Source organism: Chenopodium album, chromosome 7, assembly GCF_948465745.1.
Source record: "Chenopodium album chromosome 7, dcCheAlbu1.1, whole genome shotgun sequence".
Lineage (NCBI taxonomy): Eukaryota > Viridiplantae > Streptophyta > Magnoliopsida > Caryophyllales > Amaranthaceae > Chenopodium > Chenopodium album.
This window is the reverse complement of record NC_137840.1, coordinates 48,660,419-48,732,507: the sequence shown is the minus strand read 5'-3', so window position 1 is coordinate 48,732,507 and position 72,089 is coordinate 48,660,419. Positions and strand designations below refer to the sequence as shown.

At 37.7% G+C, this 72,089-nt stretch overlaps 1 protein-coding gene, 1 long non-coding RNA gene and 1 other non-coding gene across 4 annotated transcripts; 2 read left to right on the top strand and 1 right to left on the bottom strand.

Moving 5' to 3' along the window:
* The first annotated feature begins 17,032 nt into the window (after positions 1-17,032).
* Positions 17,033-17,139, top strand: LOC145641141 (small nucleolar RNA R71). The gene has a single exon (XR_014115207.1). It is a non-coding gene; the product is annotated as a small nucleolar RNA R71 (small nucleolar RNA).
* A 5,381-nt stretch (positions 17,140-22,520) lies between these two features.
* Positions 22,521-33,121, top strand: LOC145637872 (B3 domain-containing protein Os11g0197600-like). 2 transcript variants are annotated; one of them, XM_081688882.1, is made up of 9 exons: positions 22,521-22,626; positions 22,739-22,862; positions 24,248-24,416; positions 24,513-24,875; positions 25,819-25,949; positions 26,322-26,871; positions 27,028-27,227; positions 31,157-31,500; positions 32,798-33,121. In XM_081688882.1, exons 2-8 carry the CDS (start codon positions 22,797-22,799, stop codon positions 31,493-31,495), a joined length of 1,818 nt encoding a protein of 605 aa, XP_081545008.1. In that variant the 5' UTR covers positions 22,521-22,626; positions 22,739-22,796; the 3' UTR covers positions 31,496-31,500; positions 32,798-33,121. The 2 variants fall into 2 exon arrangements, with proteins under 2 accessions (XP_081545008.1, XP_081545007.1); XM_081688881.1 differs by having other exon boundaries at positions 24,248-24,875.
* A 19,561-nt stretch (positions 33,122-52,682) lies between these two features.
* Positions 52,683-53,991, bottom strand: LOC145637871 (uncharacterized). The gene is made up of 2 exons (XR_014114523.1): positions 53,493-53,991; positions 52,683-52,930 (listed from the first exon to the last, which is right to left on the bottom strand). It is a non-coding gene; the product is annotated as an uncharacterized LOC145637871 (long non-coding RNA).
* Between the last annotated feature and the right edge of the window lie 18,098 nt (positions 53,992-72,089).

The following is a 72,089-nucleotide window of genomic DNA, read 5'->3' as shown; positions in this document are numbered from 1 at the left end:
GTTTCTTTAGCATGGCGTTGACGGTCATGTTGGAATGGGGTTCATGGCAAAGAGATGTCCTTTCATACTCCTGGATTAAGGAAACTTCTTCATTAAAGCCCCATAGGTCTTCATCATCTTCGTCGTGCTCCACATTAATAATTGGATTTTCTATGGATTTGATTCTCATAGGAGAAGCATCGATGGTGATCGGAATTCCTCCAACTATAGCTTTTACTTGTTGGTGGAGAGATGAAGGGACGGCCTTTAGATCATGAAGCCAAGGGCGTCCCAACAATAAGTTGAATGAAGCTTTGATGTCCACTACTTGGAAAGTAGTAGCATGTTCTATTACTCCTGCCGTTACATTTAGGGTAATCTTGCCAAGAGCTTGACGACGAGTATTATCATAGGCTCTTATTCCTTGTGTGGACGGAGTTAAGTCCTCATCCCTTATGCCGAGCATCCTCGCGGTTCTAAGTGGACAGACATTGATGGCCGATCCATTGTCTACAAGAGTCATAGGAACATTCATCCTTTTGCAGACTACCGTGAGGTTTAATGCCTTGTAATGTTTGTCACCTTCTGGGGGTAAATCTTTGTCAGAAAAGGTGATCAAATTAATCAGACTAGGAAGGTCACTTGTGAGGAAGTTGGCTAGTCCCTCAGGAGTAGTGTCAGCCTCTATCCCGATTTTATCCAAGGCATTCATTACGGCCAACCTATGCTCTCGAGATGTTGCCAGAAGTTTCCATACATTCATCTCAACTTTTGTCTTCTTAAACTGTTTAACAATGTCGTTGTCTTCGATGATAGGTATGGGAACTTGATGTATAGTGGGCATAGGTTGTGTTGAAACGGGAGGTTGCATTCTCCCAGATCTTGTGAGGACGTCTATTGATGAATCTTCTTCAGCCCAAATGTCATCTGTGGTGTATGACACAGAAGGTGAAGGTCCTACTATGTCCTTTAGATAGACATCTTCTTCATCACTGTCCCAAACTCCATTAATGGTTGTATCTTCTTCTTGTTGAACTTGGACTAGTTTCTTTTCATCAATCATTTTCTGTACCAAATCCTTGAATTTGAAACAGTTTTCTATAGTGTGACCCCCTGATTGATGATACTAACAGTAATATCTATCTGTCCTTTTTAATGACTCAAACGGTCTCGGTTCGAGAGGTTTGACCTCGCCACTCTCGGAGAGCATTTCGAACATTTGCGCATATGGGATACCAATTGGAGTGTAAATTCTATTGCTCTTCTTGGGTTTTTCAGTGACTTGTAAGGGAAAGCACTTTGCCTCATAAGTCGTTCTCACTGGTGTGAATTCTCTTTTAGATTCTTCTTTTGGAAGTGGAAGCTCATCATATTTCTTATGGAGTTCGTTCATAACTTTGAGAGCTTCACGTAGTAATTGCGATGCCTCCTTCATAGACAGTGTGAGCAATTGTATATCTTCCTTATTCGCCAGTTCTGGAAGATTATCCTTGACATCGAAAAAGATCTCCTCTTCTTTTTCTATGGCACTGATTTCTTCGACAGGTTTAATGAGAGAGGAGGGGTCAACCTCGTTTTCCTCATCGGAGATAGCCAGGGTATGAGCTAGAGGTGTATTGTCGATGCTTGGCTTCTTACTGGCAGGGGGCAACGGCAGTTTGTTATTATCGATTAGGTCTTGGATAGCTTCCTTAAGCTTCCAACAGCTTTCAGTGGAATGGACCCTACCTTGGTGATACTTGCAGTGTGCATTGGGGTTCCAGTTAACCGATCTCTTCTCAACTGGTGGGTCCCCAAATGGTCCAATAGGAGTTATAAGACCTTTTGCATTTAATCGATCAAATGTGGTGTCATAACTCATGCCAATAGGAGTGAAGCTCCTCCTAAATGGTTTCTTCTGTCCTTGGTTGTTCATGGCAAGAACTTCTCCTAAATTAAAGGTGCTAACATTATTTGAGTGGGCGGTTTTGGAAGAAGAAGGATTGTCGTTCTTCTTTCCTTTCCAGCCACTGTTGGAGTTATTGTTGGCAGCTTTTGACTTAGCCAAGTCATCTTCAATATTGATCCCAATGTCATAAACGGCCTTGAAGGTATGAAGATTATTTTGATATTTAAGATGCTTGGAATATTTTTCTTGGAGATTTTTGATAAACAGTCTCACAAACTCTTTTTCACTTGGCACCTCAATCATCTTAGCTGAGGTTTCTCTCCAGTTGTTAAAGAAAGAAGTGAAGCCTTCATTCTCTTTTTGTTTAAGGATTTCAAGTTCTCTATGGTCAGTTTCGACTTGAATGTTGCACTTGTACCTATCTACGAAAGCGTTTGCTATAGACTCCCAGGTAGAGGTCTTTTCTTTCTCGAGAGAAAAGAACCATTGTTGGCAAACGGTCTTGAGAGATAGTGAGAAAAGAGAAGGGAAGACCTTCTTATCGACACCCTTAATACTCATTATGGTTTCGAATGCTCTTAAATGAAAGTATGGGTTGTCAATTGCTCTGAATTTTGGGATGTGGTTGGCGTTGAACTTCTGCGGAAGAAGATCCTTGTCCACCGAGACCCCTTGTGATGTAAGCTCTTGAAACTTGTAGTCGCTGGACAACTTGCTTAAACTCTCTTGCATGAGGTCCATTTGTTGTTGCTTCACGGGATCATCGATCTTAAGTGCGAGAAGCTTCAGTGTCTCAATCACAGTAGCCAATTGGTTCTTAAGATTATTGACTTCTTCTTGAGTTGCCATTATAACCCTAGCTTTTCTCTTGCGAGCTATAGGTTTTTCGAAAAGTTGGACTTGTACGAAGAGGTTATCTTTGACTAATCGTCCTTCCTTTCTTGACCACGCGCTGTAACCATTTTGCGTTTTAATTACTTGACTCGAATCATCTTGACTTTATGGTTTATTTTAAGGGAAAAAGAAAAAGAAAAGGGTGCATATTTTTGGCAAAAATAATGTACATATTTTTAGGGAACTAAGTATTATTATTTTTTTATTGGAGGATTAATATCCGACTTACCCCCCTAAAAAAAATGACGGAAAAACGCGCACACAAGACTCACTTAAGCATGGTCAAAGTATGTGTATGGGTGTGTGCGTTGAGTGTAAGTGACATGCTTGGACTCTTGTGTAAGACCATGGGACTTAGTGCCTAAACTCGATCATTGATTGAATTAAACATTATTGACAGCAAAATTAACCGAATTAAACAGAAAACTGATTAATTAGACCTTAGGTGATGACTCGACCAATAATCCGAACTGTCGGCCAAGCGACAGGACTGGCGTCACTCTGTGGAGCTTGGCGCCAGGCGACAGAACTGTCGTCAGGCGCTACACTCCATAGTGTGGCGCTACAGCTCAGACCTTGGCGCCAATATTGGAGCTTCGGTCTGGGACTGTTTTCGGTGTTATTAGTCAGCTGGGGCATGCCTAAAGTCGTACTAGGTCAATTCCGATTAAAATATTAGACTTTATTGACTCAAATTAATTAATTAGGCAAAGTTCTTTAAGTCATTGATTGATTTAGTCTCAACACAAGTCAACAAACGGTTAAGAGAAACATAAAATATATATGCACAACAAATAATGCACAATTAGTCAAGTAGGCACAATATGATGCAATGAGTTTGCAACCTAACCATGGCTCTAGCTCTCTAAAGTTCGGGATATGGTTTAGTCAAAAAGGGTCCATGGTTAACTGTCCGGATGCACCGCGCGGAAGCCTAACCATGAAGAGTTGGCGCGAGTGGATGGGACACCGCGAGTTTTCGAAAATTTTCCAGTTTGGTGAATTCAACATCTCGGATGTACCCTTTGTTGCACGGAGCGTTCAATCAGGTAGATGGACCATGAATTCCCAGAGGGTTATGTCCATATGTAGAACACATATGGGTTTCAGAAAAGTGAGAAAAAATTCAATCAGGAAGTAGGATCGAGCAAACAATACGAAAAACCGGTCGATATTAGAACGCATATTTCTGGCTCGGTATTGGGTAAAATTGGCGCCAGCAAACAGAGACTGGCGCCAGCTTTTAACTGTAGCGCCTGGTGCCAATACTAGCGTCTGGCGCTACGATTAAATTGCTGGCGCCAAGCTCTGGCCCCTGACGCTACTTCCCACATGCCTCAGCAGCTTTCTGTGCTCGATAAAATTTTCCAGTTTCGCGTGGTGTTATTTCAGTCCTAATTGTGAAAGATATTTCTCAAATTTCCTACGTGTAAAATCCTATGTTTTTAACTCATTACGGATAGTCTTTCCAATGAGATCTTTTTTATGCATATGACAATAATGTTAATCAAAATTACGCACATGAAATACTTAGAACGTTTCGAGTCTCATCCACTCATTCTAAATCATTGCCTGTAGGGAATAATTTCAAGCCTTAATCCCCCCTAGCTCGAACCCCACTGTGATCATACACTAAAGTACGGTGGCGTCCAAAAGGGAAGAAAATAGAGCAAAAGAGTCGCCAACAAGTTTTTAAGGAACTTGTAAACCGTTCACGAGGTGAAGGTTACACCCCTTAACGATCCAAGAGATCGTCAACTCCATAAGGTCATGAACCAAATAAGGGTTCGGGGATGATGGTACAAATCTAACCTAAAAGAGATTGAACCTGCCCTAATAATAGGCCTCTACTTTATTCTGCTCGTATTCATGTGCGCTTTCTGACTAACATACAATCAATAGATTGACCCTAAACCTGTTTATCTATGTTGGTTGAATTTAATGCACATATAAACTATTATTGGCGATCACTTGAATTATAATCACAATTAACCCTAAACAAGATTATTAATTATCTTATTAAGCGTGATTACAAGTACAAATTCCCTTTAACATGCATAAAAGGTGTGATCAAGCAATAAAGAATAAATATCATCAAGCAACATAATAATAATATCATGATAATAAAAATCATAATCATCATAAAAATAATAATAATCATAATATTCATAATCATATTCATGTTAATATTAAAGCATAATAAAAATAGCAAGATCCTAGGCATGATACTAACAAGATTAATAACAAACCCTAGCATGTCACTAAGCGATAAAAATCAAATCTTTAACCCTAACATGATACTAACATGAATTAATATTAGGAAGAACATAGGAAGCATCATAGCAATCATATTTAATATTAAAAATACCCTAGACATGATACTAGAAATCATAATAACAACATAAACATGATTTCTACATCATAATATCAATTAATCAATTAAAGTACTTACTTTGATGCTTCGTACCTCTTTCTAATAACAAAACACACACGTTAGTAACTTCAAGGAAAACAATAATCAAAACAATTAAATTAAATAATTGAAAGAGAGATTTGGGACCAAACCCTCATAAATTAAACCTTTCACGTCTAGGACGAAGGCAACTTCGAATATGGCTAGGTGTTTCTAGATCTTGCGAATGCGGAATTTTGTATGAAAAAGAGAAAGAATTGAAGAAAGAAAAGAATGATAAAGAATTATTGATTGTTGATGAAAACTATTTAAAACTAATTGTTGATGAGAATTCGTGAATGAAAGATGATGAATGAAAGATTGTAGATCATGAAATTGTAGATGAATGAATTGTAGATGAAAGCTTGTGAATGAAGAGAATTCGTGAATTCGTGAATGAAAACGGAGTTTTTGATACGATATTTATAGAGAAAATCAGCCAAAAAAGATAATTTAACAAAACAGAGTCTGACGATCGCAAAACAGGATTGGCGCCAACCCTGGCTAGCTGGCGCCAGGCACCGGTGGCTAGCGCCAGGCGCCAATGGCTAGTGCCTTGCGCCAAGCCTGGTTCCAGGCGCCAAGGCCTAGGGTTGGACGCCAAACTGGATTTCAACGCGTTTTCGAAAATCTGATAAATTTCCCGTACTGGAAGATAAAATAATATAATTTCTTCGAAAATGCTATTTGATTTTGATTAAAACTCTGAAAAGTCAACAAAGTCAACTTATCAATGCTAATTGAATTAGGAATGAAAAGAACCTTCTAGAAGATTCTAGAAGACCAAAACCATTCCTAATTGCATTAGGAATGATAAATCATATTAGGCCCTCCCCTAGATCATTGGGCCGTACATAAAGCTCAAACCGGGCCCAGTTTAGTAAATTGGCCATAATTTCCTCAATATTCATCGGAATTGGGCTTATAATATATCGTTGGAAAGGTCTTTGCAAGCCCCATCCAACTACACTACTATTGAACCCATATCATGGACCAACCAAACTGGATTGGCTGTTTTCTTAAAATAAAGTTTTCAAAAACAGAGAGAAGAGAAAAGAAATAAAAACTTTCCGCAACACTAGACCTTTCCACACTTTCGTTTCATTCGACGTGAAAGGTACTCATCACTGGGTTTGGTTTTGGGGAAACACAAATGGGTGTCTACATTGCCGAAACAAATTCAGGAATTAAAATAGAAATCCTCCCCAGTGGAGTCGCCAAAAACTGTAGGGAATAATTTCAAGCCTTTAAAATTCCACTAGCTTGAACCCCACTGTGATCATACACTAAAGTACGGTGGCGTCCAAAAGGGAAGAAGATAGAGCAAAAGAGTCGCCAACAAGTTTTTTAGGAACTTGTAAACCATTCACGAGGTGAAGGTTACACCCCTTAACGATCCAAGAGATCGTCAACTCCATAAGGTCTAGAACCAAATAAGGGTTCGGGGATGAAGGTACAAATCCAACCTAAAAGAGATTGAACCTGCCCTAATAATAGGCCTCTACTTTATTCTGATCGTATTCATGTGCGCTTTCTGATTAACATGCAATCAATAGGTTTACCCTAAACCTGTTTAATCTATGTTGGTTGAATTTAATGCACAAATAAATCTATTATTGGCGATCACTTGAAATATAATCAAATTAACCCTAAACAAGATTATTAATTATCTTATTAAGCGTGATTACAAGTACTAATTCCCTTTAAACATGCAATAAAAGGCATGATCAAGCAATAATAATAAATAAGCATCAAGCAACATAATAATAATCAATCATGAATAATAAAATTATAATCATCATCAAAATAATAATAATAATAATATTCATAATAACAATTATAAATTATAACAATTATAATCATAATCAAAACAATTATAAAAATAATCATAAATCATGTTAAAGCATAATAAAAATAGCAAGATCCTAGGCATGATACTAACAAGATTAATAACAAACCCTAGCATGTCACTAAGCAATAAAAATCAAATCTTTAGCCTAACATGATACTAACATGAATAAATATTAGGAAGAACATAGGAAGCATCATAACAATCATATTTGATATTACAGTTACCCTAGACATGATACTAGGAATATCATAATAACAATGTAAACATGATTTCTACATCATAATATCAATAAATCAATTAAAGTACTTACTTTGATGCCTCGTATCTCTTTCTAATTACAAAATACACACGTTAGTAACTTCAAGGAAAATAATAAACAAAACAATTAAATTAAATAATTGAAATAGAGATTTGGGACCAAACCCTCAGAAATTAAAACCTTTCACGTCTAGAGCGAAGGCAACTTCGAATATGGCTAGGTGTTTCTAGATCTTGTGAATGCGGAATTTTGTATGAAAAACAAAGTTAGAAAGAATTGAATGCTGAAGGGAGATGAATGAATTAAAGAATGCTAAAGAATTAATGATTGTTGATGATTGTAGATGAATGATCGTGAGAATTGGTTAATGAAAACGGAGTTTTTAATACGATATTTATAGAGAAAATCAGCCAAAAAGATAAATTAGACAAAACAGAGTCTGACGCTCAGAAAACAGGGCTGGCGCCAACCCTGGCTAGCTGGCGCCAAGCACCAACACTAGCGCCAGGCGCCAATGGCTAGCGCTAGGCCTGGGGTTAGGCGCCAAGTCTGATTCCAACGCGTTTTCGAAAATCCGATAAGTTTACCGTACTGGAGGATAAAATAATATAATTTCTTCGAAAATGCTATTTGATTTTGATTAAAACTCTAAAAAGTCAACAAAAGTCAATTTATCAATGCTAATTGAATTAGGAATGAAAAGAACCTTCTAAAAGAATCTAGAAGACTAAAACCATTCCTAATTGCATTAGGAATGATAAATCATATCAGGCCCTCCCCTAGATCATTGGGCCGTATATAAAGCTCAAACCTGGCCCAGTTTAGTAAATTGGCCATAACTTCCTCAATATTCATCGGAATTGGGCTTATAATATATCGTTGGAAAGGTCTTTGCAAGCCCCATCCAACTACACTACTATTGGACCCATATCATGGACCAACCAAACTGGATTGATTGTTTTCTTAAATTAAGTTTTCAAAAACAGAGAGAAGAGAAAAGAAATAAAAACTTTCCACAACACTAGACCTTTCCACACTTTCGTTTCATTCGATTATGATTCGACGTGAAAGGTACTCATCACTGGATTTGGTTTTGGGGAGACACAAATGGGTGTCTACACCAGGTTCCATATAACCAAAAGCAAACATCCTCGAACCATTCAACTTCTTCCTAAGCTAAACACCCAAAGAAAATAAAAGAGAGGAAAGGTCTCACCAAACGCCGCTTGAAATGAAGACAAGATAAATTATGCAATCTCACCGAGGGGGCTCGATTTGCCCCTTAACTTCCTTCATCTCCATTTCCAAGTTTGAAAAGTGAGCCGAAACGAAATAAACGACTGAGATAAAACAAAAATAAATAAATAAAGTTAAAAATCAAAGAAGGAACTAAAACTTTAAACAAAATGAAGAAATGGAAATAAAATAAAACAATCTAAAAAAATGGATTAAGGGAAATTTGGATTATCGGGGTTTGGATTTTTCTTCATAGGAGTGCCATCACCTACACAAACACTTGAAAATTCATTAGCAAAAGCTCATCAAAATCACCCAGAGACATCATCATCACAATCAAGAAGATAAATCAACATCAAAACATGATAAAGCCAACCGAACCATGTAAGCTCTACCACCTACAATGAAGTCCCCCCCCACACTAGCATGATGATAAGCCTTCCCCCACACTATCAAAAAAACATCCCTTTGCTTCTTACACACACCCCCCACACTAAAACAATGCACCGTCCGCGGTGCGCCAAATTAAAACATTGGGAGGGGGCAAAGGGGAGAAATAAAGAACAAGGGGGGCTAGTGGCCACTAGGGCCGGCTTCTTCATCATCTCCATCATCCTCGGTGTCGTAAGAGAAACCGTCCGGAGGGATGCCGTGTGGGTCCCAACCACCGGTGAAACCCGGAGGCCAACCATAGTGACCTCGAAAGAGGTCTTGTTGCCAGTGAGGCAACGGGTCGAAAGGGGTGGGAAGCTGAAGAGGGGAAGGGTGGGTAGGGTCGACATATGGATAGTTGGGGTCACCCCTAAAATCGCTCCCCCCCCCCCCCGGGGCACGATAATCGTACCCAGTTTCCGTTGGGTAGTCTACCCGGGAAACACCTTGGGAGGAGGGCCCTTGCCAATAGGGTCAAGTAGGTTGCGATCCCTGCCACCGAGGGACCGGGCCTTGTTGGGGTGGCCAATAGGGGTAATTGACCAGGGGGGTGACCTCACCTCTATCCACGGCCGCACCATAGAGAGCTTGGGTTTGCATTAACATACCCTGCTGGTTCTCCATCAGGCTTTGCATGCCAAGTTGCATGCTCATCATTTATTGTTCAAGGCTACTCATGCCTTGATGTTGTTGTTGTTGTTGTTGTTGTTGTTGTTGTTGTTGTTGTTGTTGTTGTTGTTGTTGTTGTTGTTGTTGTTGTTGTTGTTATTGTTGTTGATGTTGTTGTTGTTGTTGTTGTTGTTGTTGCTGATGTTGTTGTTGTTGTTGTTGTTGTTGTTGTTGTTGTTGCTGATCGACTACCATATTCCTTGCGCCACCCAAAGCAGTGGGTAACACACCATTGTCTCGCGGAATTTTCCATACATTCCTAGCGTTCCGCTCCAAGGATGTACAGCTGGGGTAAGGCAAGATACAATGGTGCTCGCGCTCAACAATCCAAGCATGAAAATTGTTGGCATCTGAAGTTCCTTGGAGGAACCCCGACCTTCTCATTTGTTGTATGTCAATGAATAAATCCTTGTCGGCCCCAATTTGAGTGCATGAGGAGAAGAAGCGTTCATAGTTAAGCTTTTTGGCAATCCTTATGATCATCCCACCAAGGGCAATTTCTCCCGTCTTGTGACCCGACTTGATTGCCTCGCAGCACATGACGAACCAGTACCCCATGTTGAGCTGCCCTCTCAAATCCTCCCTAGTAGCAACCCACAAAGTAAAGAGCTCTTCATGCGAGAGCTTACTTAATTCTTGCTTGCTAAACACCACATACCCCAGAATGTAGTGAAGGATACGGAGAACACGGTGGATAATTTAGTTAGCTACCGAATACCTAGTGTTGAACTCTTCAAAATCGGTAATCGTTTGCCACCATCGAAATGCATAGTACTCTAGGAATAGGCTCAATGAAGGGGCAAGGAGGTCCGCCTCGGGGTTCAAATCCAACAATGTATTGAGATCACTAAGAGTCATAGTGTGCTGGTTGTTGAATAGTTGGAAGGAAATTTGGAAGTCGTTGTTCCCATAAGGCTCTTTTTCAAATGAGGCCAAGAATTCGAAGGTGGGCTCTTTATATGTTCGAAATTGATGCTTGATGAACTCATTCATCCCTAAGTTGTCAAGGAGCGACCTTATGTCATCGTCAATCCCCAAAGCTCTCATGGAGCGTTGATCATAGTGTCTCGTGGGATTTAGCTTTCGTCCTTGAAGGTCATTAAAGAAAGTAGCATGGACCTTGTTCAAGAATTTCAATAGAGGGGGAACATTTGGTCCTTGAGCTTGAGTTTGAGTACTCGGTTCCTCAACCCTTAACCGGGGCTCCTTTCTACTCTTCCTTTTGTTCATTGTAGCCTCAAGCAATACAAACAACCAAACCAAAAGAGAACTCCCTTCGAACTCAACCAATAATTGAAACACAACAACAACAACCCAAGCCTTAACAATCTGCAAAAAGGTTAGTACCAACAACTAACCACACAAATATAGCTCCAAAAACAACTAGAATCAACAACAAAGCACTCAATCACAATACATTATGATAATAAGCAATTTTCATGAAAATAGTTGCATTATCATCAATACTAACACAAAGTTGCTCAACTTAATTCCATGAAAATAGCTTCCAAATCAATATTGTTAACAACAATGTCCCAAAATCACTAAATATCACACTAACAACCAATAAATCCTTAGCAAAGAAAATCAAAATCACATGAAACTCACTCAAGCTAAACCATGCTTAATAACTAAAAATTTTGCATAAACAAGTGAAACTAAGCAATAAAATAGCAAAATTCAGAGTTATACCACTTAGTAGAAGCTTGAACACCACTAAAAACCCCCAAGAACACCACCTTCAACTAAGCTTGCACACCATAAAAATGGAGAATTTTTGGGTATTTTGGAGAGAGAAAGTGGGTAAATTTGTGAGTAGAGTGAAAAATTTTGACGGATTTGAAGGAAAATCAATGGAATTTGTGAGAAATGGGTGAAATTGAAGGGTTAGGGTTTGAGTCTGTGACGAGAGAGAAGAGAGCATGAAATAGGGCTTGCGAAAATATGAGGGCGAAATGGGGAAGAAGAGGTTAAAACTCGATTTTCCTAGCTCTGCGCGCCCGCACAGGAAGCTGCGCGCCTGCACAGGGGTCGCGCACTAGATCGCGAAGACTCACTGCCTCAAATCTCCAATTATGAGCAAAAGTGTGCTGGTTCTGGTAGTACTTGCGCGTCCGCACACCCTTCCCTGCGCGTCCGCACAGAGGTCACGCACTAGGTTGCGCAAACCTTCTATCTCAAATCTCCAATTTCGAATAAAATTGTGCGGTTCTGACAGGGCTGCGCGCCCGCACACTTTACACTGCGCGCCCGCACAGGAGTCGCGCACTCGCACAGAGCAAACTTCAATTTCTTTCTCCTCTCATCTTTGATATAGAAAAACCTTTACTCCTTCATCATCCAAACACCTATCAACCAAAAGGGGAAAAATAAAATTCAAATTCAAAAAAGAAAGTGAAATCAGAATATATAAAAAAATATAGAAAGGAGTTAGAAACTCGGGTTGCCTCCCGAGAAGCGCTTCTTTATGAGGTCACTAGCTTGACCATGAGGAAAAATCTTCAAGTGGGAGGCTTGGGATCCAAAGGATCAAGCATTATACATTCGATGACACCAACTTCTTCCTTGCAAAAGTAATGCTTTAAACGATGACCATTAACCATAAAATTGTTACCATCCGCATCTAACTCAAAGGAGCCATAAGGAGTAGTCTTTGATATCACAAAACGACCCGACCACTTTGATTTGAGTTTACCCGGAAACAAACGAAGCCTTGAGTTGAAAAGCAAAACCTTGTCTCCAACCTTAAAGCTCTTGTTTCGAATATGTTGGTCATGCCACTTTTTGGTCTTCTCCTTATATAACCTTGAGCTCTCATAAGCATCATCTCTAAGCTCTTCAAGTTCATTGATCTTAAGCAATCTCTTCTCACCGGCTAACGATAAATCCATATTGAGCTCTTTGATGGCCCACCAAGCCTTGTATTCTAACTCAACTGGCAAGTGACAAGCCTTTTCATAGACCAACCTATAGGGGGTCGTGCCGATTGGAGTCTTGTATGTCGTCCTAAGAGCCCATAGTGTTTCATCAAGTTTGAGAGACCAATCTTTCCTTGATTTGTTCACCATCCTTTCAAGAAGATTTTTGATTTCACGATTTAAGACCTCCACTTGTCCTTGAGTTTGAGGGTGGTAAGGTAATCCAACCTTTTGATGAACGCCATACCTCTTGAGTAGAGCTTCAAATTGCTTTTTGGCGAAATGGGAGCCTCCATCACTAATTAGCATCCTCGGAACCCCAAACCTAGGAAAAATGATCTTCTTTAGAAGCTTAAGCACAACCTTGTGATCATTGGTAGGTGAGGGTATGGCTTCAATCCATTTCGTCACATAATCAACCGCTACCAAGATATATAGATTCCCACATGAAGAAACGAAAGGCCCCATAAAATCCACCCCCCCAAAAATTTAAGGGTTCAACTTCTAAAACACTTTGTTGGGGCATTTCGTCCCTCTTGGTAATGCCTCCGCTCCTTTGACATCTATCACATTGCGCAACGAATTTGTGGGCGTCTCTATGCATTTTCGGCCACCACAATAAAGATTAAGAGATTTTTGCCACTGTTTTGTCAACACCACCATGTCCTCCACATGGTAGTGAGTGGAAATGCTCAAGAACTCCTTCAATTTCATGATCTGGAATACACTTCCGAAAAAGGCCATCTCCACATTGCTTGAATAGGTATGGGTCATTCCAAAAGTACCTCCTCACTTCCTTGAAAAACCTTTTCTTTTGTTGAGAAGAAAACTCCGGGGGAACGACTCCACAAGCAAGATAGTTGGCTATATCCGCATACCAAGGGGTAGAAGTTAACACCATAGCCATGAGAGTCTCGAATCCTATATCATCATTAATCGGTACATCCTCCTTGTTCTCAAAAGGTAACCTAGACAAATGATCCGCTACATAGTTCTCCGCTCCCTTTTTGTCCCTCATTTCCATGTGAAAGTCTTAGAGAGAGAGAACCCAACGGATCAAGCGAGGCTTTGCTTCTTTCTTGGTCATGAGATTTCGCACCGCAATGTGATCCATGTACACAATAACTTTTGAGCATATAAGATAGGACCGAAACTTATCAAATGCAAACACTACCGCTAGCATCTCTTTGCTCAACATGTGATCCGCTGTTGTATAATTCTTTTGAGCCTCATCGAGAGTCCTACTTGCATAGTAGATGACACATGATTTTCCTTATTTCTTTTGACCAAGAATGGCACCTACTGCAAAGTCACTAGCATCGCACATTAGCTCAAAAGGCAAGCTCCAATCCGGAGCTTGCACAACGGGAGAAGAAATAAGAGCTTCCTTGAGCTTACGAAATGCCTCAAGGCAAGCCTCATTGAAGCTAAAAACAACATCCTTTTTGAGTAATTTGGTCAAAGGTTTGGTGATTGATGAAAAATCTTTGATAAACCTCCGGTAAAAACCGGCATGCCCAAGAAAAGCTTGTACCCCCGTGATGGAAGTAGGAGGGGGCAACTTTTCAATCACTGAAACTTTGGCCGGTTCAACCTCAATGCCATTTTTTGAAACCTTATGGCCGAGGACAATGCCCTCCTCGACCATGAAGTGGCATTTTTCCCAATTTAAAACCAAACTCGTCTCTTGACACCTTTTCAAAACTTTTTCAAGGTTAAAAAGACAAGTGTCAAAAGACGAGCCACCAACACTAAAATCATCCATGAAAACTTCAATTTCTTTTTCAAGCATCTCAGAGAAAATAGAGGTCATGCATCTTTGAAAGGTGGAAGGAGCATTGCATAAACCGAATAACATTCTTCGGTATGCAAATGTCCCACATGGACATGTGAAAGTAGTTTTCTCTTGATCGCTTGGATGGATAGGGATTTGGAAGAATCCGGAATACCCATCTAAGAAACAAAAGAAAGCATGTTGAGAGATCCTCTCAAGAATTTGGTCCATGAATGGGAGAGGAAAATGATCTTTCTTGGTGTTTTTGTTCAATCTCCTATAATCAATGCACATTCTCCACCTGGTCACCGTTCGGGTGGAGATTTCCTCTCCTCCTTCACCTTTTATTATGGTCATCCCACCCTTTTTTGGAACTACATGAACCAGGCTAACCCATTTGCTATCATAGATATCATAGATGATGCTCGCCTCACGTAGTTTCAAAATTTCTTTCTTCACAACCTCTTGAAGGTTGGGGTTCAACCTTCTTTGAGGTTCAATGGAGGTGGAATGATCATCTTCAAGATGAATACGATGCATGCATAAAGAAGGGCTAATACCTTTGATATCATCAATGCTATACCCTATCACATCCTTATATTTTCTCAAAACATCAAGAAGTTTTTCCAAATTAAGACCATCGAGGGTAGCATTGACAATAATAAGGTATTTTCCCTCCTTATCAAGAAAAGCATATTTCAAAGAAGGGGGAAGGGGCTTGAGTTCTACCTTGGGAGGAGGCTTAGAACTCTCCTTCAATTTCTCCTCCTTGGACTCAAGCTCGATCTCAACTTATTGTTCAACCTCCTCCTTTGAGGATTCCTCCATTGCCATGACAAACTCTTTAGCCTCTTGAGAGTGGAACTCTTCTTTGCATGTAAGAGCTTCTATCATTGGATCTTGAGGCCTCATCACGACCCTCCCCAAGCGATCTAGCTCCTCATTCACAACATCAACTCTATATCATTTTTCAACCATGGGGGTCTTGAGCAACTTAGAAAACTCAAAGACAATCTTCTCATCGACCACCTCACATGTGATAGTGTTGTTCTTGAAATTGATGACTGCCCCCAAAGTTTTAAGAGCTTCACGTCCCAAAATCAAAGGAGTTTTAACATCTTCCTCCATATCCATCACTACAAAGTCACAAGGCACGTAGATGTGTCCCACTTGAATTGGAACATCCTCAAGCTCTCCACTAGGTAATTTCACTGACCGATCGGCCAATTGAATTGTCTTCCTTGTAGGGATCATCTCTATATTGAGTTTTTGAGCAATGGATAGAGGGATTAAACTAACACTTGCTCCAAGATCGGCTAAGGCGCCCCTAGCTTCCATGTTCCCAATTTTCACCGACAAAGTGAAACTTCCCGGGTCTTTTTCCTTCTTGGGCATCTTATGTTGGACAAGAGCACTCACTTGATGGGGAAGGGTGATAAGCTCATCATTGAGCTTCCTCTTGTTGGTGAGAATATCTTTAAGGAACTTGGAGTAAGATGGCATTTGTGTCACAACTTCAAGAAAAGGGAGGTTGATATGCAAATTCTTCATGACACTAAGAAATTTTGCAAACTTTTCATTTAACTTCCTCTCCGCAAGCCGACCTGGAAAAGGAACCGGTCCATCAAGATTCCTAGCCTCACTAGGAATTTATGATGTCTTCTCATTGTCAAGCTTCTTCTTCTCCGAACCTCCTTCTATCTCATCACCCTTTTCTTTCTCACCTCCCTTGTTTTCATTCACACTCTCCTCTCCTCCCTTGTTTTCCTCACTATCCCCTTCATTTGGCCCTTCATAGGAAGCTCCCGACCTCAATGTGATCGCCTTGCATGTATCGGGTTTTGAGTTGTGAGATGGGTTAGGTTGTGGTTGTCCGGGTAGAGTAGATGGTGAGTTGAAAAGAGTTCTCTCGGCCAATTGATCTAGTTGTGAATCAACCATCTTGTTGTGAGCTCTTATCTCTTGCATTTGTTGCCCAAAAGATTTCATTTGCGCATGCATGGCTTGGAGGAGTTGAGTTTGAGTTAGCTCCGCTTGAGGTTCTTGTTCTTGATGATTTCTTTGAGGTGCTTGGGTTTTATTGTTGTATTGGTTGTTCCTAGGATAGCTTCCTCTTGGGTTTTGGGTTTGAGATGGAGGTGGATTTTGATATTGAGGGTTGGAGTTGTAGGAAGGTAAAGCTTGTTGGTTCCATTGTTGAGGTTGATGTACAAACCCGGGTGGTGGTTGTCTCCAAGCTATTCCACCGCCGCGTCCTCTAAATCCCTCTTGCCTTGTGTTTTATGCCGCTACATGCTCGGGGCTTAAACCTCCACAATAAGATGTATCATGGTTCGTTCCTCCACAATTTTGACAAGAGAAAAAGTTAACTTGAGAGGAGCTTGCTCCACCGCTTGAACTTGCATTCACACTCGAGTTCAACTTGGAAAGCCCTTTTGTTAGTTGATCAATTTGATGTTGTAATTGATCAACTTTCTCCAATTCGTAAATACCACCTTTCTTTGAGCATTTATTCTTCGCCCCCCCCCCCCAAGAGTAATTCTTTTCTAGCTCTTCTATTGTGGCTTCAATTTGATTTTGAGGGATTTTGATTAATTGACCACCCGCCCCCGCATCCAAATTAGCTCTTGACATGGGCTCCAATCCGTCGTAGAAAAACCGCATGACCAACCCTTGATTATACTCATGGTGGGGACACGCTTGTACCAACTCTTTGAATCTCTCCCATGCTTCACCAAGACTTTCATCGGCTTCTTGCTCAAATGATGCGATTTTCCTTCTCATTTCGGCGGTCTTCTCCTCGGAGATAAATCGCTTCAAGAACGCCTTTACCACCTCCCTCCATGTTGTGAGAGTGTTAGGCTTTATTTGCTTTAGCCATTTCTTTGATCGTTCGGTGAGAGATTGCCGGAAAAGGTGCATACGAATGTAGTCTTGACTCACTTCATTGGTTTGCATCATTGCACACAATTCAAGGAATCGGTCCAAATGTTCAATAGGGTCCTCACTTGCACTTCCGGAAAATTGCTCCGATTGGACAATTCTAGTATATTGTGGATGGATTGAGAAGTTGGTTTCCGTGACGGGTAGCAAAATCCCTCCTGTGAACTCATAATCCTCCGGATTTCCGAACTCACGAAACAAAACATCATTTTCTTGTCCCGCCATTGATCCGCTTTGTGAACTTGAAGAGTAGGTATTACTCTCACTATCAACTATATCACCAAAACCTCTTCCCTCGTCGTGATAAAGCCTACGGACTTGTCTCAAGGTTCAGTTGATCTCGTGGTCAATTTGATGTGAGGGTGCTCCTTAAGACCTCCTAAGCATTCACCAAAGCTAAGCAAACAATTAGCAATGACAAGGATGATAAAACAAATAAAACAAAAAGAAAAGAAAGTAAAATGACTCTGACAAAAGCAATAGTAGACGCTAAACAAGCCGCTTCCCCGGCAACGGCGCCAAAATTTGATCAAGGGTTAGATAGGTCGTTAAGCTACTACCCTAATCAAATTAATCATTTATAATACCTAAACCCACACTAAACTAGTTAGTGGCAAGTAAAGGGTCGAACCACTAGGGAAGCACACTAATTCAACATCAATAATCACTAATGCAAGAGTAAAAAGGGGATTGTTTTTGTTGGTTTTGTTGAGTAAGAAAACCAAAACAACAAATAAGCAAGAAAATGATGATTAAATTAAAATCAAGGGAAAATGACTCTAGGGATACGGGGGTGTCCAATATGATTAGAAAGAGGGGAATAATGGTGATTATCATGAAACACATGCCAAAGAACACAAGATTCTACCTAAACAATTCATTCTCATGTAATAGTCTAGGCAAATCAATGAAATAGATCTACACTAATAAGGATCATTCTCATGCATCCTATTAGTTACAATCAAATCAAGAGAATAAAGATGCACAATCCATAAAAACTCCACTTTAATAACTCATTCTCATGCAATCATTAAAATAGAGACGATCTTAATCTAGTTCAAATCACTTTCATGCATTTAAAATAGAAAACATCAAATAGAGTGCAACAATAATCTCAAGCTATTAAAAATCATGTCTTTCATCAATTTATGGCATAAGTTCAATCAAACCATCATCATTCATCCAATATCAACTCATATCTTCCACCCCCTTCCCCTAGCTAAAAGTTTATCCTAGAGAAGGGAGATTAAACAAAATATCAAAACTAGAAATAAACTCAAGAAACTCAAAACAAAACATGATAAAAATCAATGAAATCAATAACAACTAGATGAACTAATAAGATTAACAAGAATAAGCAACAATAAAACAAATAAATAATACTAAAGGAAAGGAGAAGAGATTACTAAAGAAAGGATTAATGAAAGATGAAAACTTGGATTCTTGCTTGATTGATTGAAGATTAAAACTTGAGCAAAGTTGAATACAATAAAGGATGCTTGAATAGCAATCTACTTTCTCTCTCTAGATTAGGCTAATATTCTATGGAATTAGTACTAAGTGTCCTTTATTACAAAGAGTCCCGTCTATATATATGTGGCTCCCCCAAAAGAAAGAAACTTGGGCAACAAGGCGCAAAGAAATCAGAAACCCAGCGGTGCGCGCCCGCGCATTAGAGGTGTGCGCCCTCTCAGCATAGTGCGTGGCCGCAACTTTGAGGGTACGGGGAAATCAAGCGCGCCCGCACAGTAAACCTGCGCGCCCGCGCAGCAGGTCGCGCGCCCGCATAGAGGCCGCACAATAGGTCGCGCAAACTCTCTGGTTTGGCTCTGTTTCTTTAGCCTGGCTGCGCGAGTTCTGACAGGGCTGCGCGCCCGCACAGCCAAGGGTGCGCGCCCGCGCAATAGCCGCACAGCATCCCGCGTAGAACAGTTTGCTTGGCTCCTTGAAATCCTCTTTCTTTCGACACAAAATACCTACAAAACAAAAGCATGGAAATCAAAATAAAGAGAAGGCGAGAAGACTAAGAAAAGGGAAGATAAAGGAGAAACGAAAGGAGGAAACAAAACTAGGTAAAAATGCTTAGAAAAAGGGCCAAACAAGTGCAAATGAGGGGAGAATCCTTTGAGAAAAAGGAAAAAAAAGTGGCATAAATGCCACTCATCAGGAGGCAACAACAATACTTTTAGGAGATGCGAACATTCATGTCTCAGTTGAGCCAGGGCAACCAAAACTGCAATGAGCTTTTTGTTCCTCGACCTCCACCCCCACCTGGTGGTGGCCCCGGTGGGGCATCCGGCTCTGCTTGTGTTTAGTGTTTTTTACTTTGTAATTGACATTACTATTTCAAAACATTTATGACGGCATGTATAAATGATTACTACTTTAATATTTATATATTATTATTATTATTATTATCAGGTGTTAGTGTTAGTGTTATTATTATTATTATTATTATTATTATTATTATTATTATTATTATTATTATTATTATTATTATTATTATTATTATTATTATTATTATTATTATTATGTCGAGTGTTGGTTTCCATGAACTATAAGAATTGATGTAAAAGTTGCGTAGCATTGTGAGTAATAGCGACTGTTTTGATAATCCGTCGGTAAATAACGACTAAATAACGGTCGAAATTTGGCGACTGATTGCTTAATTAGTCGGTATTTACTGACCGACTTTGAAGCTAGTGAAGTTTGGCTGGATCTTATTACTGACCGATGTCCAGTCGCTGAATACCGACCACTTTAAATCAGTCGGTATTTAGCGACTGAATATCGGTCGCTAATTATCGACCGAAAAATCGTCACAAAATACCGACCGATTTATATAATGGTCGGTAAATACTGACCACCCTTTTAATTAGTCGGTAATATAAATATTTCGGTCGGTAAATATTTACCGACCAAAAAGTAGCCGGTAAAAACTAAATTACCGACCAAGGGTTTACTGACCGACGTTTACCGACTAAAGTTGGTCGGTATAACTAATACCGACCGACTTCCGATTTTTACCGACCGATTTTTATGGTCGGTAAAAAGGTGTTTTCTTGTTGTGATAGTTATTTTCCTCTACTACGTTATTAGCAGTAATTCCGTTTTCAGAAATTATCTTCATGATATCATTTAGCTTATTAGGGTCTTCTTTTTAATCAAATAAGTTTTGCAATTCTTCAATTGTTTTCTCTTGATGATGATGGCTCACCTTTAGTTTCTTTGTTATTTTTTTGATTACTAGTAGGTCTAATAGGGGAGTGACACCGTAAACTTCTTATTTTTATCTAGATTCTGAAAAGGATATTTATATTTATATGGGATAATTTTTTCTTTACTAGGTGATACTTCTTTAATAAATTGATGTCTTACTTCGTTTGTTAAAGCAAGTTGTACGTGTTTAACTTGTTCTTTTAAATCACTTACTTTTTTTATTAATATCGGTTGTGGTTATTGATATTTTATTTTCAATATTAATACACCGAGCATGAATGTTATCAACCTCTGATCTTAATTCACCAATTTGATCTACTATATAATTAAGGAATGGACCAAAATTACTATTATTATCAGGAATATGATAATAATGTTTAAAACTAGGTTTCTTACACTCAGTAGAACTAGTATTCTCCAGCTTTATTACTTATTAATTAACAACTTTGCTAACTTTTAAATGTATGACTCTGATACCAAATCTCGCAGCTTAACAATTTTTAATTTATATTAACAATATTGTTTTCCTTAATAACATATTTCACTTATGCGATAATAGTATACAAATATAACACTTTACTTCTAATACACACACTTAGCCTTTTAATATATAAGTATTACTGAAAAGAGCAAAATGGCACGTCGAAAACAATATTAAAGAAACATATAACAGTATTAAATTTATTATAACAAGCTCAAACTTAAAATAACAATACTCCCTCCGTTTAAGTGCTACACTTACCATATCTGACGAGGTTTTTATAAGTGTTACACTTCTTTTTTTTGGCAAAAAACTACATTAAAATATTATCTCTTCACCCAAACCCAGGCCACCTCTACTTTTTTTCATTGTAACTCTTCTCTCACATTCATTATTTTTTAATAAACTATTAACTCTATTATCTTTCTTTTACAATTTTTTAATACTCTAACTACCCCACTTACCTTTTAGTCGCCTAAAACTATGTGGCGGTCAAAATATAACACTTAAGAAAAAACATAAAGGGAGTATTAAAATAGCAAATAACGTTTTTCCAACTCTTAGGGCCTGTTCTTTTCCGTTGAAATTCAGTTCAGTTCAGTTCAGCTCAGTTCAGTTCAGTTCAGTTCAGCTCTTAATTTATGTCTAATGATATTGCTAATGATATAAAGCCAAATTTCATTCTTTTAAACTCTTATTACAACGACGATGACGACGACGACGACGACAACAACAACAACAATAATAATAATAATTATAATAATATTAATAATAATAATAATAATAATAATAATAATAATAATAATAATAATAATAATAATAATAATCAATAAGTAATAAATAATAATAATAATAATAATCATCAATAAATAATAATAATAATAATAATAATAATAATAATAATAATAACAATAATAATTGAAATAATAATACTAATAATAATAATCAATAAATAATAATAATAATCATCAATAAATAATAATAATAAAAATAATAATAATAATACTAATAATAATAATCAATAAATAATAAATAATAATAATAATAATCATCAATAATTAATAATAATAATAATAATAACAATAATAATAATAATAATAATAATAATAATAATAATAATAATAATAATAATAATAATAATAATAATAATAATAATAATAATAATAATAATAATAATAATAATAATAATAATATTGATACAATTCATTGTTCAAATGGTTCTATAGTATATTTTTAATATATTTTTCATAAATTTTATAATTATATAGTATATTTTTTGAAAATATTTTAACATGTACATTTTTATATACACATATGTATAATAATAAATAATCAATAAATAATCAAAGATCACTAATCCGTAGTTAAAATTACTAATTAATAAGTTCAGTTCAGTTCAGCTCAGTTCAATTTAGTTCAGTTCAGTTCAATTCAGCTCAGCTGAGTTCAGTCAATCGGAACAGACCTTAGTGTTTTTTTCAATGTAGGTATGTATCTTCTTTGTCCCTAACCGGTAGTGGGCAATACTTTCTCATTACATTACTGCTCGGGAAGTAAAGGCTCTGTATACTCTCTCTTTCTCCTCACTCTCTCCTCGGGTGCAGCAGAATTACTGGAAAGCGTTTTCCGGGTGAGTTCTTGAAACAAAACCACTCTCTATCTTTTAATCCCTGAAAATAATTCCATGAAATTTTTGTAATCATTAATTTACTTTTAACACTGTGATCATGGTTTCTGTGCAGCAAATTTGGGTTATGTTGTTGAAATAAAAATTAAAATTTGAAGTTTAATCAATTGATTATGATGAACAAGAGGACGCCTCATTTTCTGGAAGTTTTCCTTCCTAATTTGAGTTCTGAAAGACTGGTAATTTTTACCACATTTTCATCTCTTTTCTTTTTTATTTGCATGCTTTCTTGTTCTATAGTTCAGGTATTGAGTTAATTTCTTTCATCATTTTTTATTTTTTTTGTTGAGGAAGGGAAGGAGGGTTTGCAATTTCTTTTTCCACTTTTTAAAAAAATATTTTATGGGTATTTTATTTATTATTTTTTTTTTTTTTAATTTATATTATAAAATTGATACTCGTAAAGATAATTATTGCTATTGTTATTCGCGTTTTTGTGTGCTTAACACCCCGTGTGATCGGCTGACACACCAAACCGTTATCGACTGAGTAATACTTAACCGATTGAGACTGACTTGAGTAACTCCTGACCAAGTAACCCTGGACGGTGTGGCCAACCAAAACTTGTGATTAATATTTCGTGATTATAGATATTTATTTCTGATTTTTTTTTTTTAATTTTTGGTTATTGTGTGTCTAGTGTAGAAGTCAAAGGGTGAATATTTTGCATACTGGTTTTTTGAGAAAAGAACACCTTCATTGTATGAGTTTTCCTAAAAAAAAAAAAAAAATCATTGTGTTAGTGGCCTTTCATTGATAGTGAAACTATGAACTAAAGGGAAAAGGGAGAAAAATTATGCATTTTTTTGGGAACTTTAGAATTTTTGATTTTGTGTTCATATTGAAAATTGATATATTGAACATTGATGTTTAAAGCTGTTTTAAGTATATGTTTCTGCTCTTCAGGGGCTTATGCGACTCTGAAACCTATGAGTTAGAGACTAAATTACTACCGTATCTCATTGAACATTATTCTATTTGTTCTACCTGCTGTGTAAATTTGCAGTTGTTTATGAAAATTTACTGCCTTTTGCGGTTTTGCCTTCCTATGATGTTCACACTGCCTCAGAATTGAGGAAATAAATAAAAAGTTGCAATATTGTGTTTAGAACTTTAGATCATTGTTGGAACAATAACTATTAATTAATCCACGGCCCATGATTTGGCTGGAAAAGGTAATTGTTTTGGACAAAAAGGAAATTGTAATCTGAAATATTAATCTCTAGCTTTTAGCCCTCAATCTTCTTGATAGACAATAAATGTCTGGCATTGAATTCCCTATGTATACGTTGTAAACATGATTTACATACTAGTTGCGTTGTTGTAACATGAAATAGTATAATATCATTTCATCATTGGTTGTGGGGTTGTTGTGATTACCGGGAACATGCAATTTTATGACCGAAGTCAGAATGATCTGTTTTTATGATTCAAGTTATAACTGTATAATATAAATTATGTCACACCTCTTGTGTTGTTTAAATGAGAGTACTGGTTCCTCCCTTAGTGTATATGTTGCATTATAATTCCTCTTAATTGATGGCATTTGATGTTTTGCTTGCAGAAAGTTCCATCTAAATTTGTTGAGCACCTTGCGGACCGAACTTCTGGACCTCTCTCATTGATAGGACCAAGTGGTAACGTATGGCACGTTGATCTGCTTGAGCTGAATGGTCACTTATATTTCCGTGATGGATGGCCTGCATTTGTGAAAGATCATTCGATACAGTGTGGTGATACTCTAGTTTTCAGATACAATGGGAGTTCAAATTTCAATGTACAAATTTTTGATGAAAGCTCATGTGAGAAAGACGAAGCCTTTTATGCAGATTGCAATCAAGGAGCTTCTGAATGTTATGAAAACTTGGAAAAGAAAAGAGAAAGGGATATGGAAGCTTCCATGTTAAGTTTGGTTGCTGAAAAGAAAATGAGGTGCAGGTGGGTGCCTGTTGGAAATGGAGAGCAAAATTTTAAAACATGTACCAAAGAAGGTCAGAAAAGTAACAAAACTGCAAATGGGCGTGATAATAGGACAAAAGACTTAGCAACGGCATCTGATACAACAGTTGTCTTAGCTATTCCTTCTCTTAACGGACCTGATGGTAAAGCAAGTCAAGTAAAATTTCATGTCAAGAAAATTTCTCCAAAAGTGATGTCTTCAAAAGTGAAGAAAGTCTCAAAGAAGGATCAAAGTAAGTACTTTTGCTTTTATTTAGCTATGTACAGAGGCTTATCAGCTTTATTTTTTGTGAATAGTTCCAGACTTCTTGTCATTTGGATTTTTTAGTCCAATTGAGTCAAAGTTTCATTATTCTTTGGTGTTTGATTGAGATGGGCTCAATGAGAATGGCCCATTTACTCGTTCCTTGTTTTGTGAAGTGACGGACAGTTGTTGCCTTTCTTATTTTAAGGGTAGATAAAAAAGCTACCCTATATAACAGTGGCATAGCTGCATACTAATTTGGAACTGGAACTTTGGTCAACTATCAGATTGAGATGTTTCTGCATACTAACTTTGTCATCGGCGGTTGTGAGGTTATGTTGATGTGATATTTGTTTGGAACTGGGACTTTGGTCAGGTCAACTATCAGATTGAGACGTTGCTGGTAAAGAAAAAACCTATTATTGCAGACAAGCAGTTTTACTTAAGATAAATAAAGTCACATCAATATCCAACATTCATTGAATATTGTGAACATGTTGCTGAAATTCATGAGAACTCATACAAATTTGAAACTTATGTCATTCTCAATACAATCTGACAAAACATTTAAAGAATAACTATAGAGCTGAGGGAGGCTGGAGCAATCTAGGGTAACCAGAGTGAGAGGAGAGAAGGATGAATGCTGAAAGCAGAAGTGCTCAAGTGGGGATGTTTCTCCTTTTATAATACTTATATCTTAAATGATTTTTGGCATCTCATCTGTATACTAGAGAACCATGGATTTCTGTTAGCTTTTAATTACTTAATACCTGAATCATGCCAGTTGGTTTCAGTGTACCTCCCCTTTTCTGCGAATGAAAAGTTTCTGATGTGATATATTAATTTCTTTTTTTATTCCATGTTTGAGATTATTTCCTCCTTTCTAATTTTACTTACTAACTGGAATCTTCTGATCCTATTATCTGAATCAGTGACCGACTTCCAGAAAATTCCCAGCATATCAAAGTTCATACAGTCAAGAGCTGCTAATTACTTCACGTCCAATTTACCATATTTTGTCAGAGTTATGTGTTATTCCAATATCAGTGGAAATGGTACTATGGTGAGTAGTTTTCCAGTTTCATATTGTCAATCAGTAGATGGGATTTTATTTTGCTGACATTGAAGTTGATCATTTCTTGAGTTATGAGCAAGGACCACATTGTTTTTTCATACATGTATTTGAAATGATCTTAACTGTCTGGTTGTTTTATTCGCTAGTTAAAGCTTCTCGCTACTTTATTGTGTTTATCTATGACGCGCGTCATGGCCAGTGAGTAATATTCCTGTGGCCGTTTTGAGTAACGGCCCTTGCTCTTCAGGATTCCTACAAGCTAGATGTAATAAAATATCTGAAGAAGTCTTGCTACATTTCTGCACCATGCTTTTGTTGTTTATAGTTTTGTGTATGAGTCTTCTATTAACTTTCTTGCAGAAAATTCCTACTTATTTTTCGAAAGATCATCTCCCAAAATGCCGAGTCAAAGTCACCCTCATGAATCTAAATGGAGACTGCTGGATGGTAAACTCTATTCCAGCTATTAGGCGACAGGCTACACTGCATAGTTTTTGTGGTGGTTGGCCAGCCTTTGTTCGTGATAATAGTCTCAAGATAGAAGATGTATGCATGTTTGAACTTGTGAGTAATTTTGAAATGCGTGTACGTGTTCTACGGCCGGGTTTGGAAGGGTTAGAATGTCAAATTGGAAACAGTTCTGCTGTTGATGGTGTTGGATTGGGTGGGAGACATCTTGAAGCTGCTGAAAATGTAGCACACAGTACCGGAGCCCATCCTTTACTAGAATTAGATCAAACATATGAATCATGCACACCTCACTATAAAACGGATAAAACTAAAACAGATACAATGCCTTACATGCAGCAAGAGGCAGCGTCTATTGGTACAGTTGACGACTTTATTGCAGTACACGTTCCTGCTTGTGCTTCTGCATCCTCCATTGGTACAAATTGTGATTCTAAAGCAGGTATTTTAATTACATTTTGAAGTAGTATAGTAGTTGCACATTGTAGTACTGACATTGTGTGATCTATCAACGTTTAGTCAATAGCTTGCGGTTAAATAAATTGATCTATTGGAATTTTGTTTTCCTCTAAATTCACTCGTTTATTAATGCTTCCAGATAAACATCTAGTATGTTATACCGGGGAAGCTATGTCGTATCACGCAACTGAAAATAGCCTGGTTGATTTACAAGCCACACACGGTATGAACATGCAGCCTACAATTGGAGAAGTCAGCGACGCCCTATCTTTCACTTCCCCCTTTCCTAGTTTTATGAAGGTTATGATGAATTCCAATGTCGGTGGATCATTCACTCTGGTGAGTACTTTTGCTGCGATTGGCAAAAACTTTTGCAATTTCAGGACATCTGGTATAATAGTATGCCTTTTGTTTTTCAATTTGTTTCTCCAATTAACATGCTTATTATGTCCTTCATGAACATGTCTGTATATTATTCACACAAAACTCTTATACAGTGTTAGCGTATGAGGTAATTAATCTAGAGTATTGAGATTCATTGTTCTTTTAAACTTTTGGTTACCTACTGCTAATAATCAGGTCAGTTTATATGCTTTCTATGTATCAATTGCTAATTAAAAGAAATTGCAGAAAATTTAAGATGAATGTAGGGAGAAACTCAACTGCCTATATAACTAATAGGGGAATTAGTTAATACAAATTACAAGCTGATGCTGTCACTCTTCGAGGGTGATTCCGCCTAGAATGTGTTTACACTCAGAACCTCTCATGATTTCTCTCTCTAGCTTTCCCCATATATTACAATGATCCTACTCAACTTGCTGCTTAATCCATTTGCGAACAGAATTCTATAACCACTTCCCATTATATGCAGTAACTAACTCCCAGAGCTCACAAATCTTAGCTGCCCTCATTCCTTTAATGAAGTTATTGTACAAGATCTTGGAGGGGGGGGGGGGGGGGATATTGTAATTTCTTGCATTACCTCCCAACAGCCACCTTGTCCTCAAGGGAATAAGGGAAACCTCTGATACAGTGCTGAGAACTACTCCCATGTGGCTTGAAATTCACCCTAATTCTATTTAATGAGCTTCCACACTGCTCTCTCCACTGTACACTTTGTTTCTGACTCTCAGGACTGCTTCAGGCTCTCTTTTGATTGCCAATTCATAAATAGGTTAAGGTGGTATACTTATTAGAGACCAAGGAACTTCCCACAGCTGCTTTCAGTTGAGAAACATGGAAGGGAGCTCTAGCCAGTATGCAACTTGCCCCATTCTCTGTATCACTTTATATGGACCATAGTACCTCACAGCTAGCTTCTCATAAGGGATTTAGGCCAGTGATTATTGTCTATGTGGTTGCAACATCAAGCACCATGTTTGGTTTGATGTAAGGTTTTCATGGAAAATGATTTTTCCATTATTTCACATTTTCCTTTGTTTAGTTTGTAAAGTGGTTTTCCCAACGATGGAAAATTGCATCCATAATGGTGAAAAATATTTTCCTTTACAAAACAAGGGAAGCCACATTTTCCTCCTTTCTCCTTGTATCCTTTTTACTTTTCTCTCATCCTTCCCCACATTTCCTCTCCTATTTTAGATTTCTCTTTTACTTTTCTTGTAAGAACCAAACACAGGAAAACAATCTTGCAACTTTGCAAGTGTGGTTTTCCTTGAAAATATGTTTTCCATGAAAACTTATTTTACGTTGAAAATATTTTACATCAAACCAAATGGTTCCCAAATGCACCATATCCAAATTATACTTCCTTCTTATGCATCCAATATAGTGTCGCTATCTAGTAGTTGTTCCTCTAAGGAAGAGACTACAGAGTTGACTTGCTAATATCTTAACAGCCTTGGTGGTTCACTTGTTCTCTTCCATAGACAACTTGGAATTGTGTCACTCTTATGGAGGCAAGAGTAGAGGTATTGGACCAATACTCAGCCCACGGTAACCATGTAATCAAAGATCTTTTCAATGAAGCATCTAAGGCCGGTTTTCAGGGTCTTATTACCTACCTCTATATGCTCATCCAACTGGGATGATAAGTACTCCTGTTGAATTCAGTGCCCTGTAGCTAGAAGAGCTCTTTCCAAAAGATACTGAAGATAATTCTGTCTCGATCTAAAACAATGGAAGATGTAAACCATTTAGCCTTATTACTTCCTGAAGGAATGCAACGACTATGTTTGGAGCTATATATGTTTGTTTGAACCCTGAATAGTTGCATATCTAGAGAGCCTATACACCACTACCAGCAGGGGGGAGGGGGATAAAATAAACCAACCAGGCTTGAGTGCCTTTGGTTTGGTCTTTCTCATGCCAACCCAGAAACAGTTTGAAGCAATCCTTTGGTAGGTCCGTGAACTCACCAGAGTGACCAGTTGACCACCAATGGGTGTGTCATAGTACTCATGTAAAACTGTCAATACTGAGGATTGCTTGGGTACAACAATTCTCCATTTGTACTTTATTATGTTCTGATTAAGTGTGTATCCCTTGGGTGTTATCCTCCCATTTCTGAAATCCTCAGTCAGCCTCTTGATAAAAGAGCCCTGTTGCACCTGATGTTTTATGTCTATCCAACCAATACCATGAAAGGAAATCATCATTCAATGCTCCACTTCACCCAAAAACTCTCTCGACAGAGCATCTGCTATTCTATTCTCTATTCAAGTTACCTGTCTTATGATGAATCTCAAACTTAAAACCCATCAGTTTACTCACCCATCTTTGGTACTCAAGTCCCTATTCCCTTTTCTCCATCAGGCAGCTCCAGTGATTTGTCATGATTACGAACTTCCTTTCCATCAAGTATTGCCTCCATATCTGAACCACAGGCACTATAGCCTTCAACTCCTCATAAATTGATTTCACTTTAGCCCTCGCTCCCAGTAGCTTGTTAAAGTAAGCAATTGGGTGACTGCCTTGTAGCAGCATAGCTCCCACTCTGTTACCAGAATCATCATCTTCTAAAGTGAGAGTTTTATTAAAATCAGGAATTACTAGGATAGCAGATGTCATCAAAACGTGTTTTAAAGCCGCAAATGCTGAAGTTGCTCCCTAGTCCAATCAAATTTGTCTATTATTAGCTGTTCAGTGAGGAGGGCTTTGTTTGCTTAACCCTCAAAGAATATTTTGTAATACCTCTTGAGAGTAAGGAATCCTTGTAATTCATGTCTGCAATCTCTCTTTTAATCATTTTTGCCCTTCCTATGGCCCTGGAATGTCATTTCTGATACTCACAAGAACTTTAAAACACTGACACTAAGATAACCTTATTATCAATGACCAATAGAAGCTTTCTCAAGACAGTAGCCACAATAGGAGAAACTCGTAGCAGGTCAAGGACTCTAAGGCTACACCAAACACCCCAAGCTGTCTGCGAAGAGAGTTGCTGAGCAGAGGCCGCTGCCTGCTAGAATCATTCAAGAGTGGAGGCATCTTGTCGTTCTAAAGGTTGAAGAAATGTAGGCAGCCCACATCAAGTAGTGGAAGGAAATCTCCAGCAATGGTATCTGAGGTAGCAGAGGTTTCCAGAGAAGCCGACTAACGGATAGGTACTCGATAACTCGGGTGAGGAAACTGATGAAAGAGGAAATAATCCATCAACTGTGACAGCAAAAATGAAGTGTGAAAAGTAATTTGGAAAAAAAAAAAAAAAAAAAAAAAAAGAAATATAGGGGATTCTAGGGTTTGATGGTAATTCTACTTGGATATTCCTATCCTTGGTAAGATTGCAAGAAGAAGCAAATTTGACCAGTAGTTGGCTTTGATCTAGTAAACTTTGGCTAGGAGAGGAAATGGTGGGTCAGTGAGCTGAGTAGCTTTTTTTTTTAATTTCTAGGCTTAAGTTTTCGGTGGCAGCTTAACTTTACTGCCGCTTTTTATGGAAAAAGAAGCAAGGGACCTTTGAGGCTTTGAGTTAGGTCAGCTTATATGATTCATCACACTGATTTTTGATTTAGGTCTTCCTTGTTGCTAACTGGTATTTGGGGGGACATAAAGAAAAAGAAGAGGCTATTTTTCATAACAAGATCGCTTATAGTAACTCAATATGTTGTGTTTGCAAGTAATTCTAGCTTCTTGTTTCACCATTTCTACATTGGCTGCCTCAAGCCCCAGACACTTTGTCTTTTTTTTTTGGGCTTAATTCAAAAGGAATGTGACATGATAAAATCTAATCATATGATTTTCTTAATGCATTTTATTTTATTTTATTTATTTATTTTTTTAATAATCTGATTTATATTTTTTAACAGAATGTCCCAAGTAAGTTTGCAGCTGCACATCTTCCGAATTACAAGGCTGAGGTAGTGCTCCGTAATTTGAAAGGGGACTCTTGGAGTGTTGTTTCAGCTCATTATGGAAACTCGACAAAGTTCTGTGGTGGCTGGATGTCATTTGCACGTATGAATGATTTGAAAGTTGGGGATATATGTGTCTTTGAACTTCTTGATGAGAGGTTGTTGCAAGTGCGTGTTTTTGAGGGTAGCTACAAGAGCCCTGATTGTGTGTATGATAAAGCTGTAGTTGATGATGCAACAGCTTCCATTGAGTCTACTGAATATGGAGTTTTGCCTGAGACATTTATTGATTGAAACAGGTGAGCTCTACAGTGCCTCTCTTCCCTCAGATATGTAATCCTCTGAGGTACTTTCACCAACACTTCAGAAACTTCTTAATTGAAAAAATGTCATCTTTGTCTTCCCATCAGAAAATAAGCAAGGTCCCCCCCCCCCCCCCCTCATGGTATTCCTTTCTTTTATCGCCATATATTAAAAAGATCTGAAAAGCGAAGCACCTTTTATTGACAATGCTCTTATGTCCTTTAAATTGAAAACCAAATTTTGCAATTTGAAGTCTTTCTAAAATTCAGCACCTTTCACAGATTTTTACCAGTTTCTATTCCATACTCTACAAAAGTAGTTAAATGACAAAATATTTTAAAATTTAAATTATATATACTGCTTTACTATCACTAATATTGGCTTGATTTGTGTTATTAAGCTAGAACATTGTCTTGAGCTGATACATCAACTAAATGAAACATATTTTATAAACTAGTTATTACGTTGTAAAATCATGTACATAGGCACCATTAATAGTTGACTAATTCTTTTTTACAACTTAAAAGAGATGGATGTTTCTCATGGCAGCTGATAAGCTGCTTATCTCCTCACTCTTTTCTTCATCAGCAAATTAAACCTGTGGGGTATCAGTTGCACTTGTCTATGAGTAACCTATGTCACTGTTTTTCAATTTCTTCATCAGTTTAATATGCTTTGACCTGCATTAGCACTTAGGATGACTATAGTAGAAGTGTGTGTGGACTACATGATTCTGGTAAATGTTATCACAATTTGCAACTGATTAACCTTTCTCCTAATCCATATTTTATTATTTTTGCCAAAAAAATTACTTGAAATTACAATGTACTATCTCTGATCCTTGCTGGTGAAAGTTATTAGAAAGAGCACAAATAGAGAGGGTCATTGTGTGACTTTCCATGTTCCTTTTGGTGTTCATTTGACTTGAGGCTTTATGAGTAAATCTTTAAACTATTTGTGTGGTCAAGGTACTTATATTTTTCAACTGTGCAAGTATTTAGTAGCTGTCCTAACGTTACTGTAAAGATATAAACTGTTTGTGACCACTGCTGCTGTTCACGGGTTAGTGACAACCAAGTGAATACTCTCCGCCTCTTCCCCCATCCCCTAGACTCACTGAGAAACTCAATTTTTTTAACCACTAACAAAGTCAAAATTTTGCTTTCCTGTCGAATTCCCTATTTTTCCTATCTGAAATCCCCCTCCCCCCTTTTCCCCCACCCGGTTCCTATGGTATTCATTCCATATGTATGTGACACTGAATGCTAATTTGATTATCAATTCCATGTGTAGGCGGTCGATCTTCTAAAGTTTCAGCCTGAAGAATGTGTTTCAAAATCATTTGTATCGGTAATCCTTTGATAATTTCAGGGCATTATTTTCCTGGAGTCGTTTGATAGTCACAATTGTATATTCTTTACTCAGCTGTACTCTCCATCAAGAACTGAACTAAATTGTTCTGTGTTTTCAGTGTAATGTAGTAGTCTTGATGGATTTGAAGTACAAATCTGGTTTAGCAGAATAAAATGTCTTGTATATAAGATTATTCTGTAGTATATGTAGAGATTTATGGATGTATGGACTTAGTACTTGTATTATTTTTCTTGGTACCCATATATTTTTTGTTGATTATCTTTGCTCAACCAAAAATTTTCAAAATTTTACTTTTATTATTATAACTAAGAATAGTACTCCATATTAATAATAATAATTAATAATGATAACTTAGTACATTGACATGTAATGTTTAATTGTGTCAATTATTCTGGGATAGAATAACTTTTATTATGTAATGAGTTGTTGAACTAGTCACAAATCATAATGTCAACTAGTATATTTTCGAAGGGTTAAGGGGGACTGGGAATTCGTAGTATTGCCCCTTTTAACTCTTCCCTGTTGGCAAATTAAAGAAAGTTGGCGACTTAATCAGTGCCCTCAACCGTTGGTTTCTCGGCTCCTGTCAGCGAAGTATCTAGCTCTTTGCTCTATTGACTCGTTCTCGGCTTCTCGTCCCTCCTGGAGCTGTAGGGGTCTTATTTCAGGGATGTCCTTGTTGTCGAAGGGTTTGTGTTGGAAGGTTGGTTCAGGTTCTCGAGTTCGTACTTTGGAGGATTCTTGGGTTCCGAGGGACTAGTTCATTTTAAGGATCTTCCGTTTGAGTCGGTTCGACCGACTCTTGTGTCTTCTTTACTTGATTCACGTTCTTGCGCGTGGGATGCTTCTATTATTCACGGGTTGTTTGATTTTGGCTCTGCTGCTAGAATTCTATCCTTGGATCGACCAGTGCGTCTAACGGATGATTTTGTTTACTAAAAGTTTACTAGGGATGGTGTCTTTACAATGAAATCTGCTTATGATCTCCTTTGTGAGCCTAGGGTTGTGTCTGGTAGTCCATCTCAAATCTCTCAAGCATGGTGGAGGAAGTTTTGGGCTTTACCAATTCTTCCTCATTGGAAAATATTTGGTTGGAAATTGTTGCACGACGCTCTTCCTTTAGCGACTATTCTCAACTCTCGAGGCCTCTCTGTTGATCCAGTTTGTGCCTTTTGTCATGTGGATGTGGAATCTGTGTCCCATACATTCAGAGATTGTCCTGCTATCTGTAGTCTTTGGCTGTCTGGAGCATTGGGCATCCAATTGGATCTTATGCAGTTTCCTTTGTTTAGTATTTGGTTCTCGAGTACAATTTCTCTTTTTTCGTCATCGAGAAATTGGAAGGGCATTACTTCGTTATTTGCTCTCCTTTGGGCGATTTGGATTTCTCGTAATTAATTGTGGTTTAGGAAAGTTGTTTGGTTACCTGGGTCAATTGTCGATCTGGCGTCAGATTGGGCTCTTCGTAGTATGCAGGCTCTAGATTGGAAGAGGTTTGCGAGGTCTTCTCGATCGGTTAGTTTAGAGGCTAGTTAGGATGTCAAGTGGCTGTGTCTGCGGGGGTTACCTTATATTTCTCTAACGGCTTGTTTAATTGTAGACGGGGCCTGGGATTGTTCTACGTACAGGGCGAAAGCAGGCTGGATAGTCCGTGATCTTCATTCTTCTGAGGTTTTGGGAGGTGGTTGTCGTGCTTTTATGGCAGGTTCAGCGTTGCAGTCTGAGCTTCAGGCTTGTATTTGGGGTTTGGAGTTTGCTATTCGCAAAGGCTTTTTGAAAATCCGGGTTTATACAGATTGTGTTGCCCTCCTTACTCTTCTTCCTCCTTCTGGTTCAATGGAAAATTCTGCTTGGTGGATTCAGGAGTTGCGGGCTTCAGTTCAATCTCTTTTGGTTTGCCAGGTTCAAAAGGTTCCTCGTGTGTGGGTCAATCCTGCTCACTGGTTGGCTGGTTGTGCCCGGCGACGTCAGTTGTTGTATTTTCAGTTTTAGTTTTTTGGGTTGACAGTTGTTTTTTTCCTTTTATTTAATAGCTCTTTTGTAAAAAAAAAAAAACCTAGTATGTTTAAATTTTATTTACTACCTCCGTTAATTGTTATGTGCAACTTTGGGGTATTATTTGTGAGGTATAAAATATTCCAAAGCTGCACATAACATTTAACTGAGGTAGTATTTATTATTATTTTTTTTAATTTTGTATAACTTTTACTGCAGTAATAGATAGTCAAAGTTTGCTAAGAACATTTTTTTTTTAAAAAAAAAAGCCTCATTAGCTCATTTGTTACAGAAGGAAAAAAAAAAACAAATTAAACATTCCATCTTCCACGATGATCCTGTTAAATTGTAAATTCAAGCATTTGTCTTCGAGCGTGCTTCATAGAACGCCACTTTTTATGTCTATTCTATCTTATCAGTAATAATTTGCAAAGTGTTAGTGTTTATATTCATAATGAGAAGGATGAGTTGTGGGATATAATTGAGTCTTTGGGAGATAACATTACACCAACAATTCACTACATTAATTAACAAAACCCCAAGAAGCACCATGCAAGCATGCTTCTCACAAGCAAACTTGTTGGACTCCAGATCAAGAGACAAAGCTTGATGTCGCTTTGTGCCCACACGATCCCTCTTGTAATAACCTGCAAAAACCCTGTCACAACACACTTACCTGATTCCTAAAGGCGAGAATGAGTAATAGTCCATAGACAATACACGCGAGACGAAAGCCTAAGCCTTGAGTTTTGAAGATTGCCTATAAACCCTTGAGAAGCAGCTCTTGTTGGAGGACTTACTTGAACTAACAGGACCTTGACCAACTCTTTTGAAACCTGATTTGCAGCTGCATCAACTGTGGATGACCGAGAAGAAGCACACAAGAACTTTTGATGGAATCGCATGGTGCTTCGAGCCACAAAGAAAGGAGGAACCAAAGGAATAGAGGTCTCTACTTCCCTGGATTTTTCACCTAGGAGGGCCATTGTCAAGATTTGAATTTTACTCAGGATAACCAGAAACGTCACAAATGACATAGACCTTAAATGGAAAAAACTTAGCACATCACCGTGCATAAGACGCTGCAAATTAGAGGATGTAATCTAAAGAGATGAACCAAAACATCCGCGGGATTGGAACTGGTATTGCTGCAAATCATTATCCCGTTGTTTTGACCCCGGAAGAGACTCACTTTCCAAACCTTTAGAAACTATTTCATCTAACACTATCAAAGAAACCATAGCAACATGACAATGCACATAAACCTTGCTTGTCTAAAGAAGCAGCTTCAACAAATGGTGTAGTTTTTGAGCTACCTAAAGTGTGGTCTACAGAAGAGGCACAACCTAAAAGCCTTTTAACCTCATGTAATTCATTTAACACTTCCATGTTTTTTGTGTCAAAATAAACTGCCTTGCAAAGGTCTAATTTGGCAAAACTGAGATCACCTAACCCCTTAAATGCTAAAGCTCTCCTAAACAAGCATTTGGTATGATAGGTATCATACCTCAACACAAATGGACATAACCTATACTTTATCAAAGTCCTGTAATTTCAGGGCACACGCAGCCAGGTTGAGATTCAAAGCAAAGGCTAAAGAACGAAACATAGCATAAGCCTCCAGAGTTAATGGTAAATTAAAACAAAGTAATTTGCTCGCTAAATCATACTTGAAAAAAGCAAGTTTAAACTTGCGTTCCCCAAACAAGGAATTACCTTCATCCTTAAAGATTTTAGAACAGACCAAAACATCATCATGACAAGCTAAGGAATCTAGGATATGAACAACATGGTTTTCATTAAACCCATCAGGAAGATGGAACTCAGCAAAAGCAGGACACATGTCCATTTCAAAATACCACCCCCTCAATAAAACCCGGAAATATGACGGCGTAGATACCAAGCTAGCTAAACAGAACAAGTAACTCTGCGCCCCCTCTGGAACAACCACTAGCGGGAAGCACAAAACATAAACGGAACCTAAAACCCAATAAAGGAAGTATAAAGTAAAAAGGCTTAAAGTGATAAAGGAAAAAAGAACCATTATGGAGAACGGTTGCTTGTACACGACCTTGATAATTGCAAGGATAGGCTTCGGCACCTTCTCTCAGCTTGAGTGAACAATTCGAGCGGTTGTTCCCCTTACCGAACACAAAAATCAGATTTCCCCAACAACAACAAACAAACCCAAAAGCAATAAACCTATACAACGCTAGCTGTAGTTAGTGGTGTCCACCGTGCGAGTCGTGCGAGCTGAGTTAGGGTTAGGTGGGTCGCGGGTTGGGGTTTCATGACACACGACACGACACACATTAGGTAGGGTGGGCCGGGTCGTGGGTTGGGTTGAAGAAGTTGGACACATCAGGGTTAGGTTCGTGGGTTAGACGGGTCGTGGGTGGGTCGAGCTGGGTTCGTGGGTTAGACGGGCCGTGGGTGGGTCGAGGTGGGTTCGTGGGTTAGGATGGGTCAAAGGGTGGGTCGAGGTGGGTTAGGGTGGGTTGAGGTGGGTCGAGGTGGGTTAGGGTTGAGATGGGTTAGTGTGTTAGGGTCGGGTGGGTTCGTATGTTAGGGTCGGGTGGGCTAAATGGCTAAATGTGTGGTGTTTTAATTTTTACAAAATTAACAATTTGATGGCTTGCTCTTAATTAAGATGCCTACGTATCCTTATATCACAAAATAAGGAATCAAAGCCAACGTATTTCTTATATTGTACGTATTTTGGAATTTAGGGGGGGGGGGGGCTTGGACCTATCTTTAGAAAATTAAATTTTAATTTTGCAATTAAATTCTAATTTTCGAAAAATAAGTTGCCTACGTATCCCGAAAGAATAAAAGCCCACGTAGTTCTTAGCGTACCTGATTAAGACTTTTCTAGCCACCCATGTTTGTTGCATCATCATCCCCGGAAGCCGCATCATCCGTTGACGACTCCAATATCATCACAGGATCATCTTCATCCTCTTCGTCTTGCTTTAAACCTTGAGTTCTTCTTTCAGCTTGATCCCAATCTTTCTTACAAACACAAATTTGAATGCTTTCCGGAGTTAAGCGAGATCATTTTTCATCTAACACTCTTCTACCTGCACTAAAAGCAGACTCGGAAGCAACAGATGAAGCGGGAACTGCAAGTATATCTTTTGCAATTCTCGCTAATATAGGAAAACTTTTTTGATGTTCTTGCCACCATTTTATAATTTGAAAGCTGTTGTTGGTCTCATGTTGATATGACAAATAATCATTTATAGCAAGTGTTGAAGAAGATGATGATGAGAATGATGTAGATGCTTTGTGTTTTTTTTTTCATAACTTTATCAAGAAAACCAAATCTAGAATCGGAAGTACTAGTATTAGTTGGTGTTGCTAAATCAAAACCATAAATAGATGCATAATGATCATAAAGGTCTCCCAAAACAGATTTGCATTTGTTAATATATTCACTAACATTATAATCGATACCTAAACTTGTATAATAAAATTCTAAAAGATTTTCCAAACCTTCAGCTTTGACACCGGGGTCAAGAATAGAAGCAATTCCATAAATAATTGGAAATTCACTAAAATAAGTATGCCACTTACGTTTCATGCTATCAAGAACGGGACGAAGTTCATCAATCTTCGTATGCTCTTCGATGGTGTGAACAACTTTAACACACTCAATTACGACTAAATGAATGTTAGGCTCATAGATATAAGAGAAAATATGAGTTGCACTATCAAAAGCATTTAAAACATCACGAACAAAAGAAGCATTAGTCCATTGACTTTCGGTTAATAACTCAGTAGGATCAACACGAGTCTCATTGTAAAGTTGGGTCAAAATATCACGATATTTTATAGCATCATTCAACAAATTGAAAGTAGAATTCCAACGGGTAGGGGTATCAATGGACCATTGTCTTTTCTTAAGACCTCTTTCTTTACACATAGCTATGTACTTTCTTCTAACGGACTGAGTTATCCTAATCCATTTTATAACTGTTCTAATTGGGTTTAGCAATGGTTGCAACTCAGCGAGACCCTCTTGAACAGACAAATTCAAAATATGAGCACAACATCTAACATGCAAGAGACTACCACCCAACAACAAATGCAACTCGGAGTCATTTTTCAAATAGTCAATACACTTTGTGTTTGCAGTTGCATTATCAAGAGACAAAGAAAAAACTTTATTATTCAAGTGAAATTCTTTTAAACAATCCAAAATACGAACTTTGATGTTAAAACCGGTATGCCTTTCTTCCATAGCTTGAAAACATAGAATACGTTTTTGAATAAACCAATCATCATCCACCCAATGAGCAGTAATGCAAAGAAAAGGTTCGCCCATACTAGAAGTCCATGTATCACTTGTAAAACTAACACGACCATCAAAAGTACGAAATAATTCAATCAAACCACTTCTATACTTATAATAAGAAGTTTGTGTATAACGTCTTAGGGTATTTCGAGGGACACGAGTAAATGCAGGTTGTAATGCAACTTTATTAAAATGCTCAACATTTGCATTTTCACCATAACTAAAAGGGTATTCATTAGCAATAACTAAAGTACTCATTTCATCAATCATTCTATCTTTATTTTAAATGAAAGGTGTACCTCCGCCTGGTATATGGTTCATGTATCCACCCAATTTTGTTTGGACGGGCATCCCACCCCCCGAAGTACGGGGGCCATTTTCGAACAAGTCGTGTTTATTTTGCAAATGCCGAGTCAAGGTTCCGGTTCCATCTCCCGTTTTCCAATTATATGACTTGACATTTGCACCTAGCGCCTTGCAAACTAGGCATGTGCACGTGAACCTCTTTGGTTGACCGGGTTGCCATCCTGGGGGTGTAACTTCAACTCGTTCAAAATGTTTCCACACCCAAGAAGTTTGTGCTCGACCTTTACTTTCACCGCCACCACCTTTCATAAATCAAATTATTGAAATTAATTTTTAACGCTATTTATAAAAATGCACTTTTAAATTTAAAATATTTTAATTATAATAATTTAAACGCATTTTTCATGGTGATTATAAATTATAGAAAATTGGAAACTAAACTAACTTTATAATCATTAATAATAGTTTTTTTTTTTATTTATTTTAAATATTCATAACAATAAAAATTAAATTAGAAATTACCTTGAGATGAAGGTTGAGATGTTGGTTGCGATGGAGGTGGCATAGTTGAACTTGATGATTGGTGGGAGAAATGTTGTGGTGGAGACGTTTGAATATTTTGCCCATCTCCTAAACCATAATCTCGATCTCCATATTCATTGACAAATTGGTTTAAATTTTCCGTATTAATTTCATACGAAAAGTTTGCACCACCACTTCGACCACCACTTTGATTCCTTCCCATTCCTCCTCTTGAACCCATTTTTTTTAATGAATACTAACTATAATATAGTGAAGAATTTTTTAGACCTTTTTTTTTTTTGAGAAATTGTTTATAAGAATACTAATAATAATATTAAGGAGATTTTTTTTTAACAAAAATAAACTCTATATAACACTAGATAACACTTGAGATTTTGAGAACAATTAAAAAATTTTAAGTACGAGAGAAAGAAAGCTTGAGTTGTGTGGAAATTTGAGTGAAATGGAATTGGTATTTATAGGAAAAATTGAGGGGATGGTCTAACAAAAAAAAAAAAAAAAAAAAAAAAAAAACTAGCAAACAAGTTACTGTTAATAGCTAGCCGTTAGTTTAGGATTTCAAAAACTAGTTAACTTTGAATTTTTGAACTATTGCACAATTACATAAAGTAGCCGTTAAATGGATTAGAGGGGTTGGGTTGGCGGGTTGGGCGGGTTGGTGTGTCGGGTGGGCTGGTGGGTCAGGTTAGTGGGTCGGGTTGGTGGGTCGGGTGGGCTGGTGGGTTATGCGGGTTGGTGGGTTGGGTGGGTCGTGCGTGATGGGTCGAATTGGGTGGGTTCGTGGGTTGGGTGGGTCGAATCATGTGGGTCGAAGTGGGTTGAACGAGTTGGGCCGAATCATGTGGGTCGAAATGGGTTGGGTCAAAATGGGTTGGGCTACAATTTTGAGACCCACGACACAACCCCCTTTGCAGACGGGTTGTGTCGGGTTGTGCTGGGTCGGATCCGGGTTGGACCCATTTGACCCACTAGCCGTGCGGGTCAGGGTGGGCTGGGTCCAACCCGGCCCCATGGCCACCTCTAGCTGTAGTGAATGCCACCACCCACAACACTAGATAGGTTGACCAAACCTATAATGCCACTTACTGTGAATTAATAACTTAAAATAATAACAATTAGATGGAGGGAAAAGGAGGGCTCGCCGTCGACGACAAAAAAAAAACAGGCAAGACAATCAGCCGCCAGCGAGCTATGGAAAGGTAGGTTGACGCTGGAAAGATAAGAGTTTAGCGGTGGAAGGATAAGCACAACACTTTTATAGGGAGAGGCTATGACTTACACTATTTTTTTTTTTTTTTATTTATTATTATTGGGGTTGATCATTGTCTGTTTGCTTGAACTCTAACATTTATCTGGTTATTATCCTGGTTAGAATATTGTCTTTGCTAATGATTCGTTTCCTTTGCATATTATGTAAAGTTTGTTTGAGTTTCGGTATGAAGGAAGCACTTCATCTTTGTTCACCTCTGATTCCTAGCCCATATCCCGAAACCATAACTTATTTTCCTCTTTTCGTGCCTTTAAACCCTTAAAATTATTCATTTCGTGTCCTTTCTATAAAAACGTTTAAACTAGTTTATTTTGGTGCATAATCTGGATCCATTGATTGAATAGTTGGATGGGGCTTGAAAATAGCTTTCCAACGATATATTATAAGCCAAATTCGAGTTATAACGAACAAGTTAGGGCCAAAATACTAAACTGAGCCCAAACCGAACCTAAGCCCACCTTACCTACGACCCAATGATCACATAAGCTTTAATCCCGTTCCTAAAACAATTAGGATTAATTAGAAGCTTCTATAAGTTTCAAAAAGATCTTAATTATCCTTTTTGAAAAGACAAGATTAAAGAGTTTGAAATTGAATAAAACTCCTCTTTTTTAAAGTCCTAATTCTATTCGAATTGAAAGACATTTAAAGATAGTCATATATGATTATCATGATTGTAGACACCCATTTGTGTCTCCCCAAAACCAAACCCGGTGATGAGTACCTTTCACGTCGAATCATAATCGAATGAAGCGAAAGTGTGGAAAATCTAGTGTTGCGGATAGTTTTAATTTCTTTTCTCTTCTCTCTGTTTTTGAAAACTTATTTTAAGAAAACAGCCAATCCAGTTTGTTTGGTCCATGATATGGGTCCAATAGTAGTGTAGTTGGATGGGGGTTTCAAAGACCTTTCCAACGATATATTATAAGTCCAATTCCGATGAATATTAAGGAAGTTATGGCCAAATTACTAAACTGGGCCCGGTTTGAGCTTAATATGCGGAGGAGGGCCTAATATGATTTATCATTCCTAATGCAATTAGGAATGGTTTTAGTCTTCTAGATTCTTCTAGAAGATTCTTTTCATTCCTAATTCAATTAGCATTGATAATTTGACTTTTGTTGACTTTTCAGAGTTTTAATTAAAATCAAATAGCATTTTTGAGGAAAAGATACGATTTTATCCTCCAGTACGGCAAATTTATCTGATTTTCGAAAACGCGTCAAAAACAGGTCTGGCGCCTGACTCCAGGCATTGGCGCATGGAGCTAGGCCTGGCGCCTGGCACCAGCCATTGGCGCCTGGCGCTAGTGTTGGCGCCTGGCGCCAGTTAGCCAGGGTTGGCGCCAACTCTGTTTCAGTTGCGCCAGGACTCTGTTCTGTTAATTTATCTTTTTGGCTGATTTTCTCTATAAATAACGACGTAAAAACTCCGTTTTCATTCATCAACAACCAGTTTTTAACAATATTCACCTACAATCAGTTCTCATTCGCTAATTCTCATCAAGATTTCCTTAATCAATCCATCTTTTCTTCCTTTCTCTCTACAACTTGATTTTTACATACAAAATTCCGCATTCACAAGATCTAGAAACACCTAGCCATATTCGAAGTTGCCTTCGCTCTAGACGTGAAAGGTTTTAATTTCTGAGGGGTTGGTCCCAAATCTCTATTTCAATTATTTAATTTAAACGTTGATTATTATTTTCCTTGAAGTTACTAACGTGTGTATTTTGTTATTAGAAAGAGGTACAAGGCATCAAAGTAAGAACTTTAATTGATTTATTGATGTTATGATGTAGAAATCATGTTTATATTGTTATTATGATATTCCTAGTATCATGTCTAGGGTAACTTTAATATCAAATATGATTGTTACGATGCCTTTTATGTTCTTCCTAATGTTTATGATTGTTAGTATCATGTTAGGGCTAAAGCTTTGATTTTTATTGCTTAGTGACATGCTAGGGTTTGTTATTAATCTTGTTAGTATCATGCCTAGGATCTTGCTGTTTTTATTATGCATTAATATTAATATTAACATGAACATGATTATGATTATTATTTATGATGATTATTGTTATATATTATGTTGCTTGACATTATTTTTATTTCTTGATCACACATTTTTATGCATGTTTAAAGGGAATGGGTACTTGTAATCACTCTTATATAAGATATTTAATAATCTTGTTAGGGTTAATATGATTTTAATTCAAGTGATCACTAATAATAATCTTGTTAGGGTTAATATGATTATTGTTATATATTATGTTGCTTGATATTATTTTTATTTCTTGATCACACCTTTTTATGCATGTTTAAAGGGAATTGGTACTTGTAATCACGCTAATATAAGATATTTAATAATCTTGTTAGGGTTAATATGATTATAATTCAAGTGATCACCAATATGTTGCTTGATAATATGATTATAATTCAAGTGATCACCAACATAGATAAACAGGTTTAGGGTTAATCCTATTGATTGCATGTTAGTCAGAAAGCGCACATGAATACGATCAGAATAAAGTAGAGGCCTATTATTAGGGCAGGTTCAATCTCTTTTAGGTTGGATTTGTACCTTCATCCCCGAACCCTTATTTGGTTCTAGACCTTATGGAGTTGACGATCTCTTGGATTGTTAAGGGGTGTAACCTTCACCATGTGAACGGTTTACAAGTTTCTAAAACTTGTTTGCGACTCTTTTACTCTATCTTCTTCCCTTTTGGACGCCATCGTACTTTAGTGTATGATCACAGTGGGGTTCAAGCAAGGGGGTTAACGCTTGAAATTATGCCCTACAGTTTTTGGCGACTCCACTGGGGAGGATTTCTATTTTAATTCCTGAATTTGTTTCGGCAATGATTTAGAATGAGTGGATGAGACTCGAAACGTTCTAAGTATTTCATGTGCGTAATTTTGATTAACATTATTGTCATATGCATAAAAAAGATCTCATTGGAAAGACCATCCGTAATGAGTTAAAAACATAGGATTTTACACGTAGGAAATTTGAGAAATATCTTTCACAACTAGGACCGAAATAACACCGCGCGAAACTGGAAAATTTTATCGAGCATAGAAAGCTGCTGAGGCATGAGGGAAGTAGCGTCAGGGGCCAGAGCTTGGCGCCAGAATTTTAGCCGTAGCGCCAGACGCCAGTATTGGCGCCAGGCGCTACAGTTAAAAATTGGCGCCAGTCTCTGATTGCTGGCGCCAACCTCCCCCAATACTGAGCCAGAAATATGCGTTATAATTTCGACCGATTTTTCGTATTGTTTGCTCGATCCTACTTCCTGATTGAATTTTTTCTCACTTTTCTGAAACCCATATGTGTTCTACATATGGATATAACCCTCTTGGAATTCATGCTCCATCTACCTGATTGAACGCTCTGTGCAACAAAGGGTACATCTGAGATGTTGAATTCACCAAACCATGGAAGCGAGTTTTTCCTAAAGCTCGCAGTGTCCCATCCACTCGCGCCAACCCTTCACGGTTAGGCTTCCGCGCGGTGCATCTGGACAATTAACCATGGACCCTTTTTGACTAAACCATATCCCAAACTTTAGAGAACTAGAGCCATGGTTAGGTTGCAAACTCATTGCATCATATTGTGCCTACTTGACTAATTGTGCATTATTTGTTGTGCATATGTATTATGATTTCTTAACCGTTTGTTTGACTTGTGTTGATATTAAATAAATTAATGACTTAAAGAACTTTGACTAATTAATTAATCAATTAATTTGAGTAAATAAAGTCTAATATTTTAATCGGAATTGACCTAGTACGACTTTAGGCATACCCCAGTTGATTAATAACACCGAAAACAGTCCCAGATTGAAGCTCCAGCATTGGCGCCAAAATCTGAGCTGTAGCGCCACCCTGTGGAGTGTGGCGCCTGGCGACAGCTCTGTCGTCTGGCGCCAAGCTACACAGTGTGACGCCAGATCTGTCGTTTGGCCAACAGTTCGGATTATTGATTGAGTCTTCACCTAGTGCCTAATTAACCAGTTTGCTAATTAATTCGGTTAATTTTCGCTGTCAATAACACCTTGTCGAGTCATTAATTGAGTCTAGTCACATAGTCTAGCCACATGGTCATGACACAAGTCTTAACATACCACCTACACTCACTAGTCTTAACACGCACTTCGAGTTTATGTCACCATGACCATGTCTTAGGTTCATGCATGAGTCGGTCTTTTCCGTCATTTGAGTTGGGGGTACATTCTATTCCTAATTCTTCATATCCCTCCATCTAAATCTTCTTTCACATTCTATTCCAATCTTTCTTCACTTCCTCCATCCATCGCATGTTGAATAGAGTTTGAGTCAAACAATTAACAATGAATATCACCAAATTCCTTTTCCACAGTACTTGGTCGAGGAGAGAAGGGCGATTAATCAAGGACAACCTCTTTATTCAGGTCTCGCTTTTTGATAAACCGATTCGTCAAAAGAGGAAGGCTAAGAAGATAATAGCAACTCAAGAGGAAGTCAATGAGCTTAGGAACCAATTGGTTACCGTGACTGAGACACTGAAGCTACTCACACTCAAGCATAAAAATATAAATATTCCAAAAAGCAAAGTTGCACACCTTGGGGGCTTATCTAGGGTCTTGAGCCTTTTATCCCCTTCTTCTTCAACCTTTAGCCTAACCACGTTACAACCCTTAAAAAGACCTTTTTGAGGTACACACATACTTGTGCAAGGTTCGGCTAGAGCTACGTTCGGCTTGATTCCTAACGGATACGTAGGCAACCTCACATCGAGGTGCGGCCGTAATAAACATGCATTCATATTCATATTCATATTCATATTCACACACTTACACCATGATAATATCAAGGGATCTCCAATGCTCATCCCTATTCATGTAGAGCTAGACTTGGGGGCTTGAACCCTACATCATTAGCTTACCTAGCCTAAGAGTCACCACCATTTGACTCTTTTAACAAATAATATATTTTCCCACACTTAGCTTTTGTTGCCTAACTTTAGTGTCACTATCACACACATCACAGATACATGACCAAACATACTTCCCTTAGGAACCCTTTGTCATGGAATCTTAACACAACGCCGAAGCATGCCTTGTTATATCAACATCACTCATCACTCATAATTGTCATTGCATCACGAAGTATGAAGTGCTTAGCCTCCGTGCCTAAGTTACCCAAATACTTTCATCATTGAGTCAATAATTGAGATAGCTTAGGATGAATTAATCCTTGCACCTTGAGAGATAGTATCAAACAACATTTGACTAAGCTCATTCAACATGCATCTTCAAACACTTCGATTCTTTTTTCGCGTCTTTCTTTTTCGGGAGAGAGTCGGTACCCTCCACAAAAATGACGGAAGTTTTTGTTTTTCTGCATTTTGATTTTTGAGTCATGTACATATCAAGTTTCATGAGTCAACACTACGCACACACAAGTCACTTTGAGTCGAGTCAACCTCGAGTCAATCACAGTGAGTCAAGTTTATGCCTTGAGTCGTGTCAAGTCAATGAGTCAAGCAATGCTAAACCTTAGGTCAACCCTAAGATAATTAAAAAGATTGGCAAAGTTCTACAGTCAAAATAAATATAGGTGCAGCAGAATAGGGAGGACCCTACTCCAATTCCTGGCGCCAAAAATATTTCAGCAGCGACAGAGCTCGAAGCCTCTCAGAATGGTTATTTCGACCTCATACATCAATTTCGGGTTCCTTGGTACGCCAGTTAGCCCCTATAAGCAAATTGACATGATTAGTAGTCAGCTCGATTACAATCTTAGTATGTGATTGACCTGACAAAAAAAATCGTCTCACTTAGCTTAAGCGCCTAAGCATTGGCTCATTACAAACACCAAGACATTGGTTCAAAAGCAAGCGCATCACTTATACGACAATTTTTCCAAGATTGGATTGTAATCCCCAACTGACAATATTTCCAAAAATGGATTGTCGTGCATCTTCTTCAACGACAATTTTTCCAAGATTGGATTGTCATCTTTGGCAAAGTTTCCAAGCGCGGATTGTCGTGCTCCTTCTTTGTTTGGCAAGTTTTTCCAAGTTCGGATTGTCATACATTCATAGATCGCTGGCAAGTTTTCTGAGATTGGATTGTCATACACCTAGTTCTCTATGGCAAAATTTCCCAAAGGATTGTCGTAGGTCTCTACTCATCATAAATTTCGGCAAAGGTTCCTCAAAGTGGATTGTCATTCATTTCAATAAGTGGAACCATATCCCGAAGTGGATTGTCGGTCGACTCTTTTTTGCAAATGTTCCAAGACGCGGATTGTCAATTGTGGCAATATTTTCCTAAAAGGATTGTCGCATAGCGTTGGCAAATTTCCAAGGTGGATTGCTTTCAAGAGTTATATTCCAAGAATTGGATTGTCGATCGTAGCAAAGTTCTTATGAAAGATTGTTACGAAGCATTGGCAACTTTTCCGAAGATTGGATTTTGGCAAATTTTCCGAGGTACGGATTGTCGCTTCATCGTAGCAATATTTCCAGTGATGGATTGTTACGTGGCATTGACAATTTTCCCTAAATCAGATTGTCATACATCATACAAGAGTTGTGTTGGCAACTATTCCCAAATAAAAGAGGATTGTCGACATACTGGTTCACAAGCAGTAAAGCGCCGACGTACTGGCATAGCAGCATTAAGGATTAAAAAGCAGTGATCGTTTCGAAGACTATCACAGCGGAAAAAGAAGCTCTTTGTTCAGAGACGCGTGAACATATCAAAAAGAAGCTCTTTGTTCAGAGACGAGTGAACATCAAAACAGTAAGGTGGCGTTCCCTAGATTGTGGAGAGTTGTCACAAATAGCTGAGGAGTGTTTCAAGTGAAGCAGTCTTCGATGGTATTCCCTTGGACGTGGAATATTATCAATGCGGATGGGGATTGTTTCAAGAGAAGCAATCTTTGATGGTATTCCCTTGGACGTGGAATATTATCAAAGCGGAGGGGGATCGTTTCAGGCGAAGCAATCTTCTATATTGGAAGCAGTTACAGGCATAGCGGTTTTCAAGCGGGATGGCATTCTCTAGCTTGCAGGAGGTCATCAAAACAACAGTAAACCGGCAGCAAATCGGTTACTTTTAGAGACGTGTACTCGACGGTGCAAGATACGCGTTTCTTAACTCTTTTAACTGTTTAACTAACGCTAGTTTGCAGGTTTCGGCGTTGCAAGAATGATTTAGGATCGCAGAATGTTCTGAATCATTCTCCGTCCCTATCGCTACTTTGACTTTCGTTTTCGAAACTTGCGTTTCTCCAAACTCAGTCAAAGTGGGGCTTCTGTAGACACCCATTTGTGTCTCCCCAAAACCAAAACCGGTGATGAGTACCTTTCATGTCGAATCATAATCGAATGAAGCGAAAGTGTGGAAAGTCTAGTGTTGCGGATAGTTTTAATTTCTTTTCTCTTCTCTCTGTTTTTGAAAACTTATTTTAAGAAAACAGCCAATCCAGTTTGTTTGGTCCATGATATGGGTCCAATAGTTATGTAGTTGGATGGGGCTTGCAAAGACCTTTCCAATGATATATTATAAGCCCAATTCTGATGAATATTGAGGAAGTTATGGCCAAATTACTAAACTGGGCCCGGTTTGAGCTTAATATGCGGAGGAGGGCCTAATATGATTTATCATTCCTAATGCAATTAGGAATGGTTTTAGTCTTCTAGAAGGTTTTTTTCATTCCTAATTCAATTAGCATTGATAAATTGACTTTTGTTGACTTTTCAGAGTTTTAATTAAAATCAAATAGCATTTTTGAGGAAAAGATACGATTTAATCCTCCAGTACGACAAATTTATCTGATTTTCGAAAACGCGTCAAAAACAGGCCTGGCGCCTGGAGCTAGGCCTAGCGCCTGGCGCCAGCCATTGGCGCCTGGCGTTAGTGTTGGCGCCTGGCGCCAGTTAGCCAGGGTTGGCGCCAGCTCTGTTTCAGTTGCGCCAGGACTCTGTTATGTTAATTTATCTTTTTGGCTGATTTTCTCTATAAATAACGACGTAAAAACTCCGTTTTCATTCATCAACAACCAGTTTTCAACAATATTCACCTACAATCAGTTCTCATTCGCTTATTCTCATCAAGATTTCCTTAATCAATCCATCTTTTCTTCCTTTCTCTCTACAACTTGCTTTTTACATACAAAATTCCGCATTCACAAGATCTAGAAACACCTAGCCATATTCGAAGTTGCATTCGCTCTAGACGTGAAAGGTTTTAATTTCTGAGGGGTTGGTCCCAAATCTCTATTTCAATTATTTAATTTAATTGTTTGATTATTATTTTCCTTGAAGTTACTAACGTGTGTATTTTGTTATTAGAAAGAGGTACGAGGTATCAAAGTAAGTACTTTAATTGATTTATTGATGTTATGATGTAGAAATCATGTTTATATTGTTATTATGATATTCCTAGTATCATCTCTAGGGTAACTTTAATATCAAATATGATTGTTACGATGCCTTTTATGTTCTTCCTAATGTTTATGATTGTTAGTATCATGTTAGGGCTAAAACTTTGATTTTTATTGCTTAGTGACATGCTAGGGTTTGTTATTAATCTTGTTAGTATCATGCCTAAGATCTTGCTGTTTTTATTATGCATTAATATTAATATTAACATGAACATGATTATGATTATTATTTATGATGATTATTGTTATATATTATGTTGCTTGATATTATTTTTATTTCTTGATCACACATTTTTATGCATGTTTAAAGGGAATGGATACTTGTAATCACGCTTATATAAGATATTTAATAATCTTGTTAGGGTTAATATGATTATAATTCAAGTGATCACCAATAATAGTTTTGTTTGTGCATTATATTCAACCAACATAGATAAACAGGTTTAGGGTTAATCCTATTGATTGCATGTTAGTCAGAAAGCGCACATGAATACGATCAGAATAAAGTAGAGGCCTATTATTAGGGCAGGTTCAATCTCTTTTAGGTTGGATTTGTACCTTCATTCCCGAACCCTTATTTGGTTCTAGACCTTATGGAGTTGATGATCTCTTGGATCGTTAAGGGGTGTAACCTTCACCATGTGAACGGTTTACAAGTTCCTAAAACTTGTTGGCGACTCTTTTACTCTATCTTCTTCCCTTTTGGACGCCACCGTACTTTAGTGTATGATCACAGTGGGGTTCAAGCAAGGGGGTTAACGCTTGAAATTATTCCTTACAATGACTCATAAATTTTGTCTAAATTTTATATGTTTGGATAGCTCTTGAAATTATCTTTTTAATGATATATTATTATATTAATTTCGAGCTATAACGAAAAAGATATAAAACAAATACGAAACTCTATCCAAAATTGACACCGTACCACTATTTCAGCCATATCTTTTATTATTGTTTTATAAAGTACAATTCAAGATCTTTCCAATGACATATTATTTACCTTGATTCCAATTTATGGATAAAAAGATATGATAAAAAAATAAAAACCGCAAAAACTGCTGCCTATCACAAGAGTTTTATTCCGATTCGAATTCAGATCTTTTCTTGATTCTTCGACCTTTCTTTTTTCTTTATAAATCGAGGTCATATTACCCCTTTTTAATCATCAATAATTTTGATTACCAAAAATCAATTTCTTTCTCCCTACACAAAAAAATCATTCTCTCTCTTGCTTAAACCTAATTTCTAGACTTCCTTTTTCTTCCACCCTACATCCCTTTAGCACTCCAAGGAGTCCATACTTGACCCAAGGTTCCGTCCTTAAATAAAGGCGTGAAAGGTATAATTAACTTAGAGTTTTGCCTGGACCAAATCAACTCTACTTTTAATTTAATTTAATTTCAATTTGATTTATATTTTTTTTTTATTGAAATTACTAACAATTTATTCATTATGTAGCAATTTAAAGGAGCGCGCGAAATGTGAGTAATTAATTAATTTAATTACTTATTTTATTTTAATATTGCTAGTATCGAGATAAGGTTTATTATTATTTGATTTGACTAACGATATTATGGTTAAATTGCTTTCAATATTAATATTTATTCTATTGTTATTATACGATCATCATATTGCATGTTAAAGGGAATATGTAATTGAAAATCACACCTAATAAAATAATTTGAACGAACGGTTTAGGTTCATTTTTAATCTTTTAATTAAATCAAGTGATCGCGGGTATTTTAAAATTATATGTTGCATTAATATTCAACCAATTTAGCAGAATAATAGTTTGGAGTGAATTAAATCTTTGTTTGTATGCCATTGAGATAGCAGGATTCACTTTTCACTATAAAAATCAAGTAGAGGCCAATACGGTCGAATGTGACTCCATGAATCACTTCATACCATCATCCCGATCCGATCCTCTTTTCGTGGTTCCGAACCATATGGAGTTAGTAATTCCATGGATAATGAATGGGGTGTAACCTTCACGGGTCAATCGTTGTTGCCTATCCTTGTCCCTTTATTCGTGGTTGCCTTTTATGATCCGTGAACGGTTCACAAGTTCCTTGATTGTTGGCAGCTCCCTACTTTCCTTGTCCCTAATCGTATTATGTCAACTCCTTCTTCCTAAGAGTGTCAAGCATATTCACACATGCTTAACGTAAACGCACTTCAAATGACTCTTACACCTACATGTTAATTTCATCACAAAAACTTTTAAAAAATATATTCATAGTTGTTCCGTGGCAATGTTTGGGCCACATACTATTCGTGTTATCAATCCTAGGTTTAATCTTGATTCAATAAGAGGTAGCTTGGTTTTACTTATTCATATGAGAATATCCCTTGCATGTATTCTAACACAAAAACACCATGCATCAAGAAAAAAATCATTAACATTTATAGTCTTATTTATCATTAACATTTACTTATTGTCAATACAGAATGATAAAAAAAGCTAAAGCCATCAATAAATAAGAAAAATATAAAAACCAACTTTTTAAAATCACAATTGGAAACTGTAGACACCCATTTGTGTCTTCCCAAAACCAAACCCAGTGATGAGTGTCTTTCACGTCGAATCATAATCGAATGAAACGAAAGTGTGAAAAGGTCTAGTGTTGCGCACTACTACAAAATTGGCCAAAGAGACCATATCAAAATGGCCAAAGAGACTACCTTAGGGGTGGTCTCTAGCTCACAGGTCTCTTTGGCCTAAGAGACCATTTCATCAAAAGTGGTCTCTCGGTTTAAAAAGAGAGACCACTTATTTAGAATAGATGGTCTCAGTTTTTCAAAATTTGAGACCACCTATTTCGAATAGGTAATCTCAGTTTTTCAAATTGTGAGACCACCTATTTACAGTTTTTCAAAAAATGAGACCATCTATTTGAAATAGGTGGTCTCTTTCTTTCTTTTTTTATTAAAAAAAATTAATTGTATTTTAATATATATATATATAATATTAATTAAACAAAAAAAATACAATTCCTATACTTGTTACATTTACAACAAAAAACAAGTAGTTTATACTTTATACAAAACCCATACTTAAAACATACTCACAAATATTACAATCAATATCTTATAAAAAAAATTTACAAAACCCACTTCAACCTACACCACTCCTTCATAATCGCCTATGCCAAATTCCGTGAGTTTGAAGAGTAGGCATATTGAGACCTGAATTTACAACTCTGAAACAACAAAAGGGAAAAAAATTTAGAAATATATGAACAAGGATTTCAAATTAAACTATCAATTTTAATTAGCAACCTTTCAATCAAATGGAAAATATATTAGTAGGGTCAGCGGTTTGAAGCCATTTAAATAGGTGTTGACCAGTTTTAATAGACCATAACTCCATAATCTATATTAATGTATAATCCATAACCCATAATCCATTTCATGGTATCGTTTGTGAACTTTCTTAGTAGGGTCAAACATAAATTTTCCTCATTGAATATTCAAATTAAACTATGGAGTACAAAATTCACCAAAAAGCATAAAAACCAAATAAATCAACAGATAAAACGACAGTAGCAAAATGAACTTCAAATTCAACAAAGCCAAAATAACCGCAATTTCTTATTCAATTGCTTTACACACTGTCAATATATAACCTTCCCATTAAACTCAACATGCATCAATTTCCCTCACTGTATAACTGAAACAAATCATCAAATAGCACAAAATCCAGAAAAATCAACAAAAAAAAAAAAAAACACAATGAATCAAAAACGAAGGAGAGAGAAAGACCTGAGATGCTTGAAAGTGACAGAAAGATCGGCAACATGAGATTGAATTTTGAGAAAAGCCATAACTTCGGAGTTGCGCTTGATATTCTCAATTCGCTGGAGTTCGTACTCCGTCATTTGATCAAAATCCGCCATTGCAGCCGGCGAAGAGAGAGAAAGACAAGGGTGAATAAGTGATTATACTCTAAATTATGGTGATTTTTATGCCATGTTTAATTGATTCGACATAAACACACCTTGAAGTTTAACCTCCATTGTTGTAGATTAAAGAAATAGGTGGGGTGAGACTTGAGAGTGGGTATTTGAGAGATGAAAGAGATAGAGAGTATGGAGGAGAGTGGAGGGTGGCGGCTACTCAAATGAGAGTAAAATATATAGTAACCCTAATTAAAATGGTAAAGTGAATTCCAGTTAGAAAATAAACTTACAAAAAAAAAGTAAATGGGTGTCTCCTAAATAAATATATTTTTTTATTTAATTAAGGAGAGACGATATCTCCTAAATAAATGGTGTTTTTTTTTTGTTATTTAATTAATTAAAAATAAGGAGAGACCACTTCTTTTAAATAAATGGTCTCCTGCATTATTTATTTATTTATTTAATTAATAAAAGGAGAGACCACTTATCCTAAATAAATGGTCTTTCTTTCATTTATTTTATTCATTAATAAAAGGAGAGACCACTTATCTTATATAAAGGGTCTCTTTCTTTATTTATTTATTTGAATAAAAAAAAAGAGACCATTTATTTAAAATATTGGGTCTCATGAAACCAAGAGACCACATATTTAATTAAATGGTCTTTTGTTTGAGGTCTCTTTGGCCAATTTTGTAATAGTGGCGGAAAGTTTTATTTCTTTCTCTTCTCTCTGTTTTTGAAAACTTTATTTTGAGAAAACAGCCAATCCAGTTTGGTTGGTCCATGATATGGGTCCAATAGTGGTGTAGTTGGATGGGGCTTGCAAAGACCTTTCCAACGATATATTATAAGCCCAATTCCGATGAATATTGAGGAAGTTATGGCCAATTTACTAAACTGGGCCTGGTTTGAGCTTTAAGTACGACCCAATGATCTAGGGGAGGGCCTAATATGATTTATCATTCCTAATGCAATTAGGAATGGTTTTGGTCTTCTAGAACATTCTAGAAGGTTCTTATCATTCTTAATTCAATTAGGATTCTTCAGAGTTTTAATTAGATCAAATAGCATTTTCGACTGAGATTATATTATTTTATCTTCCAGTATGGGAAATTTATCAGATTTTCGAAAACGCGTTGAATTCTGAATTGGCGTCCAACCCCAGGCCTTGGCGCCTGGAACCAGGATTGGCGCCAGACGCCAGCATTGGCGTCTGGCGCCAATGAGCTAGGGCTGGCGCCAATGTGTTTTTGTGGTCTTCAGACTCTGTTTTGATAAATTATCTTTTTTGGATGATTTTCTCTATAAATATCGTATCAAAAAACTCCGTTTTCATCATCAATTACCATTCATTAATTCTCTGCATCTACAAACAATTCATCTTCTTTTCATCAATTTTCAATAACATTAATTCTTTAGCATACTTTCATCTTTCTTTTCATCTTTGCTTTTTTAATACAAAATTCCGCATTCACAAGATCTAGAAACACCTAGCCATATTCGAAGTTGCCTTTGCCCTAGACGTGAAAGAAAGAGGTACGAGGCATCCAAGTAAGTACTTTAATGGTTTTATTGATATTATGATTAGATATCATGTTTATATTGTTATTAGGATATTCCTAGTATCATGTCTAGGGTATTTTTAATATTAAATATGATTGCTATGATGCTTCCTATTTTCTTTCTAATATTAATTCATGTTAGTATCATGTTAGGACTAAAGATGTGATTTTTATTGCTTAGTGACATGCTAGGGTTTGTTATTAATCTTGTTAGTATCATGCCTAGGATCTTGCTATACTTTAACATGATTATGATTATGATTGATATTGTTATTATTATAATTATTATTCATGATGTTATTTATTTATTTATTATGTTGCTTGATGGTTTATTTATTTATTGCTTGATCACCTTTTATTGCATGTTTAAAGGGAATTGGTATTTGCAACCACGCTTAATAAGATATTAATAATCTTGTTAGGTTAATTGTGATTATAATTCAAGTGATCGCCAATAATAGTTTATTTGTGCATTAAATTCAACCAACATAGATTAAACAGGTTTAGGGTTAATCCTATTGATTGTATGTTAGTCGGAAAGCGCACATGAATACGAGAAGAATAAAGTAGAGGCCTATTATTAGGGCAGGTTCAATCTCTTTTAGGTTGGATTTGTACCATCATCCCCGAACCCTTATTTGGTTCATGACCTTATGGAGTTGACGATCTCTTGGATCGTTAAGGGGTGTAACCTTCACCTCGTGAACGGTTTACAAGTTCCTTAAAAACTTGTTGGCGACTCTTTTGCTCTAACTTCTTCCCTTTTGGACGCCACCGTACTTTAGTGTATGGTCACAGTGGGGTTCAAGCCAGTGGGATTTTAAAGGCTTGAAACTATTCCCCACAGTTTTTGGCGACTCCACTGGGGAGGATTTCTCTTTTAATTCCTGAATTTGTTTTGGCAATGATTTAGAATGAGTGGATGAGACTCGAAAAGTTCTAAGTATTTCATGTGCGTAATTTTGATTAACATTGTGGCATATGCATAAAAAGGTTCTCATTGGAAAGACCATCCGTAATGAGTCAAAAACATAGGATTTTTACACGTAGGAAATTTGAGAAATGTCTTTCACAACTAGGACTGAAATAACACCGCACGAAACTTGATGATTTTATTGAGCACAGAAAGCTGCTGAGGCATGTGGGAAGTAGCGTCAGGGGCCAGAGCTTGGCGCCACAGTTTTTGCCGTAGCGCCAGACGCCAGTATTGGCGCCAGGCGCTACAGTTAAAAGTTGGCGCCAGTCTCTGTTTGCTGGCGCCAATTTCCCCCAATACCGAGCCAGAAATATGCGTTCTAATTTCGACCGGTTTTTCGTATTGTTTGCTCGATCCTGCTTCCTGATTGAATTTTTTCTCACTTTTCTGAAACCCATATGTGTTCTACATATGGACATAACCCTCTGGGAATTCATGCTCTATCTACCCGATTGAACGCTCCTGGCAACAAAGGGTACATCTGAGAGGTTGAATTCACCAAACCATGGAAGTGAGTTTTTTCTAAAAACTCGCGGTGTTCTATCCACACGCGTTAACCCTTCACGGTTAGGCTTCTACGCGGTGCATCTGAACAATTAACCATGGACCCTATTTGACTAAACCATATCCCGAACTTTAGAGAACTAGAGCCATGGTTAGGTTGCGAACTCATTGCATCATATTGTGTCTACTTGACTAATTGTGCATTATTTGTTGTGCATATATATCCTATGCTCCTCTTAACCGTTTGTTGATTTGTGTTGAGATTATAATTAATGACTTAAAGAATTTTGCCTAATTAATTAATTAATTAATTCGAGTCAATAAAGTTTTTTCTTCTTTTAATCGGAATTGACCAAGTACGACTTTAGGCATACCCCAGTTGACTAATAATATCGAAAACAGTCCCAGACCGAGGCTCCAAAATTGGTGCCAAAATCTGAGCTGTAGCGCCACTGTATAATGTGTAGCGCCAGATATTTACTAAAAAGTCTGGCGCCAAGCACCATATTGTGACGCCAGCCCTGTCGCTTGGCCGACAGTTCAGATTATTTGTCGAGTCATCACCTAGGGTCTAATTAACCAGTTTGCTATTTAATTCGGTTAATTTTCGCTATCAATAACACCTTGTCGAGTCATTAATCGAGTCTTGGTCACATAGTCTAGCCACATGGTCATGATACGAGTCTTAACGCACCATCTACACTCACTAGTCTTAGCACACACTTTGAGTATACATCACCATGGCCATGTCTTAGGTTCATGCATGAGTCTGTCTCTTCCGTCATTTGAGTTGAGGGGGTACATTCTACTCCTAACTCTTCATATCCCTCCGTCTAAATCTTCTTCACATTCTTCCATCTTTCTTCACCTCCTCCATCCATTGCATGTTGAATAAAGTTTGAGTCAAATAATTAACAATAAGTATCCCCAAATTCCTTTCCCACAGTACTTGGTCGAGGAGAGAAGGGCAATTAATCAAGGACAACCTCTTTATTCAAGTCTCGCTTTTTGATAAACCGATTCGTCAAAAGAGGAAGGCTAAGAAGATAATGGCAACTCAAGAAGAAATCAATGATCTTAAGAACCAATTGGCTACTGTGACTGAGACACTGAAGCTTCTCGCACTCAAGATCGACGATCCCGTGAAGCAACAGCGGATGGAGCTCATGCAAGAAAGTCTAAGCAAGCTATCTAGTGATTACAAATTTCATGACATGAGTTCACAAGGGGTCTCGTTGGACAAGGAACTTCTTCCGCATAAGTTCAACGCCACTGACATCCCTAAATTCAAGGCAACAGACAACCCTTACTTCCATATAAGAGCTTTTGAAACTATAATGAACATTAAGGGTATCGATAAGAAGGTTTTCCCCTCTTTGTTCCCACTATCTCTTGAAACCGTTTGCCAACAATGGTTTTTCTCCCTTGACAAGGAGAAAACCTCTACCTGGGAATCAATAGCAAACGCTTTCGTTGATAGGTACAAGTGCAACATCCAAGTTGAAACCGACCATAGACAACTTGAGATGCTAAGACAAAAAGAGAATGAAGGCTTTACTTCTTTCTTTAATAAGTGGAGGGAAACTTCCGCCAAGATGATTGAGGTCCCCACTGAAAAAGAATCCGTGAGGATGTTTATCAAGAATCTCCAAGAAAAGTATTCAAAGCACTTAAGATATCAACACAACTTGAATACTTTCAAGGCCGTCTATGACATAGGTATCGAGATCGAAGATGACCTCGCAAAGCAAAAAGCTACTAATAATAGCAACCACGGTGGCTGGAAAGGAAAGAAGAGCGACAATCCTTCTTCTTCCGAAAACGCCCACTCTAGTAACAATGTTAGTACCTTTGATCTCAGTGAAGTTTTTGCCATAGATAACCAAGGATCTAAGAAGCAACTAAGGAAAGACTTCACCCCCATTGGGATGAGTTACGATACTGCCTTCGATCGACTCCATGCCAAAGGACTCATTACTCCCATTGGACCTATTCAAGATCCCGCACCTGAAAAGAGATTGCCTAGTTGGAATCCAGACGAACACTGCAAGTATCATCAAGGTAGGGGTCATACTACTGAGAGCTGTTGGAAGCTAAAGGAGGCTATCCAACATTTTATTGATAATAACAAGCTTCCCATGCCTCCAGTTAACAAGAAGAGCGAGTGATGATAAAGGAAACAACACAAGACAAGAGGCGAGCTTCAACGACAAGATTTTATGACCTCTTTTTCTATTTCTTTTTTCATTTACCCCTTCCCCAATAAGTCTAGAATAGACACCTTTTTCCTTTCCTTAGATTAACTTTGTAGATTCTTTATTTTCCTCTTTAATAAAATGAGCATTTATTTCCTTGCATATGATCATTTCATTACATTGCATTAAAAAAAAAAAAAAAAAAGTCCATGTCAAATTAAGCACAAGGTATACCAATGATTTGAGGCACCCCTTGTAGCCACATCACATCCCCTTTCACCCTTCAATTATACAATCCTTTCTTCATAAACCACTTTAAGCCTTGTCTAATGATAGACCTCTCTTTTTTCAACCTACATCTATCTAACCTTGGGATGGGATGGTGTGCAACTTATGCAATTCTAAAGAAAGCTTGAGCATATTCAAAAGAAAGTAATAGCAAAAAATAAGCGATAATAATAAAAAAACAAAACAAGTGTACAAAAGGGTAAGTGTTCCAATGTCTTTGATATGAAAATGTCTTCGATATGAACACGTCTCAGATTGCGTCTCTTATCGAGTGCTCGGTACCGTGCCTGAGAAACATGAATGCCAAGTGAGTGATAGACCGCATGATCGGGATTGCCCACACTTATTAAAATAAAATAAATGCTAAAGCAAAAGATAAAAGAAAGAGCTAAAAAAAAAGAGTAGAAACTCAAGCATAAAATTATAAAGATTCAAAAGCAAGGTTGCACACCTTGGGGGCTTATCTAGGGTCTTGAGCCTTTATCCCCTTCTTCTTTAAACCTTTAGCCTAACCACGTTACAACCCTTAAAAGACCTTTTTGAGGTATACACACACTTGTGCGAGGTTTGGCTAGAGCTACGTTTGGCCTGATTCCTAACGGATACGTAGGCAACCTCACATCGAGGTGCGGCCGTAATAAACATGCATTCATATTCACATTCACACACTTACACCATGATCATATCAAGGGATCTCCAATGCTCATCCCTTTTCAATTAGAGCTAGACTTGGGGGCTTGATCCCTATATCATTAGCTTACCTAGCCTAAGAGTCACCACCATTTGACTCTTTTCAATATATTTTTCCACACATTTAGCTCTTGCGGCCTAGCTTTAGTATCACTTTCACACACTGCACACATACATGACCAAATATATTTCCCTTAGGAACCCTTTGTCATGAAAACATAACGATGAAGCATGCCTTGTCACATCGCTCATCAATCGTAATTGTCATTACATAGAAGTATGAAGTGCTTAGCCTCCGTGCCTAAGTTACCCAAACACTTTCATCATGGAGTCAACAGTTGAGATAGCCTAGGATGAATTAATCCTTGCACCTTGAGAGATAGTATCAAACAACATTTGACTAAGCTCATTCAACATGCATCTTCAAACTCTTGATTTTCTTTTTCACATCTTTCTTTTTCGGGAGAAAGTCGGTACCCTCCACAAAAATGACGGAAAATTCTTGCTTTTTTGCATTTTTCGAGTCGCACGATCACATAACAATGCACACACGAGTCATGTACACATTGAGTCATGTCGTGCCATATCACTTTGATTTGAGTCTAAAACATGTGTCAAACACTTTGAGTCGAGTCAACCTCAAGTCAGTCAACATATCGAGTCAAGTTTATACCTTGAGTCGTGTCAAGTCGATGAGTCAAGAAACATTAAGCCTTAGGTCAACCCTAAGATAAATAAAAAAGATTGGCAAAGTTCCATAGTAAAATATAAATAAAGGTGCAGCATAATAGGGAAGACCCTACTCTTATTCTTGGCGCCAGAGATATCTCAGCAATGACAGAGCTCGAAGCCTCTCAGATTGGTGATTTCGACCTCATACAGCAATTTCGGGTTCCTTGGTACGCCAGTTAGCCCCTGTAAGCAATTTGACATGATTAAGTAGTCAGTTGGATTACAATTGCAATAAGTGATCGACCTGATGAAAGATCATCTCACTTAGCTTAAAGCGCCTAGGCATTGGCTCAAAAGCAGAAAAGGCACCGACATACAGGTTCAAGAGCAAAAGAGCGCCGACGTACAGGCATAGCGGAAGCAAAGTTCGAGCGAGCTTTAAAGATCGACAAGTGTTGGTCTTCGGTAATTTTCTTTGGAATATTATCGCAACAACTGAGGATGACTTCAAGTAAAGTTATTTTCGACAACGTTCGCTAAGATTGTGGAAGTTGTCACCAAAGATTTGAGAAGATAGCACGAGATAGGCGGTCTTCGATGACATTCGCTAAGATTGTGAAGGTTGTCACCCAAGATTTGAGAAGATAGCACGAGATGGGCAGTCTTCGACGACTTTTGCTATGATTGGAAAGGTTGTCACTATGATTCAAGAAAAGGCTCAAGATGTAGCAACATTGATCAACGGCCTTCCCTAGATTGCGGATGATCGTCAAAACAAACAGCAAGGTGGCGTTCCCTAGATTGTGGAGAGTTGTCACAAAAAACTGAGGATTGTTTCAAGAGAAATAATCTTTGATGGTATTCCCTTGGACGTGGAATATTATCAATGCGGAGGGGATAGTTTCGGGCGAAGCAATCTTCTAATTTGGAAGCAGTTACGGGCGTAGCAGTTTTCAAGCGGGATGTCGTTCTCTAGCTTGTAGGAGGTCATCAAAACAACAGCAGCAACAAATCGGTTACTTTCAGAGACGTGTGCTCGACGGTACAAGATATGCGTTTCTTAACTCTTTTATCTGTTTAACTAATGCTAGTTTTACAGGTATCGGCGTTACAAGATTGATTTAGGATCGCAGAACGTTCTGAATCATTCTCCGTCCCTATCGATACTTTGACTTTCGTTTTCGAAACTTGCGTTTCTCCAAACTCAGTCAAAGTGGGGGCTTCTGTAGACACCCATTTGTGTCTCCCCAAAACCAAACCCAGTGATGAGTGCCTTTCACGTCGAATCATAATCGAATGAAACGAAAGTGTGGAAAGGTCTAGTGTTGCGGAAAGTTTTATTTCTTTTCTCTTCTCTCTGTTTTTGAAAACTTTATTTTGAGAAAACAGCCAATCTAGTTTGGTTGGTCCATGATATGGGTCCAATAGTGGTGTAGTTGGATGGGGCTTGCAAAGACCTTTCCAACGATATATTATAAGCCCAATTCCGATGAATATTGAGGAAGTTATGGCCAATTTACTAAACTGGGCCTGGTTTGAGCTTTAAGTACGACCCAATGATCTAGGGGAGGGCCTAATATGATTTATCATTCCTAATGCAATTAGGAATGGTTTTGGTCTTCTAGAACATTCTAGAAGGTTCTTATCATTCTTAATTCAATTAGGATTCTTCAGAGTTTTAATTAGATCAAATAGCATTTTCGACTGAGATTATATTATTTTATCTTCCAGTATGGGAAATTTATCAGATTTTCGAAAACGCGTTGAATTCTGAATTGGCGTCCAACCCCAGGCCTTGGCGCCTGGAACCAGGATTGGCGCCAGACGCCAGCATTGGCGTCTGGCGCCAATGAGCTAGGGCTGGCGCCAATGTGTTTTTGTGGTCTTCAGACTCTGTTTTGATAAATTATCTTTTTTGGATGATTTTCTCTATAAATATCGTATCAAAAAACTCCGTTTTCATCATCAATTACCATTCATTAATTCTCTGCATCTACAAACAATTCATCTTCTTTTCATCAATTTTCAATAACATTAATTCTTTAGCATACTTTCATCTTTCTTTTCATCTTTGCTTTTTTAATACAAAATTCCGCATTCACAAGATCTAGAAACACCTAGCCATATTCGAAGTTGCCTTTGCCCTAGACGTGAAAGAAAGAGGTACGAGGCATCCAAGTAAGTACTTTAATGGTTTTATTGATATTATGATTAGATATCATGTTTATATTGTTATTAGGATATTCCTAGTATCATGTCTAGGGTATTTTTAATATTAAATATGATTGCTATGATGCTTCCTATTTTCTTTCTAATATTAATTCATGTTAGTATCATGTTAGGACTAAAGATGTGATTTTTATTGCTTAGTGACATGCTAGGGTTTGTTATTAATCTTGTTAGTATCATGCCTAGGATATTGCTATACTTTAACATGATTATGATTATGATTGATATTGTTATTATTATAATTATTATTCATGATGTTATTTATTTATTATGTTGCTTGATGGTTTATTTATTTATTGCTTGATCACCTTTTATTGCATGTTTAAAGGGAATTGGTATTTGCAACCACGCTTAATAAGATATTAATAATCTTGTTAGGTTAATTGTGATTATAATTCAAGTGATCGCCAATAATAGTTTATTTGTGCATTAAATTCAACCAACATAGATTAAACAGGTTTAGGGTTAATCCTATTGATTGTATGTTAGTCGGAAAGCGCACATGAATACGAGAAGAATAAAGTAGAGGCCTATTATTAGGGCAGGTTCAATCTCTTTTAGGTTGGATTTGTACCATCATCCCCGAACCCTTATTTGGTTCATGACCTTATGGAGTTGACGATCTCTTGGATCGTTAAGGGGTGTAACCTTCACCTCGTGAACGGTTTACAAGTTCCTTAAAAACTTGTTGGCGACTCTTTTGCTCTATCTTCTTCCCTTTTGGACGCCACCGTACTTTAGTGTATGATCACAGTGGGGTTCAAGCTAGTGGGATTTTTAAGGCTTGAAACTATTCCCCACAGAAACAACTTTGTAAAAAGTTTTGCAGTCTACAATTATATCCCCAAAAGCATTCAAAAAGTAATAAAACACGACAAGTAAATCATCGCTTCCCAACTTTCTGCAAGACAAGTGTGGCTTTGGAAAATTTCTCTCTATATGATAGTTCAATATGTCACTCTCTGTATATTTCACGGTGTTACTTAGAGGGAAGTATGTAATTGATAATGTATCTCTGTTAATTGAGATGAACACTACAAGAGGGGGGGTGAATTGTAGATGAGTTCCTAATTACTAATTTTGCAAATATAAAACATAACAAAATAAGAACTTGCAATGCACACAGGATTTTACGAGGAAACCTTCTAGTGCCCAACTAGAAGTAAAACCTCGACCCTACCTTAGGGATTTCAAACACAAACACTTTCACTATAATAGGACAAACACCAAGTTACAACCTATTATAATTAAGCCTCTACTCAAAAATTCCTGAATGAACTTGCTACAGAACAATGCACTGTTCTACCCAGTCCGAGTCCTACACTCAAACTCTCTCGTACTCCCTAAGTACAAATCTACCCCTTCTCACCAGAAGCTCTCTCTATATGCAATGATAAAAATACTCTCTCACCCAAATAATCCCAACCAATTACAAGTACAAACACCTAGTATATGATAGGCAAGCTATGCATGAAACCCGAAACTAACATGACAAGATGATAAACTTGGCAAACTTACACAATTATAGCTCTGTAAATTCTTCACGCATAAAACTCACAAAAAACCTAAACTCCTATTATTCTCTACTATTTATACAAGTATTACTTGTATAGAAAGTAGGTTTTCACAAAGATAAATAAGTAAAACTTAACTTATCTTAAAACACGGTTTTTTAGTAAATCTTTTGAAGAAAATCTTTTCAGAAAATAAGATAGAAATATTGAGTTAAAAAGTATAATATCTTTTTAACAAACTAGTTTTTAGAGATAAATATTTAAAGAAAATCTTTTTCGATTTCTATCTTTTATCTTTTCCGATTTTAATTTATTTGCCAAGCTAATTGTCACGCTTCTAATAAATTTCATGCATATCCTACTTAACATATTTAACAATGAATCTAGAAGATAAAATCTTAACTAAAACATTGCTGCGCTGCGCTCTTGTTCTGGTAGGTTTACTTGGGCTCCACGCTTACTAAGTTCCTCCAAAGATCTTAGTCAGCAATCTTCAAGTTCCTGTGAAGGAACGTTCCTGTGAGGGAACTCAGTTCCTGTTAGGGAACTCTTCTTCTATTTTGAATAACTTTCTTGATAAAGATCCCCTTCAAGTCTTCTCAGCTTCAGTTACTTCTTCCATCTCCAAGATCAATTTCACCTAAGCTAAACAAACACTTGAAAAGCCTTTATGAGATGAGTTTGCTGTAACTTAAGTTCCTCATCATCAAAACCTTTAAACATCAACAATCTCTGTATATGAATATATATTAGAGTAGTTTTAAAAAGTTTATGTGTTGTGTGTAGGGGAGATGAGTTCAAAAACTAAAATGAAGTACTTACTTTCCAAAATCAAATGAGGATTCAAAACATGGTAAATATTGAGAATCTGTTGAAACTAATTAAACTTGTCAAACCAAGTGCAGGTATCATGGTTTCACCATTCGTAGTTCCAGAAACCAAACAATAATCCCTTGATTTGATAGTTCGTTAAACTTGGCGAGTTGGCCTCGAGTTTGGTTTGAATGGCCGCTTCATCGTTTGGTATCAATTGAGAGATCAAGTCAAAGCAACATATCTCTAGGTTTGTAAGGATTGGAACGTTGTGATTTGTATGAGTTTGGGGTTTTTAAACTTTACTACCTCGTAATTCTTGACTTTTTTAATGAAAGAAAATCCATAAAATTAATAGTGGTTTTTGCTTTAGTGATAGTTATAGATATTATAATATATAATATATTATGATTATAATATAAATTATAATAATATTCTATTCATTTTTCTTTTTGTATGTCTCATTTGTCGTTTTTAATTTACACAGCTTTTAATGTAGCTACACATCATAAAAAATTCTACAATATGGATACTTGAAATAAAATATCGGAAAAATCTAACAAATTCTACAAAGTGAATGAATGTGAAGTGTGGGTTTCGTTATATATGTATAAAAATTCTTATGTTTAAAGTTTCTCTATATTCAAACTAAAATTCTAAAATAGTTCATAGTTAGTTGTGAATAGCGGCCCTTGGTTTGCAAAAAGCCCTTGCAACTTGTTCCCGAGGTTTATTTCATATCTATAGAATATTGTGAGCGAGGTTGATAAAAATAAGAAAATCTTCATGTTAAAAGTTTCTCTTTATTCAAACTGAATGTGTGTGTTATGTCCCTAATTTATTCGTATATTGTTGAACTAGTTACAAATCATTAAGTCTACTTGTATATTTTAATTTTTTTTTTAGAATTTACTTAGTGTCTACTTGTATATTTTAATCCTAATTAAGACACAAGAGATGGACATGACACTCAAATAGAAAAACATTAGTGCATGTCATTTACTTCTTTAATGCCTTTACGTACTCTTAGATTTTCTAGCTAATTCAAATTAAAACTTCTTGATACTAGATCATCTTCCCTTATAAAGTCACAAAACCCCTCCTCACAAGATAAAAAGACGTAAAGAACTTTATTAGAGAAAGCACCTCATGGTGAATCCCTTGTTGGGAAACCTACACTTGGTGATGAGAAAAGAATTGGAAAATTTGTTATTATTAATCCCAACTTTGGGCCATTTACTTTCATTAATCCCAACTATCGATTATTTTTGAATAATTCCAAGTTCGGGGGGTATTTTCTTTTATCAGGTCAAATGATCGGTGACCTATTTAAAAGATATTTTTTTTTAATTTTTTTTCTTACATGCCACATGTCGCAATTTCATTAGTTAATTTTTTTAAAAAAAACAAAAAAAAAAAAAAAAAATTAAAAAACCAAACCCATCCACCTTCATCCCACCACAGCCCTACCACCTCCTTCCCTAGCACCACCGAAAACCACCATCTCTCTTCCCCAACCCCACTGAAAACCACCGCAACCTCACTCCCTTCCCCCAAAACCACTAGCAGCCCACCCCCCGTCGCCGAAAACAACCCCAAGCCACCATTTTCACCCCTCGTCACCGAAAACGACCCCCAAGCACTGCAACTCCATTTCCCCTTCCTCACTCACGAAAAAACCGATCTCCCTCCCCCACTCACCAAAACCACCAATCTCCTTCCCCCACTCACCAAAACCATCGAAAACCCTAACGACATGGTGGGGAAGGGGCGTTTGGTGGTTTTCATAAGTGGGGGAGGGAGTCGGGGTGGTTTTTTGCGATGCAAGGATTGGCTACTAGGGCTGGGTGGAGGGGCGACGCTAAAGGTGGGGGTGGGACGGTGGGCCAACGAAGGAGGGGATGAGATTAGGCGGTGAGGGTGGTGAGTTAGGGTGGCCAATGAACGGTGAGGAGAGGATGGAGTTTTTGTTTTATTTTTTTATTTTTGTAATTTTTAATTTTTTTTGGACCAATTAGGGCTTGACACGTGTCAAGTTACCTATAACAATAGGTCATTGACTTTGATTGATCGGTCATAACCTGATAGAAGTAAATGCCCCCTAAAGTTGGGATTATTCAATAATAATGGAAAGTTGGGATTAATGAAAGTAAATGGCTCAAAGTTGGGATTAATAATAACAAATTTTCCAAAAGAATTTGCAAAGTATTGTGTTTATGTTCTTAATGAGCAGGAAGATAGGTGGGATATGATTGATTCTATGGGGGATGACACTGTGTTGTTTGTTGGTGATACAACCTCACTAATTTATACTGACATGAGCTCAATCCACTTTAATGGATAAGAACCGGATTGATTAACTTAGAGAAAATCTAGAATATAAGGGGATTCTAGAGAGTATTAATAAATATAAGAAGCATAACAATCACACAGAGAATGAGAGAGAGAAGGGGAATTTGATTTCATTAAGCATAAGCAATATCTTACATCACATCACAACAAAGGCAAATAACAGAATAATGATTCTTTTCCAAAAATACAATGAACTTGCCTTACATCACAACAAAAGCAAATAACAAAATAGTGTCTTTTCTTCAACTCCATTTCGTCAAAAAAATTTAATGGAATAGTGTCTACAGTGTCAAAAGGATCCAATAGAACAGTGCTCATATTCATGCATGTATTAATGCCCTCCCCTTTAGAGGACCCTTGATCTAATGGATCTAAATGTGGAATTTTATATTCAATAATGTCTTTAGCATCTGCCCAAGTATCTTCTTCTTGACCAAACTCATACCTGAACCAACCATTGCACAATAGCATGATTGTGCCTCTTGACACTTCATTAATCTATCACCCTGACAGGAATTTTGGGAGGAACATGATCAGGAGTATATATATATATCTATATATATATATATAGGGCCAAGTCCATTGTCCTAAGCCCATTGATTTGGAATTACGAAAATACCTCTCCATGATCCAGCCTATCATTAGTTAGAGCAAAGTACGAATTTACCCCTAATTTATCTAACTAAGTACAACTTCTGCCACCTGAAAGTACATCTATAAATAGCTCGATCTCCAATCATTAATGATGGTAACTTTTTCCTAATTCTCTAACATTCTCTCTCTAGAAAGTACTTTTGCTGACTTAAGCATCGGAGGGGCTTTCCCGGGTCACACCCCCGGGGCAGTTAACCTTCTCTCTCTTTTGCAGGCCTAGCTCTCGGATAGCAAGGCATATTTGAGGGAAATTCGGACATTCATTGGACCTAGCTCTAAGACATATACCCGAACACCAAGGAGTATTCTGTTTCCAGAAACAGGTGGCACCGTTTGTGGGGATTACTAACAAAAGCCATGGTGAACACTAGGCGTCCCCGCAGCACATATCAAGATGCTACTAGAAAAGCTCTGATTCTCTCAGATCGGCATAAGCATGAAGTCAAGGAAAATATTAGAGGCAAACTCTTATACAAACTGAGCTCTTATCATGTTACAACTAACTCAAATGAAATGAACAATTCAAGAATCATGAGCAAGCCGAGCCCCAAGCTAGTCTGCATTAGGCTCTTGGCATGCCCCACCCAACATCAAGGCCCTCGGCATCTAGGCCTGCCAGGCCCTCGGCTTGCCTGGATACCCCCTCGGCTTACCTGGCGACCCCCTCAGTTTGCCAGCATACCCCCTCGGCCTGCCTGGCTACCCCCTCGGCCTGCCAGCATACCCTCTCGACCTGCTTGGCTACCCCCTCAATCTGCCAGCATACCCCATCGGTTTGCCTAGCTATCCCCTCGGCTTTCCTGGCTACCCCCTCGGCCTGCCTAGCTACCCCCTCGGCTTGCCAGCATACCCCCTCGGCCTTCCAGCATACCCCCTCGGCCTCCCTGGCTACCCCCTCAGCATGCTTTGGGGGATATGCTTCTATCAACCGCCTCGACATGCCTAGCAGAGGGCTATGCCTCTATAATCTACTCGGCATGCCTAGCCGAGGGATATGCTTCTATCCACCCCTCGGCATGCCTAGACGAGGGCCATGCTTCTATCAACCCCTTGATATGCCTAGCTGGGGGCTATGCTTCTATCAACCACCTTGGCATGCCTAGCCGAAGGCTATGCTTCTATCATCTCCTTAGCATGCCTAGTCGAGGGATATGCTTTTATTAACCCCTCAGCATACCTAGCCGAGGGCCATGCCTCTATCATCTCCTCGGCATGCATAGCCGAGGGATATGCATTTATCAACCCATCGACATACCTAACCGAGGGCCATGCCTCTATCATCTCCTCGGCATGCCTAGCCGAGGGCTATGCATCTATCAACCCCCCGATTAGGCCTCGGCATGCCTAGACGAGGGATATGTTTCTATCCACCATCTCGGCATGCCTAGTTGAGGGCTATGCTTCTATCATCACCTCGGCTTTCTCGGCATGCCTAGCCGAGTGCTATGCCTCTATCATCTCCTCGGCATGCCTAGCCGAGTGCTATGCCTCTATCATCTTCTCGGCATGCCTAGCTGATGAGTGACATTTATGTCACTCTTAGGGAGTAGTTTTAGAGTCATTTTCGTGTTTATTTTATCTTATTTTTCCTTTTATTCTCTTGTTTTCTCTTTAATAAAGTTTCTAGTTTATTTTGGTAATTTTGGAGCGTTTTAGTTTATTTTCTTTATTTTATTAGCTTTAGTTTATTTTCGTATTTTATTTTACTTTATTTACTTGTATAGTTTTTGTTTTATTTTTATTAGTTTAGATTTATGTCTCTTATTTTCTATTTCATTTTATTTATTTTATTCTATTTGTCGTGGTTTTGTTTTATTTCGTCCTTTGTTTATTTTCATTTTATTTTATTTTATCTTTGTCCCGATTCTCCCTTGTTTTTATTTGGTTGTGTAGGATCGTGCTCGGAGGTCGGAGGCTCGGGTCAAAGGTGTCAATCCAAGAAGCTTTCAAGCCCCAAAGCTGCTGCCCAACCTTATCCATCACCGCACCCTTCATTATCCTACACCACCCCAAGCAACAACACTCTTCCCCTGCTTCACCCCGCACATCACCACCAGCACCCACAAACCGCATCTAGCAGCCCTGACCCACCTTCAACTACCACCGCAATCAACCTCCCTCAACCAATTACAGCAGCCGCACACCTAGCAGCCACCAAACAAAACCAACACCTAGCAGCCCACCAAACAACCTCACACCTTACCACCACCGCGCAACAGAGCAGCCACCACCACCATCAATTACAACAACAATTGCGCCACATCGTCACCAATTCGCACAGCAACAGCCCCAAATCAGAGAGAAATGCAAGTTCATTTGGGTTCGAGCAAACCCATTGAGAAGTTCGGTCGAATTTCGAGTAAGAGACTTTGGGGGTTTTGTTATTCAAAGAGGAGTGGTCGAACATACCCATGGTTCGACCGAACCAACCCGTGGTTCGATCGAACCATTTCACGAGCTTCGCACGCGATTGTTAATGAAGACCAACGGCCTTGATTGATGCTCATAATAGGCGTTGATGATGCGATTGGTGGTGATAGCCGTTCATTTGGTGCTTGAGTGAAATCGGAGGGTGGTGATGCAATGAAGATAATTGATGGTGGAGCTTGGTGAAGTATGGTGCAGGGGATTATCTCCCCATTAGAGAGCTGGCATCGAATAGAAGAAGAAATGGAGGGTCTGATGTTTTGGGGATTTTGGTTTTATTTTTCTTTTTCTTTTATTTTTATTTCTTTTCCTTTTCCTTTTCTTATTTATTTTCTCTTTTATTTCTTTTCTATTTTATTTTCTTTTTATTTTCCTTTTCTTTCTTTATTTTATTTTCCTTCTTTTATTTTTCTTACTTTGGCTAGCTTAGTATAAATACCCAATTTTGGGGTAATTAGGAGAACATTCAATAACTATCTATTCTTCTCTCTAATTAGTTTTAGGTTAGGTTAGGTTAGGATTAGTCTTCATTGGTAGAGAGAGAAAGTGTGGTTTTCTTCATTAATGAACTTGGATCTTGAAGAAGGAGCTTGTTCAATCCTTTGTAGACCTTCATCTTCAATTAATGAGCAATCTCTTACTCTTTCTCTTTACCTTTGTTTTTGATTTTGTTTATTTGCTTTTATTTTTCTTCTTTGCTTATTAATCATGTTGATGCTTATTGATTTGATGATTGATATTGTTTTCAACATGATTTGTGAGTAGTCACCTAGCCAAGGGTGTGGGGATGGTGTAGTTGCTAATTGTTCATGCTTTTAATGTTGGGGTTATGTTAATGGTGATTAAAGTCTTTGCATGCTTGATATTCTTTGGTCTTTCTTGCAAGTGCACATTGTTAGTTGATCAAAGATGAGTCTTTACTAACAAGTAACGGAAGTTGACTTAGTTGAGATTCATTACTATCGATTGTTATTTAATAGTACCTCCTAGTATATGGTTCTAATGTGGAAACATAGAGGCTATGTTAGGAGAAGCCAATTGACCCCGGAAGGCGGCTAGATTGGACCCTTTACTTCGGTATTCATGCATGTTTAGTTTACCATTGATATGCTACTTTGTTATTGTATGGTCAAGCGTCAACTTCACCTACCCATTTCCCTTGGTGCCTTAATGTTTTATTTCTTGTTTTAGCATCTTTAGACTTTAGTTTATTTATCTCCCATTACGGACTAGCTTAATTGTCGATAACATTTGGTGGTGTTTACCGTTCTCTGTGGTTCGACCCCTATGCTTGCCTTATACTCGTATTAGGTTTGTTTAGGTTGTATAAATTGTATTTGATCTACGGATAGACAATTGACGACGCGTTTATTTCCTTGTCAAATTGGCGCCGTTGCCGGGGAACGGCTTCCATTACCGTTATGTTATCTTATTGAGACTAGTCCATTGTATATATTTTCTTTTGATTTGTTTTTGTTCTCTTTGTTTTGTTTGAGAAAAAATGGCTTATATTTCTATTCCTCAATTTGATAATGAACCGTTTTGGGTGTATTTCAATAGACTTGAGGATTTCCTAGATGGTGT

Coding starts and splice junctions, on each gene's coding strand:
- LOC145637872 (XM_081688881.1), top strand. CDS start 22,797: ATGATGAACAAGAGGACGCCTCATTTTCTGGAAGTTTTCCTTCCTAAT. Junction 22,863..24,247: donor ATTTGAGTTCTGAAAGACTG/GTAATTTTTACC, acceptor TTTTGCTTGCAG/AAAGTTCCATCTAAATTTGT. Junction 26,872..27,027: donor AAATTGTGATTCTAAAGCAG/GTATTTTAATTA, acceptor TAATGCTTCCAG/ATAAACATCTAGTATGTTAT.